Source organism: Lepidochelys kempii, chromosome 2 (assembly GCF_965140285.1).
Source record: "Lepidochelys kempii isolate rLepKem1 chromosome 2, rLepKem1.hap1, whole genome shotgun sequence".
NCBI lineage: Eukaryota > Metazoa > Chordata > Testudines > Cheloniidae > Lepidochelys > Lepidochelys kempii.
In genome coordinates, this window is record NC_136381.1 from 261,098,636 (window position 1) to 261,170,724 (window position 72,089).

At 45.9% G+C, this 72,089-nt stretch overlaps 1 protein-coding gene across 3 annotated transcripts; it reads right to left on the minus strand.

Annotated features, from left to right (window-relative positions):
• Positions 1–498: 498 nt before the first annotated feature.
• On the minus strand, positions 499–41,381 carry LOC140907853 (pituitary adenylate cyclase-activating polypeptide type I receptor). 3 transcript variants are annotated; one of them, XM_073334757.2, is made up of 13 exons: positions 41,335–41,381; positions 28,044–28,143; positions 24,143–24,250; positions 19,870–19,979; positions 16,605–16,702; positions 15,266–15,338; positions 14,259–14,412; positions 12,803–12,863; positions 9,215–9,287; positions 7,693–7,784; positions 6,311–6,440; positions 4,301–4,342; positions 499–1,080 (listed from the first exon to the last, which is right to left on the minus strand). In XM_073334757.2, exons 1-13 carry the CDS (start codon positions 41,365–41,367, stop codon positions 892–894), a joined length of 1,263 nt encoding a protein of 420 aa, XP_073190858.1. In that variant the 5' UTR covers positions 41,368–41,381; the 3' UTR covers positions 499–891. The 3 variants fall into 3 exon arrangements, with proteins under 3 accessions (XP_073190858.1, XP_073190856.1, XP_073190859.1); XM_073334755.2 differs by having other exon boundaries at positions 15,266–15,398; XM_073334758.2 differs by lacking the exon at positions 9,215–9,287 and having other exon boundaries at positions 14,291–14,412; positions 15,266–15,398.
• Between the last annotated feature and the right edge of the window lie 30,708 nt (positions 41,382–72,089).

Genomic DNA, 72,089 nt, shown 5'->3' on the forward strand with positions numbered 1-72,089 from the left:
CCAACCCCCCGCCTGCCCCCAGGGAGCGCAGGGCTGCTCCCTCCCCTAGGCACCCTCCCCTGCTGAGCCACCTCCCTGGCTGAGTTCGCTGAATCCACTGGGCCCTGGTGCACAATGCAACCTAGGGCTTAACCCCTTCCTGCCCATGCTGTAGCTGGGGGGTGGGGTGGGGGAACAGGAGGTGATTGGGTTATGTCAGTGGGGGCATTGTGGGCAGGGAGGGAGAAGCTGCTTCCAGCCACGGGGGGAGGACAGGGGGAGGAGAGGAGAAATGAGCTCTGCAAAGACAAGGGCCAGGCCATCCCTTCCCCTCTCCTCCTCCCCAGCAGCGAGAAGCAGCTCCCATCCCTTCCCTCCCATACAGTGCCAAAAGACTGCCGCTGGCCACATTCTGGTGTGAACCCTGGCAAAATCTGGGGGGGGGGGGCATGTGACCCCACATGTTACCTTGGGAAGACGCGGCACCAGGTACCAGGAGAAGCAGGTCCGTCCCAGGGACCCAGCCAGGCATGGAGAGCAGAGAGCACCAGGCAGGGAGGGTCAGGTCAGTCAGTCACCCCCCCACCATGGGAGAGAGACCTACTGGAGTATGTGTGAGTCACCCCTCCCTGTGTGAACCCTAGAGCCTTAAAGATAAGAAGGTAAATAAAAAGAATCCAACTCCGGTATTTCTTTTTAATGGGGGCTCAGTCGACCTGATGTTAATTTGAACGTTTGCCCTGCATAGTTCTGACTGATTGCCACTGAACGGCTTGAATACAAATAATTCTACCCGGTGTCCCGTATTCAGCATAGGGAAATACGGTCACCCTACAGAGACTCCATCTTGGCCATCCCTCCTTTAATTTTTCAGGAGACCACTCTGCAACAGCTCCGCTTGCTCTGGGAGGCTCACACGGAGGACGTGCCATTCCGGTAGATGGACATTTTCCTCTTAGGGCTGATTTTTTCAAGCAGTGATAACTGAGTGACATAGTTAATGGGGCTGTTTTCTCTAGACATGGTCCGAGGTTTGCGGGTGAAGTTCAGGTACTCTTGATACTGCCACTTCTGCAGGCGCTTCCTTAATTCAGCCTGAACCTAAGGAAAAACATGAAAAGAGGGGGGAGGGGGAGACAGGCCAAAGAATTGGACATAGAACTAATGTGGCTATTCCAACTTCACACTGAGGCTAAGATTTTTAAAAAAATACCTGCCCAGTGTAAGGTTTCTAAATCCAGATCTAGGTGCCTAAACAAGTGATTGATTTTCAAAAGCGCTCAGGCCCCAGTTTTAGTGTCCCCCACCACCCACCTCCACCTGTCATCCCTCTGTTTGTCAGGTCCTAACACAATGGCTTTTGTGCTTTATTCCATGGGGCCACCAAGTTGTGGTAACATCTGCTGGAGCTCATCCACGAGGCCCTTAGCCTGTCCAAATCTAAGTCCGTCTGAAAAGACCCACTTCAGCCCTGTTACAACGAATAGAGGTGACTTGAGTGGATTAGTCTTTTTATGTCCCCTTTCTCCTAACCTCTGTCTGGATAGTGCCTAGCACATTGTAGGTACTGCCATCACTCTCACTCTCTCTCTCTCACACATACCCCCCATACTCTGATAGCCACGGAAATGCGTCTGCAGTGGCTGCCGTCAATACCTTTGAATCATAGACGTGTGGAGGACTGGAAGGGACCTCGGTAGGTCATCTAGTCCAGTTCCCTGCACTCAAGGCAGGACAATGTAATAAATAGACCATTCCTGACAGGTGTTTGTCTAACCTGTTCTTAAAAACCTCCAGTGACAGAGATTCTATACTATTCATATCGTCTATGTATAGTCTATACATTATAGCTACGGCTCCGGGTCTGTCACGGAGGTTGCAGAAGTCACGGACCACCCACGGACGCACTCACAGGAAAAAAATGGTGGTTGCTGAGCACCCACTGGCAGCCGCCCCCCATCAGCGCCTCCCCCTTACCTCCAGCGCCTCCTGCCTGCCACAATCAGCTGTTCCATGGTGTGCAGGAGGCTCTGGGGGGGGGGGCAGAGGGGAGGAGCAAGGGTGGGGCACACTTGGGGGCAGAACAGAGCGGGAAGAGGCAGGGTAGGGGGGAGGCACCTTGGGTGAAGGGGTGGAGTGGGAGCGGGGTCTGGAGAGGAGCCAGAGGGAGCACCCCCCGGCACATTACAGTCGGCACCTATGCCCCCATCCCATCAAAGCCAGCAGCCAAATGGCTAAATCACTCACCTGGGAAACCTGAATTCAGATCCCTACTCTGCCTGATTTGGAGCATGGACATGACTGCTGGTCACTACATCCTAGCTGTATACCCCAACCAGCCTGCATTGGGTGTTCAGGGGTGGGGCACTCACTTGTTGGCCAGAGGGGGCGGGGGTTGATGCTATAGCCCAATGGTCTATGGGCTATTAGGACACACTCCTGGAGCTGCCTTTTGTGTGTGGCCCAATCCTGTAGGCATGCGCCAAGGAAGCTGAGGAGGGATATGATTGGTCTCTATAAATACATTGTGGGGTAAGCTAAAGGGCAATCTTAGTGTAACCCACGCACTTCCTAGGTGTGGTGCTCTGTCCCCTCTCACGGCACTGAGACCACTTAGAGATTAATGAGACTGCTAGAGCCTTAGCTAAGAGGCATGTGGGTTTTAACTCATGCAGTAGAGGCTCATGTATTTAGCTCCAGAGGTCCCAGGTTTGAGCTCGACAACTGGGGTCTGTTGGCATTACATTAGCACAGGATCCAATGGTTATGTACCGGCTGTGAAGAAACTCAGACTGGATATTAAAAGACGGTTTCTAACCAGGTGAGGTTCTGGAACAGCCTTCTAATAGGAGTTGTGGGGGCAAACAATTTCATTAGTTTTAAGAGAGTCCTGGACAAATTTTTGAGTGTGATTGTATGATGGGATTGCTTGTGATGATAGAGGGCATGGCTCAACAGCTCTGGGGCTCACTTCCAGTTTGCCTCTTATGTTCTTAAAGCTCATGCTTCAGGATTTCAGCCAGCTACCGGCAGGGGTCAGGAAGCAATTTTCCCCCTCGGTCAGACTGGCAGTAATCTTGGGGAGGGGGGGTGCGGTTTGCCTTTCTCTGCAGCATGTTGAGGCAGGTCACTTGCCAGGATTATCTGGGTACATCTCTCAGTCATTTCCCTGCTATTGTGGGGGCCTTAAGTACTGGTGCACCTCGGTCCCTCCTGTTCTCTGCCTGTGGCTGTCACACTTTGGTCTCACTTTGGGTACTGGGTTTAGTGTGCAGGGTCTAAGTGGCCTGTCATATACAGGAGGTCAGACTAGATGAGGAGAGGTCCCTTGTGGCCTTAAACTCTATATCCCTGCAATCAGGCTCCTCTGGGGGCACAGGCAAGGCAACACCCAGTTTGAGAATCATGCGAGGATTGAGAGGGGGCTCCAAGTAGCTCATTAGCTGTTACATCAGGGCTTTGGCAACTTTGCACACGCCCACCAGCGGGAATTTAAGGCACCTGCAGGCTTAAGTGACAACTGAGTGGCTGTTTTGAGAATGTCAGTGGTGCCTAAATGTTGGACTTAGGTGCCTAAAGAGGCAACTAGGTGCTGTGTACCTTTGTGACTCTGCCCCTTTGTGACTCAGGAACACCCATCACTTTGGAAGTCCATAGGACCCATGCTCGCAAGTTACTTCGGTGCTTTCAAAAATCCCACCCGAAACATCCATATTTGCTTATGCCTTAGTTGGCTTTTAAATACTCTTTTTATGGGACAAATTCAGGTAAGATCTGGCCATTCGCACTGCAAGCTCCATAAAGCACATATCTAGTATAAAAAATCCCCACACCTTCCCTTGGGAAACGGCCACTTTTTAAAACAGATGGCACTTTATGATGTATCTTGGAAAATGTAGCCAAGAGTCTTAGCAATAATCAAAGAACATGAAGCATAAGATTGAACAAGAGTATCTGGAACCACACAGGCTGCCCTGGAGAAGAAAAGAGCTTGCGAGAGGAAATAAAAGCTGAACAGAGGTCCAATATGTGTCTAGAGACACTAACTGAACACACTTTCTCATGGCAGGGGAATCCCTGACACTTGTCAAGGGGTCACTAGTTCAAGGCTGATGTTGTGTCTTCCTGTAGCAGACCAGAATTACATGTATTTAGATAAAGTAGAGAGACACAGGCAGGAAGACAGATAAGGCTATTTCATGCTTTCAGGAGCCGATCAAAGTAAAGCGCGATGGCCTATTCTGGAAATTGGAACACAAGGAAAACAATGGAAGCCCCTGACTTTCAAAGGTCTTATGCAATCGCATGTCTTGCTACTTACCTCTCCATTTAAGAAGCAATATAGAAGAGCGACAACAAAGCCCTAGGAAATTAAGGGGAAAAAAAGGTTATTTCTAAAAAAGGTGAACTTCCGCAAAGCAGGCCTTGGAGCACAGATAATTGTAGAGTGATGTAAGCCTAATTAATACTTTGATTAGGACACACAACAACATAATTTTTCCAATCAGTATTTATATGGCTTTCATATTCAGACTAAACACTGTCATGGCCCTGATATTGCATATGTGCACCACTTACCTCTAATGGATATAATCAGAACTGCTCACGTTTATGTGAGGAGCCCTATACTGTGAGCAGTTAACCAGAATTCTCCTTTAGCTCAAGTAGCAGGGGTCTATGTTTTTTAGAGCAGGCGGCTCTGAGTTCTATCCCTGTTTTGGCATGAAATCCTAGGCAGGCCAAGGTTTTTTTAAAAATATGTAGCAGTGAATTATAAGGCTATAATTATACAGCAGAGTTTTGACAGCATCTTTATAAATATGGCAAAGACTGTCATCAGTGAGATCATCAGAAACCTGTCATGTAATCACAGCTATGTAATGAAAGTGTGTTTTAAGTACTTGAGTGTGATATTTTCCAAAAGAGAACAGACAGTTGCTTCTGCTTATACACCCCTAAATGTTCTCCTGGAAGCCTAAAAATATCTTTCTGTAACAAACAGACTGTATGTACCCTGACCCCTGGTTCCTCCCTGGGGCCTATCATAGAGAGCATCTGGAGTAGACACGCCATGGGATAAGGACAGCTAAATTCTGGGGGTCAAAATTTCCACCCCATGCTTTCTCCTTTGGGCTGCAAGTTTACCAGTAAGTACCTGTGCCCAGCCTGTGTCGATAATTTGATTCAAAAGAGGCTGAAAAACAGTAAGTTATAAAAACTTCAGTTTCCCTTATAGACACTGTTTGTGGCAAAATATTTCTTTAGGGTGGAATTGCAACAGTTCCTAAATGACTTAGCAATGGCTTTCAATGGGACTTGTGCTCCCAAGTGACTTAGACAGTTTTGAAAATTACAGTTCTGGTGTATTTCTTTCTATTTCTAAAGCCAAGGAGGTGCCTCTCTATAGCCCCGTGTATCCTGACAACATTTCAGTTTGCCTACAAAACTGTGCAATAAAAGGAAACATCACTGTCAGCCTAACCATGTAACAAAATCCAGCCATGACAGAGCACAGCAGAGAGCCTGTCTCATGCCCGATCTCCTTCTGGCCCCACCCCCCCACCCCCCCGGGCCCGCAAGTGCCTGGCAGCTTGCCCAGAACATTAAGAGATTCAGGCTATTTCTGACCAAGAAAGGATGATCATTCCAGGGCAAAAACCTTGCCAAGAGCCAGGGAGTGCCAGCTAGTGCACCGTGACTCATTGCAACCCCAGCAATATGGCACAAGAGAGGTAGTTTCTCAAATAGGCAGGTCCCAGGTAATTTAAGTGTACCTGGGTCAAAAGCAACACCTTAAAATTCTGTCTCAAAGCCAACAGGTAGCCATGCAGAACACGGAGCATTGGTGTAACGTTCACTGCATGGGCAGTTCATATCCCAGTCCAGTTTAAAGCTTCTGAATATACTTAAAGTGTAGCATCACCAGGTGTGCATTGCAGTCATCTAATCTCAAAGTGACAGAGGCATGGATGAAAGCAGCAAGGTCTACATCCAAAAGAAGAGCCATACTCTTCTGGCCATGATAAGATAGAGAAAGTGGTCCTGGCCATAACTGCTACTTCATCACGTAACAGCAGTTGTTGGTCTAACTGGACCCACAGACTAAGAATTCAAATAGTGAACGGTGGGTGCACTGCCAATGGAAGGAGAGAGACTGATGTTATTTCTCCTAACCTACTCTCATCGCCCTTGTTTTATCTGGATTGAATGTCAGGCAGCTCATTCTGATCGACACCCGAGGCTTCATGAGACACCAGGTAAGGCACTTAGTCACCCTCCCTGGATTGGGCAAGGTTGGGACAGTTATTAATTCTGTCTTTGTTTATTATACCTGAAAGGAGCCCAAGCCCAGCTCAATATAAAGTCTAGCTTCCAATCCAGTGCTTTCTGGGCAAAACGCAAACACGATATAGTGCACTCCAAAGAGTGGGATCAGGAGCAGTGTGGATTTAGCTAGTCTCCTGGAAAATGAAAAAAAACAAAAACAAAAAAAAACACAAACGTGACACACTTGACAACATTTCAATGAATTTAATGGAAGGTGGGAAACTAACAGAACGGAGACTGAGGGCGTGTGCGCATGGCATAGCAATGCACACTATGGAGGGAGGGGAGAGGGGATTTCTAAAGCACACTAATATGCTGCACATTCATTGGTCTGTGTAGACCCTGCTGGTGTGTAATAGTTAAAGTGCGGGAGGGAACTTTTAGTGTGCACCATCAGGATTCAGACGGACCAATTAATACGCAACCCATTAGTGTGCTTTAGAAATCACATTGCCGGAGTGCCCAAGGCTGAGCCATGTAGACAAGACCTAAATCCTCAATTTATCTACAGATCAGGCAAAGCCAACGTGTGTGCACCATGTCTAATGGCAATAGGGTCGTTCATTCTCTATGCCTTTGCAATCTTTTTGCTCTCTCCTGTGTCAACAGGCATGGATGCTAGTCTGTGGTATGCATGATGGCGGTTCTTCTGATGGAGCCACCTGTCCATTTTGAAATGGATGCAGGCCACCGACTCTTTTACATAGATAATCAAACATGCTTTTGGGACTGAATTGGACTGGCAATCTAGTATTGAAATTTCTCCAGCCTTACCAAAGCCATGAGCCAACTAGTCCCCTGCGGGTTTCTAAGAGACCATTACAGAGGCTGGCAGGGTTGAGTCTCTCACGAAGGGCATGGAACCAGAATGGGAGGAGTTAAACAGCTGGGAACCAGATGCATCTGGAGCTCATTCAACTACAGGCCATAGCTGATGTGCATAAAATAAGAAAGGTGAGGAAGAAAGGAGGGGCCAATTGTGTGGCAACCTAAGAGTGTGTGAAGTTGATTACAATTTGTTAGGTGCAGGGCTTTCAGTTGGGCCTCGCTGGTGGACTAGCATAGAGAGGACTTTATATTGGGGCCTCTAGAAAAAAGAGGGCAGATTTCTACCGGCTCATACCTTAGGTGGCAACTCGACTTTGTTTTTTTGTTCTGGGAGTTACTTTCCCCACTATTGAGAAAGAGGCCACAGGGGGACACCCCCAGGAAACAATATCTTAAACCAGATCCAATGGGAGATAATACAAAAAAAGAAAAGGAGTATTTGTGGCACCTTAGAGACTAACCAATTTAAGGTGCCACAAGTACTCCTTTTCTTTTTGCGAATACAGACTAACACGGCTGTTACTCTGAAACCAACACAAAAAACGTATTGTCACTTACACAAAATGACTAGAATGGCTGCCGCTGACCTCTGGAGATTGTAATTTCTGCACCAGAATTCTGATCACATTGACAAATATAGTAAAGTTCATCTGCAAAGAGAAAAACGGGTTTCTAAGCTTCCTAGGAGACTGAGCCATATCTTCAATGGGTGCAAATCAACATAGATCCAACCATATCAAAGCAGCTATGCCAATTTATGCCAACTGAATATCTGGTTCTCAATCTGTACACAGTCAAATAAATAATAAGGGCAACATTTTCTATCTTAGATGCCTAAAGTGACACCCCCAAATCCTTATTTAGGCACCTAAGTAAACATAGGGTGACCAGACAGCAAATGTGAAAAATCTGGACAGGGGGTGGGGGATAATAGGAGCTTATATAAGAAAAAGACCCAAAAATCAGGACTGTCCCTATAAAATCAGGACATCTGGTCACCCTAGGTAAACATGATCTGATTTTCAATTATGATGTGCTTCCACAATGACTTTGAATAGGAGGCTTACTTGCTCAGACCCTGAAAATCAGACCAATTTTTTGTTATGCCTAATGATGGATGTAGGTGCTAATCTTTAGGCACCCATGTTTGAAAACTTTGACCGATTCACATTTCTATAACGTTCCACAAAACAGATCTTGCAACACAATTTAAGTCAGCAAGAATCCTGCTCGCATATACAATGGCCAAATTTTTCCTAAACATGCATCCTAAGGGCTCAAGTGCAAGTGCACTGGCATGAAGCTGGAGAAAAGACTGAGGAGATCCTGGGGAGAGGGGCAATATTGTTCACTGGTTTGGAGAGAAAACAGAAGAATAAAAACAGGGGAAAGAGAAATGACTAGGCACAGGCATGTCACAAGCCCGTTATTATTACGTATTTGTATTGTGGTAGCTCCTAGGAGCCTCAGTCATGGACAGGACCCTGTTGTGCTAGACTCTGTACAAACACAGAACAAAAAGACACCCCGTGCTCCAAAGAGTTCACAATCTAAGTATATCTTCACATTTTGGAGATGGATTCTCTGGTCAGACACATGAGTAAGTGACACAAAATAGATGATGATCTTACACGTTACTCGCTGCAATGAGCCTTTAAGGCTAAATTTTCCTGTACTTGCAAATGTGCAATGATCATGCATAGACAATGCAGGAGTGTCCTTATTTAGGCATGTTCCTGGCATTAGACTCTGAGTAATTAGCCTTGTATCACCTGCGTGTGATCTTGCACTATTGCCAGCCTTGGCTGGACACATATAGCTTACATTGGCTGAAACGGCGTTCAATACACATGTCCCAGGGCAACATGCTGCCCTTCATTTGTAATTTTCATGCCTTTCACTGCTGCTTGTCTCTCTTCCACTCACGATATAGCAAGTGTTATGCAACAATTTCCAGCTTCCTAAAATTAAAAACAAATTAAATGCAGTATGCGGCACTGTATGCCTGTCTTACTGAAAAGAGATATGTGCTTAGCTTTCAGTTCTTCAAAGGATTCAACAGATCAAAGGCAAAACTCACTAATACAGATAGCAGTATGGGTCCCTTGATGATCCATAACACTGCTGTATTCTCATCATCATCATCCCAGCATCTGAAACAGGAAACTAAATAATTACCTGGTCTGGTTTGTGCTGAATATTAAACGACTCAAGTCTTGGTACAGAAAAGTGGTTGTCGTTAACTCTTGCCGTTAGCAATTTAAAAGCATCTCCCAAAAGTTCTTCCAGATTTTCACTCCCAAGAAGGTTGCTCTATAGCCTAATTCAAAGAAGGCTTATCCAACTTGAGGCAAAGGCCTTGTCTACACTGGTGGTAGTGTTTAGGGTACATGTGGCTACAGACTGCAGTGAAAAACAGGCTACGTTCACACTGCAGTGTGTAGCTTTATGCAGCAGTGAAAGGCTCTGGCAGCGGAGAGGCCATGGGGAAAGACCAGAGCCCTGCTGCCAGAGACTTTCCCTGCTCTCTCCTCCTTGCCAGAACCTTTTCCTGCTCCCAGAGCCTTTCACTACGGGACACCACACTGTAAAAATAGAAGTGTATATGTGGGAAGCACTGCTTGGGGTGTGGAGAGCCATGTAGGGTACATACACTAAGGATCTGGCATGTCTTTTCTCTACCCACTTAAACTGTGCCACTCCATCTACTCTGCTATTTCTATCCGTGCTAGGGGGACATGCCGTGGCTGCACACCGCTGTAAATGTTGACATAGCCAAAGTGAAACAAGGAAGGGGACATTATCCTGATTGCAGGCTGCTCATTAAGACTTTCTCTCCCCTACTGTGTGGAGCTATATTTCAGGGCAAAGAAGAGAGGCTGGATTTAGCTGCAGTAAATCCAAAGCACTCCTCACTTCTTCGCCATGGCTTCCGGGCTGCTCAGCAGAGTCCAGGCACTGAGGTCCTGATGCTTCCACTTTAGAGCTTTTGACTGGAACCCGGCACAGTCTCGGGCAGGTGAGCAGCCGCCAAAATGGAGCCTTCATCTAAAAGGTGCAAGTGCGATGGTGTTAACAGCTAGCAGAGTGTGGGCACAGGGATGAAGGTAAATGTATCCAGGTTGGATTTTATGTTCTCCGGTGGTTTAGCTACTCTACAATGAACACAGGAACGGACAGACTGAGTCCGACCCAGTGTCCATCTGGTCCAGCATCCTGTCTCCGGCAGTGGCCAGCAGTAGCTGCATCAGAGGAAGGTGCAAGAAGTTAATGATAGGAAGATCTGAGATAACCGGTCCCCTTGGTCTATGGCGACACTTCTGGCAGCATGTAGAGTGCAAGCACATGAGGTTTCGGGCCCCGCTGCCGGAGCCTTTCCCCGCTGCTCTCCCTGCTGCAGAGGCCTCTTGCTGCAATGGGGAAGGGCCCTGGCAGTGGAGAGGCATCAGGACACTACACTGCCAAAAACAGCTATGGGAGGCATTGCTTGGATGTGAAGAGAGCCTGCGTAGGGTCTATACCCTGGGGGTTCAGGCATGTAGGGTACTCTGTGGTACTCTACTCAGCTAAGCTATCTCTCACCATCTACACACGTGCTGGCTGGGAGTGTGGTGTTTGTACTCTACACCCCACTGTAAGTGTCGACACACACTGTATTAGGTCTTTCCTGATCTCTAATAAGTAGAGATTGGCTTAAGCCCTGATGCATGAGGTTTAATGCCAATCAAGGCATTTCTGTCAGCAATAATGATCATAAATCTGGATATTCGTATTATTCACATAAATGCTCAATCCCTCTTTGAAGCCTGCTAAGTTCTTGGCATCGATGACATACTGTGGCAGTGAGTTCCAGAGTCTAATTACACAGGGTGTAATAAATATTACCTTGTATTGGTTTTGAAATTGCTACCTTTTAATTTCATTTAGGGTCTTCTTGTTCTTGCGTATGAGACAGGGACAAGAGATGCTCCCGATCCACTTTCTCTAGAGTAGTTGGTATTTTATATACTTTAGGTCCTGTTTTATTAATCTCCTTTGTAAGGTAAAAAATCCCAATCTTTTCAATCTTTCTTCAGAGGGGAGTTTTTCCAGGCCCTTGATCATTCTTATCACCCTTCCCTGAACCCCTTTTATCATCAAACAAAGACTTGTACAGTCTTTCCAGATTTGGTTCTGCCACTGAAATGAAAGGAATTTTTGCACCTGGAATAACTGCAGGATCACAGTAATTTGTCTGCTTGTCTTGCAGTCTTTCCACATGAGGAGATCCAGGGAAAGGAAGGACATTGAATTCACCCTTATACCTTAGAGGCTACATAAGAGGAGCATGTGCCATGAGAAGGTGAAGGACTGACATCCCCCCACCATTTACACAAACTAAAATGATGGGGTATTTTGCCAAAGTGAAACAAGGAAGGGGACATTATCCTGATTGCAGGCTGCTCATTAAGACTCTCTCTCCCCTGCTGTGTGGAGCTATATTTCAGGGCAAAGAAGAGAGGCTGGATTCAGCTGCAGTAAATCCAAAGCACTCCTCACTTCTTCGCCATGGCTTCCGGGCTGCTCAGCAGAGTCCAGGCACTGAGGTCCTGATGCCTCTTGATATATTTGGGTACCATAAATTAACATGAATGGAGCAAGGCAGACTGCAAGGGCCAGGTGAGTGGCAGTGGGCCAGACAGCCTTTCACCTTTAGGTCATTGGTCTGAATCTTTCCCAGGTTAGGAAGGAGTAGAAGTTGTTCCTATCTTGGGGCCTGTGTGAAGTGAATGGGAAGATTAAAGTTCAGCTCCTAGTAACCAAGCATCTGTGATATATTGCCCCCACCCCTGTTCTCAGGTTGAGAGGCTTTGCGGTCAAACCAAGGATTGAATGGAGATGAAAATGGAACAACACTTTCACTCCCAATAATAGTAAACCAGACTTGAAGCCTACTAGCCAGGTGCCATAGGGAAGCTTGCACTGTTTGATACAAGGACTAGGTAGAAAGGACTAGGACAAGGTAGAAAGTTGATGAGATAGAGAAAGTCTGTTCCAGACGGAAGGAGCTTCAAAGTATAAGACTCTTGCCCCAAGAGTGGTGAGATTGTGTGAAAAGACAGAGGAGATGAGTGCCAGAGGTAAGACAGTTCAATACATGGCATAATCATTCAAATGCAAGAGTTCACACGCACAGTATTGCCAACCCTAGATGTTCAAAAACTGAGTCAAGTCCCCCCCAATCATGCGATTGCCTTAAAACCCCCACGACTTCTGGAAAAATAATAAGTGTTTGGTTCTTTTTATTTGCCTTCTAGCTGCAGCGTGCACTTGCTTCACATTGTCAAGTTTTTCTGGCAACCATGAAGGATAGACACATATTTTAAAACAAAAGCCAAGGTTCTCCTGCAATATCATGATTGCAGCAGCTGGGGCTTTAAGAAAAATAACTCAAAATCGTGATACTTTTGATCAAATCCTGAGCTGGCAACACTGTTGCTGCAGTCAGATGTAAATTGGGAGATAGTTCTCAAAACGACTTCCTCATTTGCCTATTTCTGAATTTTAAAGATTAAAAATGCAAATTCTTATGGTTAAAAGCTTTGGTTATCTTTTAAATCTCCCTTCTTGATGAATCACATTTACTGTGCCAAATGCAATGCCCAGCCGCACTATGATTCTGGCTCACCCTGTATTCTGTCTGTAGATTCGGGTTAGGATCCAAGCAGACATCACAGCACTGGGAGTTCCTAGAAGAGTCAACGCAGAACACAACATGGCACAAGATCACTTTTTGAATTTAAGTGCAACCCAGGATCTACCCTGCCCCTTTCCTGAGGCCCCACTCCTTTCCCCAAGGCCCCGTGCTCCGCTCACTCCATCCCCCCCTCTCCATCGCTTGCTCTCTCCCACCCTCACTCACTTTCACTGGGCTGGGCCAGGGGGTTGGGGTGCGGGAGGGGGTGCAGGCTCTGGGCTAGTGCCGAGGGGTTTAGAGTGTGGGAGGGGGCTCTAGGCTGAGCCTGGGGCAGGAGGTTGGGGTGCAGGAGGGGGTACATGGTGCTGGCTCTGAGAGGGGGCTCAGGGCTGGGGGTTGGGATGTAGAAAGGATGAGGGCTCCTGCCGGGCGGCTCCCATGTGGTGGTGCAGTGGGGCTAAGGCAGGCTCCCTGCCTTCCCTGGCCCCATGTCACTCTGGCAATCAGCCAGCATGCCCCTGCGGCCCCTGGGGGCACAGGAGGGGGGGAAATGTGGCTCAGTGTGCTGCCCCTCCCTGTAGGCACCACCCCCACAGCTCCCATTGGCTGCAGTTCCCTGTTCCCGGCCAATGGGCGCTGCAGGGACGGTGCTTGCAGACAGGAGCAGCACACTCAGATCCCTGACCACCCCCAAAGCCTGAAGGGGCATGCTGGCCTCTTCCAGGAGTGGCGTGGGCCCAGGGCTGGGAGGGAGCCTGCCTTAGTCCCGCTGCACTGCCGGACTTTTAGTGGTTGGAGATCGCGATCAACTGTCAGAGGCTCCAGGATTGACCAGTCGATCACAATCTACCACTTCGTGACCAGCGCCTTAGACTCTGGGTGCCCAGTGTTAGACCCCTAATGTGAAATGCTCTCTTTGGTGGAGTCAGTGGCAAAAATCCTACTGATTTCAATGGGCCCTGGATTTCAACTTTTGGGCAAAAATTTCAGAAGTATCCACTAATTTTGGGTGCTTCATGCAACCTGATAGGCAGAGCCCCAGTCACCCCATGTGTGCAGTAGGGACAATTACATTTATCTACCTCCTGGGGGCATTGTGTAGCCTGATGAAAATAATGCAGGTGAAGTTTTTATCTTAGTCCAAAGTATTCTTAAGGCAAAGATCAGACTAGAACGCACGAGTTCCAGTTTCCCAGACCTGTACGGCCACATTGCCGAGTGCATTACACTCACACCAGATACTTCATGGGGTGTCTAGAAAGTGACAAAATGTCCACCCGGGACTATTTTAACAAAAATAAATAAAATACTGCAGTTGCATTGAACCTCATGAATTGTCAACGCTCATCGAAAATGCATTTCAAGGCAAATGCTTTTCAGAGCTCTAGACATAACTGCAAGAAGGCACATACACAAGCAAAGGGAGAAAACATGAGAGTGTACTAACCCCAGCCAACCAAAATGAACCACCACACGTACTGTTTATCAGAAACAAATGTCAACAGCAGCAGTGTTTGCAAGTACATCCCTTCTACCAGGAGCCAGAAGAAGTTGGCTAAAATGCTGAACTGAAAGAATGCGACTGCAACCTTACATGCAACCTGGAGACACACAGGGAAAGGAGAATATTAGCTGCAGTCTCTGAAGTCAGTCATCTTAAAGGTCCTGGGAAAAAGCTGGGAAAATCTGAACCAAGAGAAATATGCACGTTAACAGGTTCTGATTGAAAGCCTCTTGAACTCAGTAGATTTATCATTGACATCAACGGGGTTTGGGTTACACCCATAGATTATACAATTCTAGTGAATGGTGTACAGTTGTCTGAAAGTGAACATTTAGGCCTCCATTGTGGGCCAAAATCCTTACTCATGTAAGCGGATGAAACTCTGCTGAAGTTGACAGAGTTGTGCTCTCGTACACCACAGTTGAATTTGGCCCTTGGTATTTCTTTCTGTGTCTGATGCGATTTGCTACTTTGGTGTATTGCAGGCCAAGTTGGAATTGCAAGCTATCACTGTAAGAGGGTTTTTTTCGGGGGTGGAGGTGGTTCCTGATCCTGCTTGCAGGCTAGGGATCCTTGTAGGAAAGCATGGGATCTGGGCCTACCAGAATGAGTCTGAAGACAGACAGCCTAAAGCAAAGTGAGGTGAGCTGTGCCTCTCTGTTTTAGGGAGCATCCTGTTTTCTCTTTCTCTGTTTTGGGGATTTTGTGTGTTAATGGTTTAAATTCTATTCAATAAAGTACTGCTACATTGCAACCCTCGAGAAAGATAAAAACATAAATACTCTAATTTGTCTGTGTGTATGCCATAAACATAACAGCACCTAAAGTATGATGATCTCAGACCCATAAAACCAAAATACAGGACAGAATCAGGAAATCTCAGTGTTACCTCTGTAACAAGGATTAACCAGTAAAATCAAACACAGTGACAGAGAAGAAAAGATTGGTACCGTTGACATTAAGCAGTGGTCCATATTTTCATCAGCAAACAAAACAGCATCTTTAATGAAAACAGCAGTGGCTCTGAGGATGAAAGAGACAAACAGGTGCATGTGGATGTAATTCCGTGTACAGTGGAATTTTCTGAAATGAGAAAATAAAAAAGGAAATCATTCCTTAAAGAGAAACTTCAGTTTACCCCATCTAAAAACCAATCAGGAATCCATTCTGTCTTCAGACATCACTCAGCAAGTCAAAACAAGTACAGTAGGGCATGCTTTCCCTGTCGTGCCCCAGCAAAGTCTCAGCCTTGAGCTAGAGAAGCCATTTCTAGAAGCAAGGCAATAGCTTAGCTCATTCTCTTTGTTCCTGGGCCCCTACCACTATTACTATGGAATGTGACAGTTGTGGTGGTGGTTTTAGGCCTATCCACTGGAAAACAGGCTTGGACAATTTGTGATTTGATTCAATGCTCATTGGAGAGACACCCCTTTTGATTCCAGTGGATGTTGGACTGGTCTCTTATTGCATAGGTCACTGTGTTGATGCTAAATAGTAACGATTTCCATTGATAACTACCCAGGGCTGGATTTATACTAGTGGCCTAAAATCAAAAGTTTCTGTCCCAAACTCATCACTTATCATCCAAATTCAGCACAAATAAGATCATCAGAATGGCCATACTGGGTCAGACCAATGGTCCACCTAGCCCAGTATCCTGTTTTCCGACAGTGGCCAATGCCAGATGCTTCAGAGGGAATGAACAGAAAATGGCAATTATCAAAGTTATCCATCCCCTGTTGTCCAGTCCTAGCACCTGGAAGTCAGAGGTTTAGGGACACCCAGAGCATGGGGTTGCATCCTTGACCATCTTGGCAAATAGTCATTGATGGTACTATCCTCCATGAATTTATTTAATTCCTTTTTGAATGTGCAGGTTATTTTCCCTCGATCTCTGTGCATAGCTCCTATAATCTGTAATGGATGGTACAGGCACATCTGAGGGGAGTTTATGGAGAGAACGTCCTTGCTAAGCATGGGGAAAGTAGTTGCCCTATGTGAACTGTGAGGCCATCATGCATGGACACAAGCCATAGTCCCATTAAAAAAAAACCCTCCAGGAGGAATAGTGAGAGGGTACACAGTCAGGTCTTATGTTTTAAAGTCTGCCGGGAAATATCACACCACAAGTGATGGAGAATAGGTTACCGTGGATGGAAATATTGTGTCTGTGATAGAATGCAAAAACTGGAAAATAAAACCAGTTGGAGTTGCAAGTCACAGAGATGAGAATTAGGATGAAGTTGAATGGGGACTTCAAATACCTCAAAGGCCGCTGCAAGCATTTACCTGAAGATGGCAAAGATAACGAGAGCTGTAATGAGTGAAGTCAGAGATGTCGCATAGCCAGCGGTGTAGACATGCCAAAATGCAGAATAATATGATTTCTATGAGAGGAAGAAAAGACAAAAATATAGATGGATGTGCAGCATTCATCCCAGTGTGCCCATTTGACTAAGGCATGACTAAGGCACCTCAGCCACAGAATATAAATTATACTTTACAATCTCCAACGTGCTTTATAGTGGAGAGGGGCTCTAGACTGGGACTTGGGAGACTTGAGTTCTAGTGTTGGCTCTGCAACTGATCTTCTGCGTGACCTTGGGCAAGGCATTGGCCCTCCCTGTGCCTCAGTTTCCCCATCTGAAAAATGCAGATAATGGTTTGGGCTTGTTGAAAACTTTCCTTTGAAATGGGTTTTCAGCAGAAAACTGGGTTTTTGATTAAACACATTTTCTTGTGAAGTGTCTATTTTACCAGGAACATTTTGATTTTTTTTCCATTCCACACCCAAAAAAGCTTTCAACCAATACCAGAAAAATTTCAGATTTTGGCTGAAAATTTTCAGTGTTTTGACAAAAAGTCAAATTTTTCTGCAGAACACTCCCCGTATTTTCTGACCACCTCTAACAGTGACTCATACCCCTCCCCCCCGTGCAAAGGACTTTGATGTGTATAAATGTGCTAAATGAGCCCAATCCAAAGCCCCCTGAAGCTACTGGAAAGACTCAATTCACTCTAATAGCTAAGTATTGTTAAGATGTGTCTTGGTTTTACAAACCCTTCCGGTTCAGGTTTTATATCTGCGACATAAAACCAGGGGTGTCTGGCAGCTGGGCTTCATTTATTTGAAGCACCAATGTTTGGGAGCATTTGGATAAACATGCCTAGCTGTGGCCTATCCCAAATCCTCAGTGAAGGTTTGATGGTTCAAGGTGCTGAGCTTTGCCAACTCTCATTGAAGCTGCTGGGAGGTGTAGTCACTCAGCATGTCACAAGTGTTCAGCACCTTGCAAATTCTGTGACTAATTGTTTCAGGACCAGATGCAAGGCCCATCAGAACTAATGGGTGTCTAATGTACTTGAATGGGCTATGGATCACGCCTCTAGTGAGTAGGTACAGCTAAGCAAAAAGTAACAGATGAGGAAACTGAAACATTTGGGAGGGATAGTTCAGTGGTTTGAGCATTGGCCTGCTAAACCCAGGGTTGTGAGTTCAATCCTTGAGGGGGCCATTGAGGGATCTGGGGCAAAAATTAGGGATTGGTCCTGCTTTGAGCACGGGGTTGGACTAGATGATCTTTTGAGGTCCCTTCCAACACAGATATTCTATGATTCTCTATGATTATGGAGCAAAGAGACTGACCCAACATCACACGGTGTGTTAATGGAGTTATTTCCTGAGCTCTGACACAGAGTCCTTAATTCCTAGTTTCAAACTCAACCTAATAAGGGTATTTCTATACTGCAATCAGAGGTGTGACTGCAACATGCATCGACATACCTAAGCTAGCTTTGCTCCAGCTAGCTTGAATATCAATAGCAGTGAAGCCGTGGCTGCACGGACTAGCCACTCAAGAATATAACCAGGGTCCTGGGTGGACTTGTACAGCCCGTGCTGTCCTAGCTTCACTGCTATTGTTATTCAAGCTAGCTAGATCAGCGCTAGCTCCGATTGGTCTCAATGTGCTGCAGCCATACCTCTGATTGCAGTGCAGAGGGCCCTAAGTGACATTGCCTCTCTGATATTACCCTTTAACACTGCTAAGTTCATTTTGACATAGAATCATAGAATATCAGGGTTGGAAGGGACCACAGGAGGTCATCTAGTCCAACCCCCTGCTCAAAGCAGGACCAATCCCCAATTTTTGCCCCAGATCCCTAAATGGCCCCCTCAAGGATTGAACTCACAACCCTGGGTTTAGCAGGCCAATGCTCAAACCACTGTGTCGCATAGTGATGTATCCTGAGAAAAACAGGAAGCATCATCGAGCTTTGCCTCTGCAAATTGTTTTCAGTTTCACTACAGGGTCACCTGATTATTCCAAATCATAAGGAACCAAAATCCTTAGCTTGTTGCTGGTCAGTCAAATTTCCTCAGGGCCGATGCAAGTGCCGCATTGTCCTAACCCTAACCTTGTTTATCAAAAGGCTTAGAAGCTGCCAGCAACTCCAGGCTGAGACAGTCATTTATCAATTTTAAATTCAGAAACGTTGGCAGGAAACCTGCTCATTGAAGAATCATCCTGGCATTTGGTGAAATCACTGTAACATTTTCTATGCAACATGCTACACAAAGGTGGAAAGCAGGAGACTTGTTCAACTGTGCAGGCGGGTGGGTCAAAGGCTCTTTCCTCTTCTGGGGTAGCTGATAGAAGCACGGTAAGCAGCAGAGTCCAAACAGGTGAGGGTGAAAAGGGTACTCAGGTTCTGAGTATGCAGAGAAAACACTACCCACTAGCTCTCCCACAGTGTGTTTTATACACAGTCCCTGGTATTTATCTGACCCCCTCCCCAGTTACCACAGGAGCTGAGTACTTCATCATCTTTGATGGATTTAACCTCACACCACGTGAGGTAGGGCAGTGCTGTTGAGTCCCTGTTTTACAGATGGGGAACTGAGACACAGAGAGGACAAGCTACTTGCTCAAAGCCACATGGGCAGAGTAATGACTTGAGCCTAGGTCTCCCGCGTACCCTAACCATTGGACCATCCTTTCTATCTTCAGAGAAGGCTGATGAACACAAGTCTCTGGAACCCTAATTTAAAAGGAACCGTGAAGACGACTCTTCCCCTTTCACTGTATGCAATGTTCCCCATAGAAGCAAAGGGTTAGGCAGCAGGCTATCTTCTCCACCCAGATAGATACCGGACACAGCAGGACAGACTCTTCTATGCCAAGATCCATTCAGTGCAGGATGAGGGGGCCATAACTGGCTCCCCAATTCTCCACCTTGCATTGTGTCAGATCCAGCCCTGATGTCATTTAGTCCAAGAGGCCATATGACAGCTGAGAACCACAGGAGTGCAATCCCCCTCTAGCTCTAGTTCCTTCCTTGTCCCCGATACCCCCACCTATGCTGGGGTTGGGTTGGGGTGGTGGAGGGGCCAGCTCCACTGGCCTTGTGGAGTACCCAGGGAAGTCTCAGCTGGACAGTACAGTCAATCAAAGGAGAGAATCTGGCTTATGTATATTCAGCATTCCTCAGGGTGTTTTCATGGGGGCAGTTCTGGGTTTGCTCCTCCTAGGTGCATCTCCAACCCAATACTGACCTGATCTTCAGGGCCTTTACTGGAACCTTCATCGAATCCGCAGGCAATGGAGTACGGTGGGTACGGTTCTGACCAAGATGCTTCTTGCGTACAGTTTCTTTGCAGAAAACCTGAAAACAGTGAAACACATCAGCAAATGACCCATATGGTTTAGCAGTGACAAGAAACAGCTTATTCTTAGTGCCCAAATCCTCAGACCTATTTTCTTACTTATTGATACTTCTGGATGTGCTAACTGCTTTTAGCAAGTTTGGCTATACAGAATGAAAGCTACTTTAGCTATCTACCTTGTGAAATGCTTAGACAAATATTCAAATGAACACAGTGGTGAGCTGGAGCCAGTTTGCACCAGTTCGCTGGAACCGGTTGTTAAATTTAGAAGCCCTTTTAGAACCGGTTGTCTGTGGGTGCTCCAGGGCTGGAGCACCCAAGGGGAAAATTCGACCGGCAGCTCCCCGCCCTGCCCCCGGACCCAGCTCACCTCCGCTCCAACCTGCTCTGCTTCTCTGCCCCCCCGGGGTCCCGCGAATCAGCTGTTCGCACGGGAAGCTGGGGGTGGGGGGGCTGAGAAGCAAGCGGCGGCTTTGCGCTCAGGCCCAAGGAGGTGGAGCGGAGGTGAGCTGGGGCGGGGGGGGGGGGGGGGCTCCCTGGGCCTGAGCGCGAAGCCGCCGCTTGCTTTTCAGCCCCCCACCAACCTCCCCGGCTTCCCGCCAAACAGCTGATTCGCGGGAACCCGGGACGGGAGGCGGAGAAGCAGAGCGGGGTGGTGCGTTCAGGGGAGGAGGCAGAGCAAAGCAGAGGTGAGCTGGGGCCGGTCGCGGGGTGGGGAGCTGCCGGTGGGTGCTCTGCACCCACCAAATTTTTCCCGTGGGGTCTCCAGCCCCGGAGCACCCACGGAGTTGGAGCCTAAGGCGCCACTTTTGATGTGATCAGTGGGGGGAGCAGCCGCTCCCCCTGCTCCCCCTCTAGCTTCACTCCCCCGTCCCTAGGAGCCAGAGGGACCTGCCCGATGCTTCCTGGGAGCCGCCCCAGGTAAGTACCCCCCGGACTCCCCACCTCGCCTCCCGGCAGGTCCCTCTGGCTCTTAGGGGCAAGACGGGGTGGGCACCCACTACAATGGCCCATGAGACCCTCCTGCCCGGTTCTGGGGACAGTCAGGGGACAGGGGAAGTGGGTGGATGGGGCATGGGTCTGGGGGGGGGCATCAAGGAACGCAGGGGGTTGGATGGGGCAGGAGTCCGGGGGGGGGGTGGGCCACGACCCCCTCGTGGGTTGAGGAGGGAACCGGTTGTTAAGATTTTGGCAGCTCATCACTGAATGAACGGGGAAGTAACAAAGCAGCTTCCAGGTTTATATAGGAATTACATACTATGAGCTCAATTTGTATACAGAGGCACCTAAGTCATGCATCCAAAGCATGCCTTTAAGAACCAGTTTGGTTCTTGAGACATATGACTACTCAGTTGATTAGACACACAAGGTGGGACCAACACGGCAACAGCACTGCATATCCACTTGATAGCATTAATAACAATACTCTGCATGTCTGTAATATCTTTCACCCAAGGATCCCAAAGCACATATAATTTCCAATCACTTCCAAGCCAGAAAGACTTAAGCCTCTCAGCACTTCAGGAAGGTAGGGTAGTGTTATTATCCGCATTTTATAGATGAAGAAATGAAGGCTATGTCTACACTGCCCCGGGTGTGAATAACTGGGTGCACCAAAGTGCTACACTATAAATCCTCCATATGGATGTTGTGGGCACTAACTAAAAGGTTCCTAGTTCATGTTTAATGTAGTTCAGTTTGAAGGGGACTATTTTTTAGCAGATTTCAGAGTGGTAGCTGTGTTAGTCTGTATCAGCAAAAAGAAGGAGCAGTACTTTTGGCACCGAAAAGACTAAATTTGTTAGTCTGTAAGGTGCCACAAGTACTCCTCGTTCTTTATGTTAGCAGAGTCCTCAGTAACTTGCCCAAGGTCACGGAGGATCTGCAGCAAAATCGGGAATAGAAACCAGGAATCCTGACTCAAAGGACCCCATCGCAAAACCATCCTTCCTCTCAATTACGGTAGGATAGAAAAAGTTGTCTGGGCTCTGACATTTGGCTCCCATCCTTCCAGTGATACAAATGATGCCACTATTTTAGCAAGATACTCCCCACTGACTGTCACAGCGTTTGGCTTTTGTTTTGAAATGGTGAGAGGGATTACTGCTAGAGCTGGCCAATCTTTTTTCAATGGATGTTTCGCTGTTGAAAAATGCCATTTCATCCACGTGGGTACTTACTGCAGGAATTTGTCGATGTTGATGAAATTTCTTTTAAGGGGGAAAAAAAACACCAAAAAGAAGCATTTCAGTCTTATTGGAATGGGCCATATCAATTTTTTGTTGCAAAATGACTTTTCATTTGGAATTTTTGATTTTAAATTATTAATGATAACAGCAAATATAAAAAGTCAAAATGTGAATGAAACAGTTCACTTGTATCAAAATGGAACATTTGAAATGACCCAAAACTATTTCCCCCTCTCCCTTCCCCCCCATAAATTTAGTTTTGTGAGAAATTTCAAAAATTCTTTTTTTGTTCCAATTTGGAACAAAATTTAAATTTGAAAGGTCAGAATTTCCCATAGAACACAAATTCTTAGTTTCTACCAGCTCTGATTATAACTTTATCAACTTTCAGACTGCATCCACTGGCTACGGGATTCTTTCAAAAGAGACTATTCCTTTAAGTACGGGTGCTCAGGGCTTTTTATTTTCCACACCAAATTCAAACACACCTTTTTCAAATGCAATTCTAATCTATAGCGTATTCATGCTGGGAAGTGCTTCTGTTTTCCAAATTTTGGGCTGCTAAAATGGGCAAAATTAGGAAGAGTTTTATTTTTTCTAAGCTACTATCCATAAGGGCTAAATATGTCCTTTGTATTTGTGCATCTAGTTTCTACTACTTTCAATACCACTGCAAAGACCAGTGCATTCCCTAGATGATTGCAAAAATCACTCTTTACTGACTTCATTCCATCTCTTGGCAAATGGCTGTGATCAGACCAGATTAGAATGGGCAAAGGGATTGTGAAGGCATAGCTGTCCAAGTGGAGGTATTCATGTACTGAAAGATCAATGGTTCATCCAGTCCATTATCTGGTCGTGGACACTGCTGCATGTAGGATACGTTAGAGCAGTGCTACTCAAAGTGGTGGTCCGCAGACTGGTGCCGGTCCGCGAGCCATCGGTTGCCGGTCTCCGCGCACATTGGAAAAAAAGTTTGCCGGCCCCCGACATCAGTCAGCTTGAGAAGCACTGCATTAGAAAAACCCGCTCCAAAAATGTGCCTAATGAATGTATTTCAGACTTTATGAAATGCTTTTAAATTGCTATATGCATTCATCTCACTTATACTTTCTTTATCACCTGTGTGGCAAATTGCCGGTACCATTATGATGGGTCCCACACTTCCTCTTCTTTGCGGGGGGGTGTTAAGGGCATAGTTTTCTGCCCCTGAACTAGGGAATTTACTGTCCCACTAGTAACCCAGAGAAGGGTAGTGGAGAGGGAGGGACCCGGGCCAGCCTCTCCTCTACTTCAACTCCTCCAAACTGCTCTCTGCTCCAACTCCTTCCCCTGGCTGATTGAAGCAGGGGGTTTTATCAGGTAACTAGCATCAGGTGCTCTAATTGGCTTCAGGTGCTCTTAATTAATCTATAGAAACCTTTCTTCCCTCTACAGGGAATAAGGCTTCTTCTCATCCTGGGACTGACATATCTCTCCTATATCCCTGAAAAAGAATTCTTCCTGACACCAGTAATCTCAAGCCCTGATAGTAGTGGCAGATTACTGCATATGCCAATGGGGCCCAGGCCCAGGGGCCCGAGCCAATTTGGGGCCCCCAGAAAAATCTCCCTCCATCGCAGCCCCAGAGCAAAGCTTCTCCAGTCTCGGTGCCACAGTGGGTGGGGAGGGGCATGGAAAGGAGTGATTGGGGGCGGGGCTGTAGGGGAAGGGGCGGAATGGGGGTGGGGCCATGGGCAGAATGGGGAAGGGTCTGCAGGGGAAGGGTGGAACAGAGGGGGACCATGGGTGGAACAAGGTGGGGTCGCAGGCAGAAGTGGGGGGCAGGGCCACAGTTCTGGTGCCGGGTCCCCCTCCCTTGCTCCAGCCCAGGGCCCTAGATCTTGCATGAATGTTGATTGTCTTAGTATCTCAGTCATTATGCATATTTTTAAATGGCTAGGAATGTTAATAATAGGAAAAAGCATTCTTGCCGTGTACGTTGGTGATTTCTTCAAAGAATCTGGGACATGCAACTTTTACCACTTCTCCAAAAGTGGCTTTGGGCCAGCAACTCAGTCCATCCCAATCCCCTGGGCATCCTGGAAAGAAAGAGAGTCTGAAATTAAAGAGACACCTGCAGAATGAGGCATTTCAAAAGTCTTGCAATCGCTTACGGAAAGATTGCCTGTGTCTTTATCAGTGGACCAAGTGTGAGACTCAGCTGCAGTTCTTACTTAGCCCAGATTCACAATTACATGGTGTGATGCTGGCAGATCAGGTGCCAGCTCTTGCCAAGGCTTTAGGAGTGTGTTAGTAACTGGTTAAGATGGGTATTGGGCTTATAACAATGTCTTTAGTGTTCAGACTTTATGAAATGCTTGTAAATTGCTATATGCATTCATCTCACTTATACTTTCTTTATCACCTGTGTGGCAAATTGCCGGTACCATTATGATGGGTCCCACACTTCCTCTTCTTTGCGGGGGGGTGTTAAGGGCATAGTTTTCTGCCCCTGAACTAGGGAATTTACTGTCCCACTAGTAACCCAGAGAAGCGTAGTGGAGAGGGAGGGACCCGGGCCCGCCCTCTACTCCGGGTCCCAGCCCAGGGGCCCTAGGGATAGTAGTAAACCACTTGAACTAGTGCTTCCTTCCCCTGGGCTACTTCCCTCTCCTGCTCTTCAGCTTGTGGGGCTTCCTGCCTTCCCTCTCTGCACAAGCTGGGTGTCTCGTTACCTAGGGTCTTGGTCTTCTAGCGAGCTCCGGCACTTCTCCAAACTCTCCTCTACTTCAACTCCTCCAAACTGCTCTCTGCTCCAACTCCAAACCACTCTACTCCAACTCCTTCCCCTGTCTGATTGAAGCAGGGGGTTTTATCAGGTAACTAGCGTCAGGTGCTCTAATTGGCTTCAGGTGCTCTTAATTAATCTATAGAATCCTTTCTTCCCTCTACAGGGAATAAGGCTTCTTCTCATCCTGGGACTGACATATCTCTCCTATATCACTCGCGGGCTGCCTTCTGGCCACGCTGTATCACACCTACTATAAGGAAATATTTACATTTTTGCCTGTAACTGAAAAAAATGTTTGCTCTGAAACTGTGAACCCAGTCAGAAGGGACCATCTCCTGCACAACAAGAAGGCCTATCAAAACTAAATGGGCCATTGTGGGACATCACAATACAAAGACTTTGTTAATTACCCTCTTACACCCATGAAGAGACTATGTGCAAAAGGGCTCATCCCATCAGCTTACATTTTGGAAGAAGGAAATAAAAATCTCTGACAAGAATTTTTTTTCATTTCTTTTGCTGTCTGGCCTCTCCCGTGAGAGCTACTAAAGAGAAGCATAGATTAAACTAGGTTAGCCGTAAAAGAAATTTGGAGCTGACAGATTCCTGCAACTCTGTCACCTTGTAAAACCATAGAGTGTATCTCAGTTGTGAATATATGCTTGCCTGCTTTAACATGGTAATAGCTCGTTTATTTTCTTAGTTAATAAATCCTTAGATAGTTTACCATAGAATTGGCTACAAATATTGTCTTTGGTGGGAGATCTAAGGTACAAATTGATCTGGGGTAAGTGACTGGTCCTTTGGGACTGGGAGTAACTAGAATATTTTGTGATCTTTGGTGTATACCAACCATCTATCACTAAGTCCAGCTTGCCTGGGTGGCAAAATAGACTAGATTGCTTAAGGGGACTGTCTGTGACTCCATGGTAAGGCTATATTAGTGCTTTAGGAGTTCACACTTGCTACTGGTGAAATCTAATTCTAGAACACACAACCAATTCGGGATCTCTGTCCTGCTTTTTAACAGTCTGCTGTAAGTTTGGTACTTACAGTCATGAGCCACTCTAGGCAGCATGACACATGGTTGTGCTAAATCCCATTCAGTTCCACAAATTTAGTAGGACGTTGTTTTTCTATTTTACAGTCATGGACACAGTATCTCACATACATTTTTCATCTCATCTGTATCTTTTCTTTTCTTGAGAAAATGGACATAAGAGCAGGGGTGAAAGTAAAACACAGATCTTACCAGTACGGGGCCCACTCTGCCCTCCCCCGGCAGGGGCAGGGCCTCAGGTGGAAGGGGCGGGGCCAGGGGTGAAAGTAAGTTACATTTCTTACCGGTGCAGTCCAAACGCAAGCAACCCTCCTCTCCTACATACTTCATGGATCCCTCCCACTGCATGACTTAGATATAGAAAATAAAGCTACTCCTACTCCTACCAGTAACTGTCTGTAATAAAACTTTAATATTGGAATAAGCCTGAAAAAGTGAAAACTCACTGTCACATTTTTCTCCTTGTCCTCCCTCCTCCTTCAGCCAGGCTGCCGACGTGGCTAGGCTCCGTGCTTCCCCTCCCCTAACCTGGCACTCAGCAGGGGCTGCAGTGGCTCCCCTCTATCTTGCAGCCGGGAGAAGGGGGACTGGCTGAGGGAGAAGCCTGCCCAGGACACATGCTGCCTGCTTAGGAACAGTTTAAACTCAGCTGTTCACTCTGCGGTTCACCCCTTGGGCTAAGGGGCCATTTCTGACATCCTTGTTAATTTCACTCACCGTTGTTGGGGTGTTAGATTTGAACTTGGAAATGGTTCCTCATTTTGATTGTATTTGTTGTGTATTATACTATTGGAGATTGCTTCATCCAGGGGGCAGAAAATAACTGCCCCTGCCTTGGTCGCCTCCCCCCCCCAACAACTCTGAGTGAAATTAACAAGGATGCCAGAATTGGCCCCTAATCCCAGGGTCTGAACCGCGGAGGGAACACCTGAGTTTTAAACTGTTCTTATGCAGGTGGCAGTTGTCCTGGGCAGGCGTCTCCCTCAGCCAGTCCCCCTGCAAGCTAGAAGGGAGCCGCTGCAGCTGCTAATGAGTGCCAGGCGGGGGAAAGCGCGGTGCCTACCTGCCTTCCGCAGCCTGGCTGGAGAAGGAGAGGGAGAGAAACAACAAACAAATGTGACAGTGAGTTGTCCCTTTCCAAGCTTTTATTAGCTCTGAGTTTAAACTGTTTGTTATGCAGCCAAAAGAGGGGAAAGTAAGCCAGTACTCAATGCTCCACTCATTTGCTGGTACGCTGCTGCACCTTTCCTTACCGGTACTCCGTACCTGCCCGGACCCGGCTTACTTTCACCTCTGCATAAGAATCAAGCAACTGCAATCCTAACTGTACCATCATCTTGAAAAAGGAGCTCTGGTAATCAGAAAAACAAAACTGGGCAACAAGAAAAATTGTTAATGGATTTATCCTCACATCACATCCATAAGGTATGGGAATAATAGTAATTTCCTTTTACAGATGAGAAACTGAGACACAGAAAGGCTAAATGATTAGCCCAGAGTCTCACAGGAAGTCGTGACAGGGGATTGAACCCAGGTCTCTCAAGTCGCAGGTTAGTACCTCAGGTTCAGTTCGCTTCCCTACTCTATCACAGACATCCTATGAGAGCCTGGACTAGTCCGTTAGACTTTCTGTGCCTCAGTTTTGTTCTGTGAAATGGGAATAATAGTAACTGCCTACTTACAGGGGCGATGTGAGGATAGCATAAATTCAGCTCCACGGAAACCAATGGACGTGTGACAAATTACCCAGCAGAGGATGTGACCCTCCCGAAGGTTATACTGGCTATGAATGTAAGCAATGGACAAATAAAGTGTATTATCAACGTAAAACACCACTACAATCAAAAAGAAAAAAGAGATGCTTCAAGATACAAGATACAAGATACAAGTTCTTTACAGAGCACAAGTGATGAGAAAAATCAGGCCAGACCTTCCAAAACTTTACTCAAGAGAGCAGGCCTTGCTTATGCAGCTAGCCCTATTGAAGTCAAGCACAGACTGCTCATGTCAGGTTTTGCAGCAGAGGGCCTATGTCTCTTACCTTTTAAGATGGGTAAAGTAGCTTCATTTTTTTCTAAACATAGAGCCTGGTCTTTCACCACCTGTTGGAATATCTTGCATTCCGGATGGATAGAAGCAACCTGGGCAAGAGATAGGTAGAAATGGTGGGTGCGATTTAACAGGTTCCATGGTGAATAACTCTCCCCTTTGCTGACATATTCTTAAGAATCTTAATGCAGTTGTTGGAGGAATACACCCTGGAGCTTGATATTAGATTCAAAATTAGACAGAGGTGCCAACTTTCTGATTTCCCCGGGGGTGCTTGACCCCTGCTGATCAGCGGCGGGCGGGAGGTGCTGGGGCGGGAGGTGCTGTTGATCGGTGGGGCCTACCAATGGGTGCTGAGCACCCACTATTTTTCCCCGCGGGTGCTCCAGCCCTGAAGCTCCCACGGAGTCGGTGCCTATGAATTGAGACTGTGAGCGCTTTGGGGGCAGTGACTTCCCAATCCCAACTGGGGCCAGGACAATACAAGTGATCAGCAACCGCAATTCCATCCGGGAGGAGCCATGGCGTGGAGTCATGGGTCTGAGCACATGTGTTTGTATCAATGGCTATGATGGGCCATTACGCAGAAGATGGGCAGCGGTAAGTAAAGTAGTAGAAGAGTTTTTCATTATGGTCTGAATTCTGATATACATTTTACATTAATATAACAAACGGCTGTGAACGCTGCATTCCCTGGGGACACCACCCCCCCCACTAAAGTCAGCAAGAGACTTATGGGGATGCAGTGAAAAATCTCCAGATATTTAAAAACGTAGTGTAAATGTATACATCAGCAAAAATGAGGGGTATCCATACGCTCACAACATTCAAGTTCACCTACTAAGCTGAAAGAGGAGAAATCATAGTTAAGAACAATGCAACAAAGTGGTATTCATGGCCATGACTCGATCTAGATGGCCCTCGCCACGGTGATATCAGTTCACAATCATTTATGGATTTTTAGCCTCACAACACCCTGAGGTTAGGGTGACCACCTTTTCAAAAGGCAAAAGCAGGACATAAGTAGGAGCCCTGCCCCCCTCTGTGGCTCCGCCCCCTGCTCCTCCTCTTCCCCCTCCCAAGCCCTAGCCCCCTGCGGAGGGCCTGGGGGCCCAAGAGCAAGCCCCTGCCTGTGTCCCCACCCTCCAGGGCATGCCACCCAGGGCAGGGTAGGGACACAGCAGCCTGGACTCTCTGGGCAGCTCTTACTATTCCCAGCTGCAGCTTCCGGCCTGGCCAGGGGGCGGGGCCGTGGGGGGGAGAGGAAGAGCAGGGGATGGGACCTCATAGTGAGGGGGTGCTAATGCCCACCTCAGTTCCCCCCCCCCTTCCCCCCACTCTCCCAGGGAAGAGACTGGCGCTGCCCTAAGCCTCGGGCAGGTGTAGAGCTACTTTGCAAGGAATTTGGGACAATTCAGTCCAGGACCGGGACTTGAACACTGTATTTCGGGACTGTTCCACCCAATTCAGGATGGGTGGTCCCCACTGCCTGAGGTACTCCTCCCATTTCATAGACAGGGAACTGAGGGATAAAATAGACTAAGTGATTTGCCCCAAGTCACACAGGAAATCTGTGGGACAGCCAGGCTCTGAACCAAGAACTTTTGAGTCCCACTCCACTACCTTAGCCACTAGGCCAGCTTTCCTGCCTGTATCTACTTTACTTACACTAGAGCATGAGGAGGCCAGGAAGGAAAGGGGAGACAGATGGTGGTGCTGGAACAAATCTTTGTGTGCTCAATTTAATTTGATGCTATTCGGTTTTTCAGATTGTCTCCACCAAACTGACAGAGGGCCTGATTCTCCACTGTCTTTCACTGATGTGAAACCGGAGTAACTCCATGAAACTCAGTGGAGTTACACAGTGTAAAACAAGTATAAGTGAGAGGAGTATTAGAAGCAGAGTATCTGAGTGCTACGTATTGATAGCACCAAAAGTTTCATTCAGCTGAAGCCACTGGGACCATATGAGTGAATAAGGCAACACGATTTGGCCTTTTGCAAGCTGGCCTATTTAAAACACACCCAGAAGCACTGAAAATGCTGATTTAATCTAAGTGATAGATTGCAGATTTACCGAGACATTTCTGAAGAACACTGTAAGCCACCCTAAGCCCCTAAGTAAAAGTCTTGTCTTTTATTATACCAATCCTGACATTACCACTACACTGGGTCTCTTTTTTCAGTCACAGGAAGTTGATTTATAGACTTATGGAATGTTGTCAATACACAGCGCAATTTAATGGGAAATCAGGATTCTGTTTTTAGCCTGAATGGAAATTTTACTGCCCACATAAACAGTTAAAACTGCACAGTAATCTCCACCTAGAGAAAAGGGCAAGATTTCATCTTTAAAAATCCTTTGCAAGAACACCTACATTTGGGGCTTTAAAGGACTGTGTGCCTTTTAAACGTGTGGCATCTGCGATGGCTCACATATTAGAATGGAAAGAGAATGAAAGAGTTAACGTGAAAAGAAAACAAAGACACACTCTAAACAATGGTTAATTTTCACCCATTGTGCTTTGACAATGGGCAACCTTAAATATATTTTTTAAAATCAGCATGATCAGCTCCTAAAATAGCATCTCTTGTTATTGTACATTAGGAATACGCTTCTGAATTTAGTCTCTGAGGTGCCACAAGTACTCCTTTTCTTTTTCTGAATTTGCTATTATTCAGAATCCAACACAATGCTTCTTTAATTTTTTATCTTTTCAACGATATTGCATTTTGCACTGTGCTGGCACAACAAACAACTTTAGAAGCAGTAATAAAATGATTACTATGAAAATCAACCGCAATTTACATTTAAAAAAACAACAACCTTTCAGTGGTTTGGCTGGAAATAAGCTGTTTCTTCAGCTCCTAAAGTGTTTGTAACTGGTTGTTGATAATGGGAAATTGTTTATAGCTGGGATATTTTTACGCTGGGTGTTCGAAAGTCATAGGCATACAGCCTGGTGCAATGCAATTTATTTTGCGTAGAGAATCCTTTCTCTGACATATCACAAAATGAAACCAGTTGGCAGCCAATGTCATCATTATATAGGGCTAGCTTCTGTCCCCCTTACACCGAGTAGAACCTAATTCTGAAAATGGTCCCACTGATGGGAATGGGACTACTTGCAGAATATGGTACTGTTCAGCATAAGAGTGAATCAGGTCCTTAGCATTTAATGTTTATATGGCACCATAAGCTTGCATGGAGGTAAAAGAAATAGTCCCTGTACTAATGTGCAGACCATGAACACGATAGGACCCGAATTACATTGTTCCATCTGGTAAGTGGAGTTGTGTATGTCATATATGAATGCATTGCCAGTACCCTTCCCCTCCTCCCCATTCCTATCACTCTGAGCTAGGGTGACAGATAGCAAGTGTGAAAAATCAGGACAGGAGGTGCTGGGTAATTGGTGCCTATATCAGACAAAGCTCTGAATATTGGGACTGTCCCTATAAAATTGGGACATCTGGTCAACTTACTCTGAGCATTAATCTGAGATCAGGTGGGTTTGCTGGACATTTTAGCACTTGATCCACTTCCTGCACTTTCCTGTAGATGCAGCATGAACCTGCCTTATCATCTTGATGGGGCTTGACCTGCTGGAATTCGAAACTCAATGGTTTTGCATGGGTCTATCTCAGCTCCAGTATAATGCAAGTCTATCCTCAGGATTAGGTGGGTCTCTTTGGGCCTTTGAGAATTAAGATGCTCTATATTTGAATATCTATCAAATTCATGCATGGTATTCTAAGGCAGCTGTCACTATGCTATCCCTACCAAAGGTGGAAACCTGATTATGTTCCAGGCTGCTGTTGCTTCTCCTCTCCCTTACCCCATTCCACTGTTACCAGAACAGGTCATCTTTAGGTGTTATCTTGTTCAGTTATTTTAAAAAAAGTTGTGGCCCCTTGGCCATTAGCATCTGTCTTTGTTGGTCCCTGCTAGGAGTTTGGCCCGTACGCAAGAGTTAACTAGAGCTGGTAGGAAAATGGGGGTTTTATATGCAGAAAAAATCTACAAAATAATATAAAAATATTCAGTTTCATCAAAAATTTTCCACAGATAAATTCAAATGTTCATCAAAAAAACTAAAAAATCCAAATCTTCTGCACAAAAACTACAAGATTTTGTCAAGAACATCAAAGCAATATTTCATACCAGGTTGACCCAAATTGAAATATTTTGGATTGCTAAACGGAGTCAGAATATTTCAATTCAAGGATGGTTCAGTATTAGACTGTGTCCACATGTGCTGCTGTGATACCTCATGGGAGTTGTACTTCAAACGGAGCTGAAGTGAAATAGTTCAAATCAGGAACATCAAAACATTTTGTTTTGACAGCAAAGGTGAAAACAAAGTGTTTTGATATCTCTGAATTGACGTTTTCGGCCAAAAATGTTTGGCTGATGGAGTTTAGTCAAAAACTGTTTGGTTTTCAGGGGTTTGTGTTTTTCAATAAAAAGCCAAAGATTGCCATGGAAATCAGCCACTTTTTTCAATACATAAAGCAAATGAAGGGGGGTTGAAACCCCCATTTCACATTGAAAACCAGTTGCAGTGGGAAATATTCTGCTTGTTCTCATGTTACCGTCCCTTCTCTTGCAAAAAAAAAAAAAAATCCAAGGAATTCTTTAATAGCTGCACATTTCATTTCAAAGAAAGTGTCTCCAAACCAAGTGTCCTAGCACCATGCTAGGATAGCTCAGTGCGGTCTTACCAGGAATAATGCCACCTTGTGCGTCACCATCCCAAACTCTTTTTGTGTCTCTTAGGAAACTCCAGTCTGACTGTTGGCTAAGGTCAATCATGCTAAGATTATGAGCAATTAGAACATCAACATTTTAACAAGGTGTTTCTTGTTATAAGCTACCATTTCAGAAATAAATTGCAAAATGTCTCTGTTTGTCAGGACGCCTAGTGGCCTTTGGCACGGACCATCCCATATGTTAAATATCATCATTGACCCGTCAGAGCTTGCAAATTACCACAAGTCCAACAGCAGCCCTACCTATGGCCTGCCTAGCAAGAAACAAAAATGATGGAGCTGTATGCTACCGAGCAGGTAGCCTTACTGAAAGCAAACACGGTTATACAAGAAGAGGGGGAAACATCCCTCAGAAATACAATGTGTGATGATGTTAAACTAGCTGGCCTTCCTCGGGGCTTTAAAAAAAAAAAAAAAGGTAAATTATTTTGCACTCAGAAAACCCTTCTGGCCAGAACATCGTCTGCTGTTGCTGACTGTCTCTCACTTGTACTTTACACAATACTTGGTTATTCGTCTTAAATGATGAACAGTAACAATTTAGGGCTTCAGACTGCAAGCTGCTGCATGTCCACAATTCACAGTGGTCTCAATCCATCTAAGGTACTTACATGGCCCCTGCTATCATTGTTTCTGAAGCCTTACAAACTTTGCTGTATTTATCCTCTCAGTACCCCTGTGTCCATTTTAGGGATGGGGAACTGAGGCACAGAGCAACTACGGGGCAGATTTGCAAAGGCATCTAGCTTCTGAAAACCAATGGGAGTGAAGCTCCTATATATCACGTGACCCTTCAAATATCTACCCCTAAGTGACTTGCCCAGGTCACACAGGCAGCCTGTGTCAGAACAGGGACTTGAACTCAGGGACCTTAAGTCCAAAGCTACTGCCCTAACCACTGGGTCATCCTTCCATCTTCCTTCAGAAAGCTCAGCGTCGAACAAGGGCTGTCTACTTACAATAGGGATGGGTGTGATAGAAAATCCTAAACTAGAATCTGGCCTCGTAAATCTGTTGTATTCTTAACATCAAAATGCTTAGAATGCTGAAAACTCCAGCATTGTGCAAATGAAAAGGACGTGATACTCTATTTGTTTGCTTTGTGAAATGCCAGCTTGTCTGTATCAGAAGAGTAAAACCACAAGCTGTATCACCTTGGGCTGGGATCCTTTCAGGTCTCATCAAATGAGCAATACCAAGTCTGGCAAGTGCTTGCATGGGAGACCTTCAAGAAACACCTGCCTACTTCAGGAGACATTACCTACTCAGTTGGCAACTACCATAGAATCATAGAATATCAAGGTTGGAAGGGACCTCAGGAGGTCATCTAGTCCAACCCCCTGCTCAAGGCAGGACCAATCCCCAATTTTTGCCCCAGATCCCTAAATGGCCCCCTCAAGGATTGAACTCACAACCCTGGGTTTAGCAGGCCAATGCTCAAACCACTGAGCTATCCCTCCCCCCAAACTTACCCTCACAGCCCAGCCAAACATAATGCCCCAAGGGCTGCTATGATGCCAAAAATGCAGTCTTTAGATGAGCCATACCACAGTGGTCCTGTCAACATGTGGTCATTAAAAATTCTTAGCACATTTTGAAAAAAGCAGGGCTGTGAACTCCAGGCTGGGATACATTCTATCTATCCTCAGAAAGTCAAGCCCCTGGACAATGTCTCAAACTGGGCACCTGACTTCACCAGTCCCTTTTGGCAACATAACCCAAAGTGTTTTGAATAAATGTGTAACCAAGTCTGGTTGGACGTTATTCACAAGCAGAAAAAAGGGCCACATTCGTCAGATAAATTCATAGGCTGTAAGGCCAGAAGGAACCATTATGACGATCTAGTTCAGGGGTCTGAAACATGCGGCCGGGAGGCCGCATGCGGCCCATGGAGTTATTTCCTGCGGCCCGCCATAGGCACCGACTCCACCGGCAGCCAAGCTCCCTTCCCCCGCACCTCCCCTCCTCCACCCCCACCCCCAGCGTGCCGCGTCCCGCTCCTCTGCTTACCTCCCCGAGCTTCCTGCCACCAAACAGCTGCTTGGCGGCGCTTAGCGCTTTCCAGGAGGGGGGGGGGGGAGCAGGGACTTGGCACACTCAGAGGAGGAGGCAGAGAAGAGGCAGGGCTGGGGCAGGGATTTGGGGAAGGGGTTGGAATAGGGGCAGCGAGGGAGCAGGGTTGGGGCGGGGACTTTGGGGAAGAGGTTGGAACGGGGCGGGGAAGGGGTGGGAAGAGGTGGGGCAGGGGCAGGGCCTCATGGACTAGATGAGCAGTCTGAGGTATGAAGTTCAGCATGTATGATTCTTTGCTGTGAGTAGTTGGGAAGAATGTTTGTTAAAAGTGGCAACGTATTTTGTATGAATAGTTACTTTAAAAAGTTCCTGCCATTACAGCTACAGTGATAGACTGTTAGTGTAGATCATCATCAGTGTTACTGACCACATAAGGAATAGTTACAGGTGTTTATATTTTATTAAAACCCCTCTTTGCATTACCGTTTTTAAAAAGTGAATACATTGACTTTTAATAGCATTCTATATTACTCTTCATTTTTTTCATTTTTGACTATAAATGTATTAGTCCTCATGTGGCCCTCATGGTGATTTGAGTTTGAGATCCTTGATCTAGTCTAACCGCCTGCGGGTCACAGGCCTGAGAACCTCAGCCAAGAATTTCTGTATCAAGCCCAAAAATTGTTTGGTGTGAGTAGTTCTCATAGTTCTCATCCCCCACTGCACATACAGCTCCAGTGTTCTGGGACAGTCTTTCTATATTTCTTCACCCCATCTCTCATTTCAAATCGCACCTGAAAACATCCCTTTCTTCCCTGGCTTGTACTCTTTTATTCCCCCCACCCCCTGCATGCCATAGCTCTGATGACCAAGTATTTTCATCCCCTTCACTTCCCCGTCCTCTCTTTATAACATGGCTGGAATGTACACCATCCATTGTCAACTGTTTTGGCGGGTTTTTTAGCCCCATATGGTGTTTTGGGCCACAGGAAAAACATAGCAAAGACATTCCACAAATTAAAGTCATATTATACTGAATGGCATATTTCACCCCCAAGTTTCTCTAGCAGCTGTCGGGGGGTGTTCCAAGCATTGAGTGGAGAAGCCCTGGTGGGCCTATTGAACCACTCTTTAGAAAGCTCATTGTCATATGTTCTCCAGCAAATAGGACATTGTTTATGAGCTCATTGAGATTTGCCATAAAGCACAGTCCCCATTTCCCCAGTCTCTGCAAGGCCCTGAGTGCTATTTGTGGGGCAGAGAGCCTGATCCATAGACCACTGAAGTCAGCGGGAGAATTTCCATTGCCTTCCGTGGGTCATGGATCAAGCTGCGAGTGCCCCGAACTCACTTTGATTTCAGCTGAGCACCTTGCAGGACTGGGTCTGTCGTCACTGCAGCTCTGAAGTCCCTAGCACACTGTACACCCAGAGTAATTTGGGGGAGATTTTGAGATGTTACAGTGATTGTAACATGACTGTGCCCCAGGAAACCAGCCAGGTTCATTTCCCTTTCATATAAGGAGCTTTCATGATACCTTTATGCACTGAGGAGTTGTCAAGGTTCCTTCCCCACTCTGAACTCTTGGGTACAGATGTGGGAACCTGCATGAAAGACCCCCTAAGCTTATTCTTACCAGCTTAGGTTAAAAACTTCCCCAAGGTACAAACTTTGCCTTGTCCTTGAACCGTATGCTGCCACCACCAAGCATTTTAATCAAAGAACAGAGAAAGAGCCCACTTGGAGACATCTTCCCCCAAAATATCCCCCCAAGCCCTACATCCCCTTTCCTGGGGAAGGCTTGATAAGAATCCTCACCAATTTGTAAAGGTGAACACAGACCCAAACCCTTGGATCTTAAGAACTATGAAAAATCAATCAAGTTCTTAAAAGAAGAATTTTAATTAAAGAAAAGGTAAAAGAATAACCTCTGTAAAATCAGGATGGTAAATACCTTATAAGGTAATCAGATTCAAAACATAGAGAATCCCTCTAGGCAAAACCTTAAGTTACAAAAGACACAAAAACAGGAATATACATTCCATCCAGCACAGCTTATTTTACCAGCCATTAAACAAAAGAAAATCTAACACATTTTCTAGCTAGATTATTTATAGATTATTTACTAACTGTACAGGAGTTGTAAGGCTGCATTCCTGATCTGTTCTGGCAAAAGCATCACACAGACAGACCAAACCCTTTGTTTCCCCCGCCTCCCTCCAGATTCGAAAGAATCTTGTCCCCTCATTGGCCATTTTGGGTCAGATGCCAGCGAGGTTACCTTAGCTTCTTAACCCTTTACAGGTGAAAGGGTTTTGCCTCTGGCCGGGAGGGATGTTATAGCACTGTATACAGAAAGGTGGTTACCCTTCCCTTTATATTTATGACAGGAGTGTCCAGCATGTAACTATAGTTACCACAAGGATATTCTAAGTGCACAATACCACCGGGAACCGAAGGGAGGTATCCATGGGCAGTCTCTTTATTAAGGTTAGGGTTAGGGTTAGGGTTATGAAAACATCGTATAGCCTCTGTGCTGCCATCTAGAGGTCTGTCTGATAGGACCTAAAGTTGGGCCCTGTCACCAGGTCACCACCCTGTGCATATCCTCATGGCAGGACACAGTGCTGCAGTTTCCAAGACAGAGTTTGCAGCCTCCCTTTAGCGGTTTATGGCTCAGCCCTCTGGCCAGGCCTTTGTGAAAGTTCAATACCCTCCCCTCCTCAGGGTAGTAGAGTCCAAAGGCACAGTGAGTCCCAAAACAAACACAAAATAAAGGAGTCTTTGGCCCCGCTGAGCTTAGTTCTCTGCCCCTCTGATGTTATTCATGCAGCTGCACTCCCTCTGAGCTCAGCTCTCCGACCCCAGCCTTCTCCCCAGCTGGGACATTCCATACCTTGGCCTGTGTTACCACCATCAGCAGGTCCCTAATAAACCCAAAGAGTCTAGTGTCAGCCCAGCCTTCTCACCAAGGAAGCTCTGACCAGCCACAGTCCTACTCAGCTCAGATCAAGCCAACTTCTCTCCCCAAGCACAAGCCGCTGGTCTGTTTTCCTTCCCAACCAGCTAGGACTGAGCCACGCTCTCCCACTTTTCACAGGCCTGACTCCATTACAGGTGTGGCAGGCAAGGCTGATTATGCTCACCACTGTTCATTATCTCTTTCCAGCCCATGTGGGGTTTGTTTACTCACCACAGACCCTGTGTTGTTTTTTGGGTCTGTTTAAAGAGTCTATATATCGTTCTTTAGTTTCGCCAACTCTGGTGCGGATCCATTCTCACAAACATAGACTTGACTGTTTGGGCTAAATGGAGTCACACTGGTATAAATGATGCTGATGGTATTTACTTAGTATGCTATTTGCTGCATGAGTCAGGAGTCTGCACTGATGCCAGAACACTGCTATGAGGAGTTATATCCAAACCTGCAGCTGCTTTGCTTTCTCAACTATGAGACCTTTTCCCCAGCTTGGTTTGGAAATTACAAAAGGTAACACATCCCAATGGTTAAAGCTCTCAAATGAAGAAACTATGAAAGTTAGCCACACATTTCTAAAGCAGCAGAAGGGTTCCATCCTGAAGATTTGGGTCTAAAAATGGGTAAAGGTCCAGTGTGGTTCTCTCTTATCCAAACCATTCTGCCTACTGGTTCTGATTGGCAGTGAGCATTGTGATCACAGCCTCTCTTTTTAAACTACTTTTTACTGACTACCCTTTGGGTTAGCCTCAAAATTCCTCCTTGTTGCTTGCTAGGTCTTACACAGACTTGGTCCAGAATGCTCGCTATGTAACCACATGTGTCCAGTCATTCTCCCCAGTCTGTTAATTAGGTTATTTCAGGAGTCTTTTTTGAGCGAACACGACAGGCTAGGGGGCATTTTCCGTGCGTTTTTCCTCTTTCTGAAGTTGATTACCTATGGAGTAAGACAAGCTGATTCACTGTCTGCCTTACAGATTTCATTTAAGCAATAACTTTTCGAGACTGTTTTTAAAGGTTGGAGCAAAGCTTGAATGTTTGTCGGTTGTATCAGATTATATCTAGTGATCTGATTATATCTCAACTGCATAGATCTATACATATAGATGTATATATACATAGATATGTGGCAATATATGCACATAAACCTTGTAGACATGCATATATGGACACATTGCTGTAGTCTGTATGTAAATATATACAACAGACATTTTTTAACTATAACCTGGAGGAAGAAATGAAAACATAGTGACTTGAATTTATCCCAAAGTAGGTCAAATATTTAATTACCATTGATGCTTTAAAAAGGAAATCGCTGCCCAGTTTCCCCTCTCAGTATGCGTAATATCTGTTGCCATTAAAGGCCTGATCCTGTATTCAGTGCATACCCACAGCTCTCTGTGAAGAGGAATTTAAGGTGCACAAGGAACGGACGATGAGACTATAGAGGGAGTTAGGCATGTCCTACCAGCGGGGAGTGTCTTAGTCAGTCGAAGCTGTGTGTCTAACTTCCCATGAAATGCTTCATTAAGACATCTTTACACCTCAGTAGCAATCCCTCCTTTTTTACAATAATTACCTTTATTCCACTTTACTCGGTAAAAATGCTTTTTGGCTAAAGAGGCATGTGTAGGCCTGTGGATGGGGCATTCAATTGGTCTGTGGCCTCGTGCATGTCAAATCCCCTTTTTGTAACTCTGTTTCCCTTCCTGCCCCTGAGCGCAGACAATGTCTCTTGCTATGCATTTGCACAGCCCCTAGTACAGTGGGGTCCTAATCTCACTTGAGTGTCTAGATGCTACTGTCATGTGCATAAAGAATAGTTTTAGCACTCTTTTTGGCCTGGCTTTGCAAGGTGATGAACATCTCCTGAGAAGTAGCGAGTACTCAACTCTTACTGAAGTTGATGGGAATTGAGGGTGATCAGTGTCACATAGGAAGTTTTCATCATCTTGAATGATTGGGCCTCTAGTTTATTTTCATGCCTGGACAAATATTTGATCAGAGGATCCTTGTTGGAATTATTCTTCCACTCTACCTTGATCTTCTGGCAGAGGAAGGAAACATTTGCTTTCTCTAAACACCTTGTGGATTTGGGGTTTTTCTGCATTTCCTATTTAGAATCCAAAGTTTCTCCTCAACCAGTAAAAAATGACTAGGAGTACTTGTGGCACCTTAGAGACTAACCAATTTATTTGAGCATGAGCTTTCGTGAGCTACAGCTCACGTCATCGGATGCATACCGTGGAAACTGCAGCAGACTTTTCCACGGTATGCATCCGATGAAGTGAGCTGTAGCTCACGAAAGCTCATGCTCAAATAAATTGGTTAGTCTCTAAGGTGCCACAAGTACTCCTTTTCTTTTTGCGAATACAGACTAACACGGCTGTTACTCTGAAACCTAAAAAATGACTGATACTTAGCTCACTGACTCTCCTAACAGATGCATCTGAGGCTCGGGTGTGAGTGACAAAAATGATGCCAAAGGCTATGTGGTACCTACAGGTTGTCAAGCAGGAATTTCTGTCCTGTCTAATCCCATGGGACAAGTATGTTATGTCTGGTACTGTCTGTTACAATATTTTGAACAGATAAGATAATAACTGGCAGTGCACAGATGTGTGATCATTCACCCCAGCCATGACTGCCGTGAAACAGGAAATCCTAATACCAAGCCCTGGTAACAGAGGTTATAAACACAGATTCAAATCCAGCACACAGGTGTTTCTGCTCACTGTGTGGGCACGTAGAAAGTGAGGCCAATGCCTCTGTGACTTTAGATATAGTATAGCACATCTTGGTGCTTGAGATCACTAAAGGTATTCATCAGTGCTCTATGGAACTGCACGTGCTCTGCACCTTCCTAAGGAAATACACACACACCTCTGTTATATTCTGGTTCTGCAGCAAAGTTCTCTTCCTCATGATCACTATAGCCCACGGAGGTCCCCTTCAGGCCACTTTAACTTGGGATGTGGATGCTTTGCATACTTTTCTGTTTTGTTGTTGTTGTTGTTTGGGTTTTTTTTTACTGATTGGACAATATACAGCTAATCAAAGGCTTTATCAACCTTTAAATCATATGCAAAGCTTCCCCCCGGGAAGTGGAGCACTAGATAACTCTAACTTGTAAAGTCATTTTTTTTTTTTTTTAGCATTTGTCAAATGAATCTCTCCTTTCTTCTGCCCTTTCTGGCTACTCCCAGCATGGTAGGGTTGGGTTTTTTGTTTTGTTTCACCCCCTCCCGTCTTAGGATGACAGACACCACATCTGTACAACAACCACCAGACCCACAGGCGGATGTGAAAGATCCAGATGTGTAGGGCAGAGGGAAAGTGCCCCACCCAGATGTGAGCGCACGGGGGAGAAAGCCAGATGTGGGGACCGGAGCGCAAATGCCCCATCCAGGTGCGAGCGCCCCCGGCTCTGGGATCACCCCGCCGGCCGCCCGCGGCAGCCCTGCGCCCTGCATCCCTCCCTCCCCCGCGCAGCGCAGGGCGCACGGCGCAGGGCACTCACCAGCGGGAGAAGCGCCCAGGAGAAACACAGCATCTTCAGCAGCCGCTGGCGCGTCCTCTGAGCTCTGGCTGCCGGAGCCGGGGCTCAGCTCAGCCCTTCCCCACCTCCCAAGTCCCGCCCCTGCCTCCTCCGGATCACGCTGCAGCTCGCTCCCCAAGGGTCCTTCCCCAGCTCCCCTGTTCCTGGGGCTCTGGGCGAGTCCCGCTCCAAATCCTCCCAGCCTCCCCAGAGCTCCAGTCTCTCCTTACCTTGAGGCTGGGGGGGGGGTGGGGGGAGGCTGGGTCCACCTGGATCCTGCCGAGGTTTGACACCCCCCCCGCGGAGTCCCCGACTCAAAAGCAAGGAACTGCTCCTTCTGCCCCCCAGAAAGCACCCCCCCCCGCCCCTTCAAGGCGCTGCAGAAACATGGACCCGGACTCCCCCTGCCCCAGAGGTGTTGGGCTGGGCACACACAGCAGTGCTTGCTCTCCGTTCTGATGGCCTCTTGGCTGGGTTCGTGGCCCAATTTTGCAGGGTCTGGCAGGAGCCAGCTGCCAGATCCCAGCTATGGTGGCGCTGAGGGCGCCATTGGGTCTGGAGCTCTCGGGGGGCATCTGGAGTTGCTGAGCTTGTTCCCTGTGTAGGCAGTGAAATGTGGGAGATTAGGGCTAACACCCAGCAGGATCCCAGGGCTGGATCCATCCAGGGATCTGTGAGGCTTATTCCTGATGCCTGGAATATCCCAGAGCAATGGGAATCGTGATCCTTGTTTTCTATTTAGCCAGTGAGGTTTGGAGGAGAGGGGCAAAAGACTGGCAGGACCCTGCGGTGTGCAGGGGCCAGAACTGGGTTTTTCCCCTACGGTTCTGCCAGGATCTGGAGTGTCTGGAACAGAAAGCGGAACTAGAGTTTCTCCTTTGATGGGACAATTTAGGGGCTTGGGTAGAACATATGGCAGGATCCAAGCAGATCCAGCTTTAACCCAAACCCCCTGAATCTCTACATCCTCCTCCACCCTTCCTAGTCCAACTCCTCCAAAGTCTCCCTCTCCCTCAGATCTCCTTGAGCCCACAAATTCTCACATCCTGTTAATTTTCCTGGGGCCTATGACCTCCTGCTCCTCTCAATACTTCCCTAAGCCCCAACATCTCCCAGAGAAACTCATCCAGCTGCCAAATTCTCCTCTCCCCACAACATGCCAGACTCTCCTTTCCTCCACCTGCAGGATCCTAAGCTCCCAAAACTTCCCTCCTCTGAGGACTTCAGGATGCCTCTAGCCTCATCCTTCATAAGATCCACCCCTCCCCCAAGCCTACAGTGGAATCACTATGGGTGTAGCTCAGCACATAAGCACACTGAGCCATGCTGTATGGGGCCCTTTAAGATAAAATTGACTTCGGTGCTGATTTGCATGTCCTTAATTATTCATCCTCATCCACAGAGTTATGGGCGAGTGCAGAATTCAACATCAAAGTGAATAAGCTGATGCAGAAATGCTGCCCTTCTCTGTTGTTGAAATTGAGGCTGCGGGGGGCGGGGGGGAGGGTGTTTGCCTCTTTGGTCCATGTACCAGAAGGTCATTAAGTAATAGAGCTTCAGGCCAGATTCTCTCCCACCATGCCAAAAAATGTATTGGGGTGGGGGGGGGCAGGGCAGGGAGCTACCTGACAACAGAAGCACAAACTGCACCCTATCCTCCCTTCCAAACCAGGGGAGTTTGCATTCGGCTTAGCGAGCACAGGGGAGTCAGGCAGTGGGTGTGCTTTATGTTAGGCCATCTCCATGCACTAAATCAAGGAGAAGGAGTCCCAGGAAGGGGGCAAAAGTAGGAGAGACAGGGGAAGAAAAAAAAGAGAGGAAGGGAGGAACCTGGCTGTATGTGGAGCAACCCCTGGGATCCAGCGTTAGTCAAGCAGCTCCATCTGCCCATCCAGAGCGACTACTGCTCACCAGGGTATGAGGTCCCACAGTCTGGCCAACACTCAGTCAACGGGCAGAGTCAGAGCCTCACCCTCCTCAAGGGTAATGAGCTCGGCCAAAAAAAGCAAGAGATGTTCTCAAGTCAGGGTTTGGAGTCTGATTTCTGAACTCCCCCTGCTCGCCCCCCAGTGCATGTGACAGTTACTCTGCTGCCAGCTCTCACAGACGTAAGGCCAGCCAGGTGACACTGGCCCCTGCTGCAGGAGCACTTTCTAAAGGATCCAACCGCCGTCAGGTTTCCCTTGTGCTGGCCACTGTACAAACATGGAGTAAGAGACAGTCCCTGTGTGAACTCATCTCAGTAGGGACCACCAAACATCCACTGTATGGACACAGTTTCTAAACCCTTTTGAGCTGGGCAGGATTGGACCTGGAAGGCTCTCTAGCTAATTAGCAATGCCTCAAGGCATCAAACTTCCACCACTTCTGAGTGTAATAGTACACCTTTAAGAAAGAGGCTGCTTAATGGAAATATAAATGCATCCGATCAAGGGCTGATCCTTTGGGAGCCTGCACAAGCAGGGTCTTCCACCTTCTAGACACACAGAGGCGTAGTCTGCCGAACACCACACTCAGCCTCAAAACACAAGCTACAGTAAAGTGTCCCACCCATTAATCAACCCATTTATCAAAAATAAACACTAAAATGCAACGAAGCTAATATTAACATCACATCCAAATTCTCTTCTGCATACTGTGTTTTGCAACAGAAATTCACTCCAATAGCTCCCCTTATTCCAGGGTCTTCAATTCAGTCCAACAAGCTTTTATTGGCACAAGTGATGCTAACTTTTGCCATGTCTACATTACTGCCCCTCTGCCAAATGTTAGCAGATTTTGCAAGCCTTGCCCGTCACTTTTTTATTGGGAAAGAAAATGGGTGAGGCGAAGTCAGGGACTGCGTAACTTGTTTAGTCACAAAATGTGCACAAGCCCTTCTTCCTGGCAGAGAGCTGGTAACAAACACCACTCAGGTAACGCCCTCTCCCTTGTAGAAAGCCCCACTAAGTCACCACAGCCCTTTTCCCAGGAGCAACTCATTTGCCTCTGTCTTTCTCCATCATCTCACATTAGACTCGCCCCCAAACTCATTGCTTAACACACAGGCCTTGTTCCATCTGGGAAAACCCTTCTAGCTGAAAACGCCTCATCTAAGCCCACTACGTGACCTGGGGGATGCTCCTCTTTTTGTGCAGTGTCATTTGCAATGGAAAAGAAGCTCAGAAAGGGCTAGAGGATACCCTTAATGACTCGCTGGGTGTAGTTCCTGCATGTCACCTTTAACGCTTCCCATGGGGAGTTTCATGCGAGATGGCATCAGGATTCCTGGGTTCTCTTCCTGGCTCTGGGAGCAGCGTGTACTCTAGTAATTACCGACAAAACGTAATACCACCTTTGTTCTGGTCATCGTTCTGCAGGAACAGAGCCTGTGACTTCTGTGTGTAAATGTACAGCCTTCTTCCCTTTGAGCTCAAGAACCAGCTCTGTCAGTAGAGAGCCATTATCAGAGTCATAGTAAACCTCCACCTATGGTCTAGCCCAGGGGTGGCCAACCTCGGGCTCCGGAGCCACAGGCGGCTCTTCAGAAGTTAACATGCGGCTCCTTGTCTAGGTACCGACTCCGGGGCTGGAGCTAGAGGTGCTAACTTTCCAATGTGCCGGGGGGGGGGGGGGGGGGCTCCCTGCTCAACCCCTGGCTCTACAGCAGGCCTTGACCCCACTCCACTCCACCCCCTCCCCTGAGTCTGCCATGCCCTCACTCCTCCCCCTCCCCACCCCTAGCCTCCTGCATGCCACGAAACAGCTGATCCGAAGGTGCGGGGAGGGAGCGGGAGGCGCTGATTGACAGGGCTGCCAGTGGGCAGGAAGTGCTGGGAGCCGGGGGAAGCTGGGGGGGGGGGGGAGCTGATGGGGGCCTGCTGACATATTATTGTGGCTCTATGGCAATGTACATGAGTAAATTCTGGCTCCTTCTCAGGCTCAGGTTGGCCACCACTTGTCTAGCCCATAAAAAATGGCAGGGAGCCACACTGTTTTCGAGTGGGTTACACAAATACATAACTTCACACATCCTTCCTGAAAGGTAGCAGAGCAAAATGGCTGCGACTTAGCTCTGTTCTGTTAGAAACCTGGGGTCTATCCCCAGCTCGACCTGAAGTGACTTTATGCAAACTCTCTATCATCATACCTGTAAAACTGGTGAGTGAAAGTTACTTCCTACTGAGGTCTTGGTTAATCAGAAAGGTTGTGAAGTACACAGCAAGAAACATGAATAGCAGCGTAAGCCAGCTGTATGGCTGCTTTGCATCAGCACAGCATAGCAGTGAATCTGGCCATTGTGCTAGGTGCTGTAGAAACACACAGAGACAGTCCCTGCCCCAAAGAGCTTACAGTCTAAATGGGAAAAATAGACAAAAAGTATCAGAATGTCATTATCCCCATTGTACAGAGGGGGAAGTGAGACTCAAGAGACTAAACAACCTGCCTCAGGTCACACAGGAAGGCTGTGGCAGCCCTCTTGTGTCCTGGTCCCGTACTTGGACCATACCATCTGCCTTCCTCCCTGGGACCTTTTGTCCTTCTTCCAGCCCTTTCTATTTTTCGCTAGGTGCCCAAAATACATCCACAAATCAACAAAGGTGGGGAACTAAGCATATGGTTAATACCTGCCCTTAGTGATTGTGCTAGCTACTGTTAAAAATACATAGTTCTGCCTTTGATACTTACTGTAACGAAGCAATCCCTTCTGCAGCAATTACAGAACAACACATTTGAGATAAGGACTGACTCAATTTTCCTATGGCTTTATAGTCCTCCCACCCCACTGCAAGCTTACACAGAAGTGGGGAGAAATGTCTTATTAGTGCAAGCAAGTGACCCATCTGAACGTGTGAATCTCAGTTAATGCCGATGTCTTGGGGCTGTTGCTAATACATACCCCAGAAGTTCTGAGTGTATCAGTGCTGATTTAATGAAAATGTCTTGACATTTACACAGCTCCCCTGAATGTTAATAAGAGCTGAGCTGCTTTCTTTGAAATGATCTGGAACTCATTCTATTTTAATTTGACTCTTCCATAACAAAAATCCTCAGAAATCTAACTGTGTTTCCCTTCAAGCACTTTACAGAGCATCAAAAGGAGAAGCATGACACTCTGTAATGGTGCTGCAATGCAACCTAGAAGCTAGCGAATCCATGAAGGTGAATCAGTTGTATACAAGTGACTTTGCTAACCAGTGTTTTGATGGGTTTGAAATTAAAAAACTGAAAGGATGGAAGAAAGGTTGCAATTACTGGGAGAGTGTAATGCAATGCTTAGACAGAATGTGGAATTTACCGACCAACATAGTGCAGCTATAATTAAAGACAATGTTTCATGGTATTTTAAAAATAAGTCAATGAAGGGTGTACAAAAAGAATTAAAACTCTACATCTGTTGGTGCTCCCATTGGGCTGGGGAGGGGGGGAAGGAAGACGTGAAGGAAGCTGGAGGAACGTGCTGCTGCAGATTTGTTCCAAGTAGTTATGGAATTATGCACCGAAAGAGGAACACTCAGAGCTGGGCAAGGATAATCTATTCAATGAGTTTTGCTATGTTGCAATGGAAGTGGAGCTGCTCTTTGATAATTTATAAATGCTGTATGTTGTCCTGGTTACTGGGATGGGCAGTTAGATCGTAGCATGTGGGCAAGCCCCACCAGCCAGACACCTGGGGAAGAATTCACTGTAGTAACTCAGAGCGTCCCCACCTAGTGTCCCATTGCTGGCCATTGAAGATATTTGCTGCTAGCAATCACAGATCAGATACATGCCATTGTAAGCAGTGTCATCATACGACCCCCTTCATAAACTTATCAAGCTCAGTTTTGAAGCCAGTTAGGTTCCCCACCCCACTATGGTGTTTAGATGTTGCCTGTAATTATTAGAAGTTGGGAGTCTGAAAGGACAGGAAACAGGAGGGAGCGGGGAGGAGTTGAGAGGTTGGGAGAAAGCTACAGAGGGTGCAGCAGCAGCTTGGTAAAGAGGTTTCCACTTTGAAAATAAAGTCCTGTTGAAGCTTGTTAGTACCTTGCCTGATTGATACAACACCTACCCCGCCCTGCACTTGAAGTCTTTAAATTAAGATTTGGGGACATCAGTAACTCAGCCAGAGGTTCTGGGTCTATTACAGGAGTGGGTGGGTGAGGTTCTGTGGCCTGCAATGTGCAGGAAGACAAACTAGATGGTCATGATGGTCCTTTCTGGCCTCAAAGTCTATGAATCTATACATCTATGTTTACTCTATGTATGTGGTGGGTTAGTTTACTAGGGGCTGTAAGGAAAAAGCTGGAAGGGCAAAGAAGTGTTTCTGCTACGCCCTCCCCTCAGCAAACACTTGGAGGCTGTAAGGTCGGTGTAGTCTCTGAATTGTCAGTGGCAGCAGCGGCTATCCCTCAATGCGAGGATGTCTGCCAGGGGGAAAAGTCATTGATGAGACTTAAGATGGCCGAGGAGTCCAGTTCGTGCTTGACAGGTTTTTTTGCATGTGGTAGATGATTGCTTGGAGAGAGCACAGCTGCTTGCTGGGATGCTGTGCCCTTTCCTTCCTCCTCTGCCATTTCTCAGCCTCTTGAGCAAGGTGATTCTCTTCCAAACAGGCAGAGGCTTGGTGTATGATGCGACACCATTGCAGTGTGTGGCCAGTCAGCTCTTCCCAATTCATGGGGTCAATGCCTGCCTTCTTAAGAGTGTCCTTGTAGCATTTCCTCTGTCTCCCATGGGTCTTCTTATCATGACTAAGTTGACAAAAGAAGACTTGCTTCGGAAGACGAGTACCAACCATCCGTATGCAATGGCCCGCCCAGCGAAGTTGATGTTTCATAATCTTTTCCTCTACACTGGTGATGTTAGTTGCAGAGAGAACGCTGCCATTGGTACAACGGTCTTCCCATCTGATACGGAGAGTCTTCCTATGGCAGTCCTAGTAGTACCACTCCAGATGCTTAAGATGGCTTTGGTACGTCACTCAGGTCTCATACCCATAAAGAAGAGTGGGGATGACTACTACATTGTAGACCAGCGTCTTAGTTTCCACCTGCAGATCTCTGTCAATAATGACATGACGGAGCAACTTTCTGAAGGATATGCCAGCACAACGGATCCTATGTTCAAGCTCCATTGTGGGTCTCTGTATACACCACTAGTCACAGACTCTTGAAGGGAAGAACCATGGGCGGTGAACCCAGTTGGGCTTGCTGGGTAAGCCTGGTGGATACACGGGGTACTGCAGCCCAGAGTCTGGTCTAAAAGTGGAAGGATCATGATTTCCATCCCCAGAAAGGTAAAGGCATGAGACTTGAGGGGTTACACTCAGAGAGACCTGAAAGGGGATACAGGGGCAGCCAATCCTGTAACCATGGCAGCTATGTGATGCACTTCTTAGTCTGTCTGGAGGAAATTGACTCCACCTGCATATTTGGACTCTATGCAGGGAAGTGGAATTCCCACCCCCGCAATGACAGCATGGGGGCCTGCTGGACAAGTACCTCCTCATGTTTGTTACACTATTTTATGAGCTGGAGCAGCATCCACAGCCCCTTCCCTCCAGTGTAGTGGGGCCACTGAATCCACATAGACAGTGGTCCAGAACCTCTTCCCTGGCCTGTCCCCAAACTCACCTTCAGCACCAACCTCACAGTAGTTTAGATGAAGGTCAGTTCCATTGGGTGCCACTGTACCAATGGCTAGACTGCTGGTATGCTGCGACCCCATCAATCAGGCTGCCCAGTATTGCCTCGTTGTTTCCTTGTGCTCCTCCATCTGTCTGTATCTGTCTGTTGTCTGTCTTATACTTTGTTTGGAAGCTCTTTGGGGTGGGAACTGTCTTTTTGTCCTGCATGTGTACAGCGCCTAGCACAATGAGGTCTTGGTCCATGATGAGGGCTCCTAAGCACTACAGTAATGCAAAGAATAAATATAACCAAACACACTTGGGCCAACAGTGGGGTTTGAATCCTGGGGCTGATAGAATTAAAAGAATGGACCACTCATTCGTGAGCTAATACTAAGTCCCATAGCTGCTAACTCTGGTAGGCTCATTAACCTCTTATGTGAGAGGACAAAGACCCATCTCCTCTAGAGTGTGTTACAGCAGTACCCTTGTGTGGTCACCGTGTGGTTTAATCTCCTTGATGCAGCCCCTTTGCTGCTGTGCCTTCCCTGCTATTGTTAGTTGAGCTAGCTACATTAAAGCTAGCTTGGTATGTCCACATGGGCTGCAGTCGTACGTGATGATTGCAGTGTACACAGACCCTAAGTAATTTAGAAACCTAAGTCCCATTTTCAAAAGTGCCGTAGGGCCAGATTTCCAGTGGCATTTAGATGCCTAAAGATGCAGCTAACTCCCATTGAAATCAACGTTATGCCCCTAACCTGCTTAGGCACTTTTGATAATCCCATGAGGCATCAAGCAGTATTTTTAAGCACCTAAATACTTTGGAATATCTGGCTCTTAGGAGCCCAAGACATATTTTCAATGTGCTGTAGGCTGCTAAGTGCCCAAATCACTTTTAAAACTGGGAGTTAGAAGCCTAAGTCACAAAGGCCTTGTCTACACTGGTGGACAGGGGACATGTAGCTGCATGCTGCAGTGAAAGGCTCAGGCAAGGAGGAAGCAGTGGGGAAAGGTTCCAGCAGCTCCCTGCAGTGGGGAAAAGCTCTGAATCCAGCAGCAGGGAGGCAGTGGGACACTACACTGCTAAAAATAGCCCTGCTTGGGCGTGTGGAGAGCCAGCTAGGGTATAGTGTATAGACCCTAAGGATCTGGTGTATATTTACTCAGCTAAGCAGCACCTCACTGTCTACAGAACTATTTATACCCATGTTAGGGGGCCGGGCAGTGTAGGGAGTCAATATGCCACTGTAGGTGAATGTGAAAATACGCTTAGAAGCTTTCGAAAAAATTTCCTTCGATCCTGCCCCAGCCCCTCTTTTCTGACCCCTTTTTCAAGTAACAGTCTCTAATCTTCTCAGTCCGTCTCGTTTTTCTCAGCTGTCTATGAGCCCCTTATATTTCTTCTGCATCCTTTTCAAGATGGGCACCCCCTTCCTACAAATCTGAGGGAAGTTGCTTTTTCCAGTGACTCTTGGTGCAATCTTCAATACCTAATAATAGCCCCCAGAGAGTTGGCAGCCAACTGTTCCTATGCTCAGAAATATTTTTTTTCCCATGCATCATATTATTCAGCCAGCCTGGTGTTTTCCTCTAATTGCGTGACAATCAACATTTGTTTTGAGAAGTCAATGGAGCTACACTGATTTGAACCAACTGAAATCGAGCCCCAAGAGTGAAATTTACTCCCGTAGTGAGGGCCAGCCTGAGGCTTATGCCTCTCTTAAGTCCTGCTTAAGTCTTCAAAATAAGGCATAAGGAGGATCTAAACAATGAACCGACCTTGTGCTATTCTTTTGCACAAGGGTGAATTTAATCCTAAATTTCCTGCCCCGAGAGTTTACTCCATTCATCTCCATAGTCATGCCCCAGACTCACTACTTCACTGAGTGGAGCTGATAAAGGAACAGGAATTATTATTCCATCATTATTCATTACGGCTGGGATTTTCAAAGGAGTTAGGTGCCCAAATCCCTTAGGCTACACTGAAAATTCCAGCGTGATTTTATATTCACTGTAGCTGGCTGAACCCCTCCCCCCACTTCCCCCCCACAACACACACACACACAACCCTTGTGGAAAATTTACAACAACCAAAAATCATTTTTGTCTAAATTTTCCATAAAAAATTCAAGTTTTCAGTGGAAATTCAAATACTGAAAAATCTGGGGTGGAAACTGAAATATTTTTGGGTTGGGTTGCTTGTTTTCTTTTCAGTGAAAAATGGAAATTTTCCCTAGAAAGCAAACAATTCTTACCAAAAAAATCATGCAATCAAAAAGTTAATTTTCCATTAAAAAAAAAACAGTTTTGATGGAAATTTTGTGACTAGTGTGCATGGCAGTGTACACACAGACAGTAAATGAAGTCCCTACCTTAAGAGCCTTCCAACTGAGGAAAGATGCATGGTGCAGGGGGTTGGGGGGGTGAGAGACAGAGCGAGAATCATGTCATGGTAGGGGGCTACTAGAGACCACTTAACCAGGAAGAAGAGGTGGAGAGGCTTTTTTTAAACAACTAACAAAATCAGCCAAATCACAGGACTTGGTTGTGATGGGAGACTTCAACTATTCAGACATCTGCTGGGAAAATAACACAGCAGGGCACAGATTATCCAACAAGTTACTGGAATGTATTAGAGACCATTTTTTATTTCAGAAGGTGGAGAAAGCTTCTGGGGAGAGGCTGTTCTAGATTTGATTTTGTCAGATAGGGAGGAACTGGTTGAGAATTTGAAAGTGGAAGGCAGTTTGGGTGACAGTGATCATGAAATGATAGAGCTCATGATTCTAAGGAATGGTAGGAGGGAGAACAGCAAAATAAAGATAATAGATTTCAAGAAGGAAGACTTTAGAAAACTCAGGGAGTTGGTAGGTAAGATCCCATGGGAAGCAAGTCTAAGGGGAAAAACAACTGAAAACAGTTGTCAGTTTTTCAAAGAGACATTATTAAGGGCAGAGGAGCAAACTACCCCACCATGTAGGAAAGATAGGAAGTATGAAAGAGACCACCCTGGCTTACCCAGGAGATTTTCAAAGATCTAAAAATCAAAAAAGAGTCCTACAAAAAGTAGAAACTAGGTCAAATTACAAAGGATAAATATAAATAAATAACACAACTATGTTGGGACAAAATGAGAAAGGCCAAGGCACAAAACGAGATTAAACTAGGTAGAGACATAAAGGGTAACAAGAAAACATTCTACAAATACATTAGAAGCAAGAGGAAGACCAAGGACAGGGTAGGCCCGTTACTCAGTGTGTGTGTGTGGGGGGGATAATAACAGAAAATGTGGAAATTTCAGAGGTTCTAAATGACTTTTTTGTTTCAGTTTTCACCGAAAAGGTTAGTAGTGATTGGACGTCTAACATAATGAATGTTAATGAAAATGAGGTAGGATCAGAGGCTAAAATAGAGAAAGAACAAGTTAAAATTTACTTGAGACAAGTTAGATATCTTCAAGTCACTGGGGCCTGATGAAATGCATCCTAGAATACTCAGGGAGCTGACTGAGGAGATATCTGAGCCACTAGCAATTATCTTCGAAAAGTCATGGAAGACGGGAGAGATTGCAGAGGACTGGAAAAGGGCAAATATAGTGCCCATCTGTAAAAAACAGAATAAGGACAACCCAAGGAATCATGGACCAATCACTTTAACTTCTGTACCCGGAAAGATAATGAAGCAAATAATTAAGCAATCAATTTGAAAACATCTAGAAGATAATAAGGTGATAAGTAACAGTCAGCATGGATTTGTCAAGAACAAATCACGCCAAACCAACCTGATAGCTTTCTTTGACAGGGTAACAAGCCTTGTGAATGGGGGAAAGCAGTAGATGTGGTATATCTTGACTTTAGTAAAGCTTTTGATACTGTCTCACATTACCTCCTCATAAACAAACTAGGGAAATGCAACCTAGCAGGAGCTACTATAAGGTGGGTGCATAACTGGTTGGAAAACCATTCCCAGAGAGTAGTTATTGTAGTTCATAGTCATGCTGGAAGGGCATATTGAGTGGGGTCCTGCAGGGATCAGTTCTGGGTCCGGTTCTGTGCAATATCTTCATCGATGATTTAGATAACGGCATAGAGAGTTCACAGATAAAGTTTGCGGATAATACCAAGCTGGGAGGGGTTGCAAGTACTTTGCAGGATTGGATTAAAATTCAAAATGATCTGGACAAACTGGAGAAATGGTCTGAAGTAAATAAGATGGAATTCAATAAGGACAAATGCAAAGTACTCCACTTAGGAAGGAACAATCAGTTGCACACGTACAAAATGGGAAATGACTGCCTAGGAAGGAGTACTGCAGAAAGAGATCTAGGGGTCATAGTGGACCACAAGCAAAATGTGAGTCAACAGTGTAACACTGTTGCAAATAAAGCAAACATCATTCTGGGCTGTATTAGCAGTTGTAAGCAAGACACGAGAAGTAATTCTTCCGCTCTACTCTGCGCTGATTAGGCCTCAAGTAGAGTACTGTGTCCAGTTCTGGGCACTACATTTCAGGAAAGATGCGAACAAATTGGAGAAAGTCAAGAGAAGAGCAACAAAAATGATTAAAGGTCTAGAATACATGACATATGAGGGAAGATTGAAAAAATTGCGTTTGTTTAGCCTGGAGAGAGAAGGGGGACTGAGAGGGGACATGATAACAGTTTTCAAGTACATAAAAGGTTGTTACAAGGAGGAGGGAGAAAAACTGTTCTTCTTAACCTCTGAGGATAGGACAGGAAGAAATGGGCTTAAATTGCAGCAAGGGAGGTTTAGATTGGACATCCTGACTGTCAGGGTGGTTAAGCACTGGAATAAATTGCCAAAGGAGGTTGTGGAATCTCTATCATTGGAGATTTTTAAGAGCAGGTTAGACAAGCACCTGTCAGGGATGGTCTAGACAATACTTAGTCCTGCCATGAGTGCAGGGGACTGGACTAGATGACTTCTGGAGGTCCCTTCCAGTCCTATGATTCTATGAATTCTTGGTGCTATTTATTCCATTAATTTCCTTCTATCTTCCACCACACTCAAGGATACAAGTACTAAGAGGGAAGGATAAAGTGTTGCAGGCCTCACAGGGATGTGTCTGTTTCCAAGAGGGACTTAAAGGGGCAGAAGATGGAGGGATGGCAGACCAATGTATAAGCCCTGTCCAGGCACAAATTGCTGTGAGGAAGAAGGCCTGGAGATGAGTAGAAGACGGAGAAGACTAGGGATTGCTTAGCTTAAAGATGGGAGTGCTGGAAGGGACCAAGAGAGATGAAGCAGGAGGTGATACATTGGGCAGGATTCTGAAGGTAATACAGAAGGTGAAGGGATATGTGTAGGGGCCGAACCTGTTCAAAGACAGATGAGCTTTGCAGTTATATTCTGGATGGATTGAAGGGGGAAATGCCGGGATGTCCTGCCTATGGTGCCAATGTCTCTCTAACCTGCCTGCCTAAGTGTCTGTGATAGCATCTGTTAGTACCATGCTTGCCATATCTTTATCCTTGGGACACCACTAACTTTTTTGCTTGTTTGGGGCTATAATTCTCCCAGCACAAAAAGAAAGAGCAAAAAAAAAAAAAAATTACAGTTAGGAGGAAGAGAATAGCAAAGAGCCAAATGCTCAGGAGAGAATCTGACCCAAAGCCTTCAAGGCTGTGATTTGCTTAGGAGACTAAGGGAGTTAGGCACCTACATATCTTATTGCATTACAATGAGAGCTGAGCATCCACCTTTCTTAGGCTTCCTTGAAAATCCCAGACTGACCCCATCCAACTGCCTCTCCCTGACATGCCAAGCATCGATCATAGGCAGCGTTTGCAAACACAAGTACAGTGACACCTGCATGGAGGAACCCACTTCCAATAGGAAACCCCCTGTCTTAAGCAGCTGATTTTTAGCTTTCCCAAGAATCACATTCAACCTTTTGTTGAAGACACAGCTCTGTGAGGCCTTTGTAGCTGGCTCCATGGGTAACTGCTTACAACGAGTGTCAGAGTAGCAGCCGTGTTAGTCTGTATCCGTAAAAAGAGCAGGAAGACGTGTGGCACCTTAGAGACGAACAAATTTAGTCTCTAAGGTGCCACAAGTCCTCCTTTTCTTTTTGCTTACAGCTAGTTTTATTATTTTCCCAATAATTTTTTAAAAATGATCTCTGGATCGAAGAAGAGGTTACAGTCAACGATTTCCTTAAATAGAAGCATATGTACACACCCACCCCCACACGTGAAAGCACATTTTATTGTGAAGCATACCATGCAAGGCAAAAATATCCATAAGTATTTTTCCCCCCGTAAGGGGGAATCGAGCCTCTGATTTGTTAAAAGCCATAAATGGACCGATATTAATAGTAACCTCTGAAATAAGATTCTGAACATCATTCAATGTGTTACTTACTTTGCTCAAATGGGAGGTATTGCGGCATATACGCGAGGATGCAAATGTTAACATTATGCATGAAGCCTACTTGAAAGAGGGCTTGTGAGGCGTGGGTGGTCAGGGGCCTGTTCCGTGTTCCATAGCAGTGGGCGATCTGGTGTATAGTTAGCCGTGTTGTGCTTTCTGAGCACTGCCTGGCCTTGGGCTGAGGGTGCTGTGTCCCAGAGAGGCACAGTACCTCCAGGAGTGCCCCACCGAAACTGAGCACTGAAACTGCAACTCCTGCTGATGCCTCCTGTGTTGTCCTTTGCCTTTACAAGGAGGCGGTGTCATCCAAACCCACCGAAAGGGACAGTTCTTGCCACGAGCGATGTACACCGAAGAGTTGCTCGTTCTGAATGTTATGCTGTGAAAGGGGTTGAAAGAAACATAAAAGACTTGCTGGTTCGGGGGCCCTGGTAGGGGTGGGGCCTCTGGCAGAAGGAGCGGGGCCTCTGTGGAACAGGTGGGGACTCAGGCAGAAGGGGCTGGGCTGGTGGGGGGTCAGCCTCTCCCAGACAGCCCTTCTGCACTGCCCAACCCACGCCGCCCGGGGCTCCGGCAGCGATTTAAAGGGCCTGGGGCTCCAGCTGCTGCTGCGGTAGTGGCGGCCAGGAGCCCTGGGCCCTTTTAAATCATCAGGCCCTCGGGGCAGCTGCCCCTTCCCACCCCACCCCCGTTGGCGGCCCTGTCCCTACTGGCAGGGCTGCCAATGGGATGGGGGGGGGGGCAAAAGGGTCAGCGCTTTAACATTGGCTGCATACGGGCCCGTACCGGCAGCCACTTCTTACCGGTACACTGTACCGGCCCAAAGCAGCCCGCTTTCACTTCTGGCTGTGAAGATAGTCCCACGCAGCCTGATCCGAAGCCAGTGGAAAGACCTCCATGAGCTTTGAATCAGGTCCAGAGCCGTTAGTGCCAGCCCGTTAGCCCAGCTCTTCCGATAGCTGTTCCCAGCCAAAACAGCAGCAGCTGTAGGGCAGAGGCTCACCTTTGCGGACTCCATTTACCTCAGTGAAATGAGATGGAAGAGGAGAGAGAGCAGTTACTGCCTCCGATTTCACTGCATGTGTACGGAAATCTTGTCTAAAAAATGGCACTGAGGCAGCTGAGAAAGCAGCTAAAAGGCAGTCGCTGCCTTGTCAAGCCAGCACAGTTACAGGTGTACGGGCTAATGTCAGCCACACACTCACCAGAGGGTTACACCAGTATATATTCATGGGACGAAGAGGATGACAAAAAGGTGTGATACTTTTAAGATGTGATGCTATAATGCCCAGGAAAAAAAAATGTTACTTCTGAGAGACATTTCTTTTCCTTCATCATCCAGGGAAATGTAAGTCAGGCGATGCATATGCGCGACTTAAAACCCCAACATATGAGTTTGAGGACTCAAGTGATTCCTTAATCAGATACAGGATCACATATGGAAGACAAGGTATCGGCTGGGCAGGTGGCAAGTTGTTCTTATTGTTATTGATTGGCTCCTCTGGGCACAATTCTTAGCCAATATGTGCGAAGACAGCCTGTTGATTTTTGATATGCTGTCCTTCCCTTCCCTCCATCCATTTGTTGGTCTCATCCACCTATTATGTCTTCTTTTGTCAGACTGGAAATAAGGCGTAAATGTTTGACAAAGAGGGTAATTACCCCTTGGAACAATATACCAAGGGTCGCGGTAGCTTCTCTATCACTGACAATTTTAAAATCCAGATTGGATGTTTTTCTAAAAGATCTGCTTTTAGAATTGTTTTGGAGAAATTCTAAAGCCTGTGTTATACAGGAGGTTAGACCAGGTGATCACAATGGTCCCTTCTGGCCTTAGAATCTATGAATTTTCTAGGCCGCAAGCCATTTGGGCAGGGCCTGTCAGTTACTGTATGACTATACAATGCCTAGCACCATGAGGTTCTGGCCTGGCTGAGATCTGTAAGTACTACAACAGAAGGGGAAGATTTCCAGAGGTACAAAGCAGTTAGACATGCTGTGCCCATTGAAAGTCAATGAGAGTTGGGTGCCTAACTCCCCTTGTGCCTTTGAAAATCTCCCCTAAATGTAGTCATATAAAATGGCCCTGTTGGGTACAGGCAGCAGCAGAAAAGCTGGTTTAACTTTAACATGTGCCATAGACATCTGAAGGACCCAACCCAAAGCCCACTGAAGTGACTGGAAAGACTCCCATTGACTTTAGAGAGACAAGCTGGGTGAGGAAATATCTTTCATTGGACCAACTTCTGTTGGTGAAATAGACCAGATTTTGCGTTACACAGAGCTCTTCTTCAGGTCCCATTGGTTTTGGCAGGCTTTGGATCAGCGCCCTGAAAAGCTAGTGAAAGAGAGAGGTAGGCTGTAAATGACCCAATCTGTCCAGGGGCCATCATTTCAACAGGTGAAAACTAGAGATAAAGAAAACTAAAACAGAAATCCAAAGCAGGAATCATAAGCTTTTCTGATCCTCAAGCCTCCCTCTGGACTACTAGTGCCAGCATTCTCCAGTGTGGCCATGAGCATTCAGGGCCTTTGAATTTTTGGAAGTGTCTTCCACCGACATGTCAGTATCACTTCCCGCAGCAAGTAGGATTTTTTCACAGGTGTCCTAGAGAAAGTCCTAGTTCAGCAAAGCACATGCTTAAATGCTTACCTGGGTAGAGATGATTTCTCGAATAAGGGGCCTGAATACAGACTAGCCCAGCAAAGTACTATGACCCCAAGCCTCTATTGTTTGATGGACTACATTTCTGGCATCCACCTAACCCATCTGAAAGCCCCCAGGGAAGGATGAATGCCAGCTGTTAAACAGATAAAGTTACTGCTTTTTTCAGAGTGACCAATGTCGGTCTCGTAATTTTTGAATGTTGCTGTAACAAAACCAGGTTCTTTATAGGTGGTCTTGAATTTTAAATTTAAAGGAAGGATGCTAGTTAAGGCATTGGACTGTGACTCGGGAACCGTAGATTCAATTCCTGGCCCCTCCGCAGATTTCTTGTGCACTAAGGGTACGTCTACACAGCCAATGGCAGCTCACGGCAGCGAGCCTCCAAGTCCAGATCAACGGACTTAGGCTTGTGGACTTCATGCTACCAATAGCTGTGTAGACACAGCACTTGTAAGTTGCAGCTTGGGCTAGAGCTTGGGCTCTGAAGCCTGCCCCCTCCCTAAGCTCCAGCCTGAGCTGCGACTCTATGGGGCTATTTTTAGTGAGGTAGCATGAGCCCTGCGAGCTTATCAACCCGGGCGTGGAGGATCCTGGCTGCAGGCTGTAAGGCCTGCCCTGCATGTAACGTTTTCAAAAGTGCCAAGGTAAGGTGGGAGAGATGGGACGGAGGGAGTGTTAATTATCCCCATTTTACAGAGAGGGAACTGAGAGACAAAGATCAAGGGTAAAGGTTTCAAAAGCATCTAAGGTCATGTCTACACTATGCAGCTACATCGGCATCACTCAGACCAATGCAGTGGCCTCAGTTTGGTGGGTCTGGTGAAGTCGATGGGAGAGCGCTCTCCCGTCGATGTCTGTAATCCACCTCAATGAGAGGCGGAAGCTATGCTGCCCGGAGAGCATCTCCCATCGACACAGCATAGCGTGGACACCACTGTATGTCGGTCTAAGGTACGTTGACTTAAGTTACGTTACTTACGTAACTTAACTAGCATAACTTAGATCGATTTACAGCGTTAGCATAGACCAGGCCTTAGTGCTTTAGAAGCCTAAGTCCAATGGCTTTCTTTAATCATATAGAGACATTGGAAAATTTTACCCTTAATCTCTACATCGCTCAGTTCCCCATCTGTAAAATGGGCATAATAATACTCCCTTTTCCCTAACCTTTGTCTTGTGGATTTAACTTTTCAGGACCTGGACTATCCCTTACTATGTGTTTGCACAGTGGATCTTAGATATCATTTGAGGCTTCTAAGTGCTACCATCACAGAGCTAAGGAGTAATAATACGCTAGCGCTTTCAGTAAGCTGCAGAATTTCCTGGACGTTCTGCAGTATAATAGAGTCTCAAGAATAAAACCAGTATAAAAACCATCTGTGGTGATGAAAACTAGGATGTCAGAGAAACTCTTTTTGTGGAGTGGGGGGAGGGGATGATTTTAGCATCAGTGAAAATTAGTTTCCAGCAGAGATTAAATACAAAAGGAAATTGAATAGCTGACTAACAGCTTCGGAGAGTGTCCTCTTAGTCACACTGAATGAAAAGAGCAGGACATGTATTATTCAAATAACACTTCCAGCTAAAGTCTCAGCCTAAGCAGATAAACAATAAATAGGTCCACCGCTAATTACTGAAGGACTCATTATGGAAAAGCCACCCTTTGTGTAATATGGAATTTGCTATGCTCACACTTTATGTTGACACAGCTGTGGTGATGACACATGGGTATCCCCTCGCCCTCTGAGCCAGGCCCCTGAATCACATGCTCGGCGTGTAGCAGAGGAACCAGGGACCCAGGAATGTTTGCAGGAACTGTGACCATCTAGTGCTCTTATCCTGCAAACAATTATATGTCACCTTAAGCAGTGGTGAGCTGGAGCCGGTTCGCAGTGGTTCACGTGGTTCACTGGTTGTTAAATTTTGAAGCCGGTTTAGAACCGGTTGTTACAGAATACAAGGAACCAGACAGTGTGCTGTGAGGCAACTAGAAAGCTTTTGAATGCTGTAACAAGAAAACACTTAAGCACATGGTTAACTTTAGGCAATTTTTACTCACCCGGCAGCGCTCCGGGTCTTCGGCGGCACTTCGGCGGCGGGTCCTTCACTCGCTGCGGGTCTTCGGCGGCACTTCGGCAGCGGGTCCCAGGAGTGCCACCGAAGACCCGGAGCGACTGAAGGACCTGCTGCCGAAGTGCCGCCGAAGACCCGCAGCGAGTGAAGGAATCGGTTCTTCAGCTTTTGGCAGCTCATCACTGACCTTAAGTATGTGAATAATCCCATTAACTTGAATGAGACGACTCACATACTTAAAGGTAAGCATCTAAGACCGTGTCTACACTACAAAATTAGGTCAACCTAACTTACATCAGCATATAGCCATCACAGATATTGAATCACTTGTGTGTGTCTACACTTTGCTCATGTCGGCAACGTGTAGACACGCACAAGTGGTTTAATAACTGTGACACCACAGTTGTGGTGAGACACCTCCTGTGGTGAGGGTGCACTTTGCTCGATTGTGTTATCACTGTGGGGCATTGTGGGACAGCTCCTGAAAGCCAGTAACAGTTGACGTAATCAACGCAGTGTCGCCTCATTGTCGACCTGGACTCTACGCTGCTCAGGGAAGTGATGTTACTAAATCGGCATAGAGAGGCACTTACGTCTCTGGGAGTCAAATTTAAGTGAAGACTCTTCCACAGCAAAGACAACACAAGGCAGCTTACTTCAACCTAAACACGTAGTGTAGACCAGGCCTAAGTGTTTGCAGCATTGGGGCCTAAACCAATATTCCGTCTCAGCCAGTGGCCAGCAGTAGAAGGCATTAAACAACTAATTGTTTAGTACAATAGAATGGGAAAGACAGGATTTATTCCTGAATCCTTCTGGTGACCTTTTTATATCTTGAAGCATTTAGGGCTGGGTACGAATCCTATTGAAGTCAATAAGAATCTTTCTATTGAATTCAGTGGACTTTTGGGTTAGCTCCTAGATTTTAAATTCTTCTGGGGAGGGACAGTATCGTCATATGTTTGTACAGCTGCCTAGCAGCCCTGGGAGCTGAGACTGAACAGAAGCTGCTGTAGATTGGAGCTGGGGGAAAAAGCAGGCTCTGGTTACTGTAAACTCTGCTCGTAATGGAAAGGATCATGCAGTACTTTCCCTGCTGTGCTGTCCTCCTTACCCATGTCGATGCACACTTAGGGCTTGATGCTTCTCCCACTAAAGTCAATAGGCATTTTCCCATTGACTTAAATGGGAGCATGACAGTGCCACTAGGTATGATGCTTTCCCAGTTGTATGCGTGCATGCAAGAGAATGTGTAGAGAGATGGGCATGGTCTCATTTACATTTGACTCCACTTTGTGGAAACCAAATATACTGGAATTGAACCTTCATTCCCTGTGTATTGGTGTGTGTGTTGTGACAGGGTCAGGCCAGATGGCTACAGGAGAGTGTTAAAAAGCAGATATGTTAACCCCAGGTTAAGCAGGTCCATTTTCCCTGGGTAAGGTAACAGGGGCAGTTCCAGAACAAGAAAGAACTTGCTGAAACAAATTCAGGCAGGCAGGCTAATTAGGACACCTGGAGCCAATTAAGAAGCTGCATTCCACAGAGCCCTGGGCTGGAACCCGGAGTAGAGGGCAGGCCCGGGTTCCCCCCAAATCCTCCCAACTCCTGATCAGACACAGGAGGAGCTGACCTGGACTGTGGGTTCCACCAGAGGCGAAGGTCTCTGGGCTGTTTCCCGACCCACATGGTGGATCAGCAGAGACTGTGGGGATTGTTCTCCTTTCTTTTTCCCATGCTGGCCAGTGATGAGGTTAGCTGAGAGAACGGCAGGTTTGAGCCACTAGCAAAAGTGGCCAAACTGAGGGCTGCCGTGAATCTCTGAGGCAAGCAAATCCGCCAATAAGCACAGGACCCACCAAGGCAGAGGAGGAACTTTGTCACAGTGTGTGTGTGTGTTTGTGTGCGCTAAACATCTTACTAACCAAAACTTAAAATGCAACTCCCCTTCAAAATCCCCTATTAGAGCAATATCTGGCCTATTTTAGGGTGAAGCAATTCCCATACAGTCCAAATGCAAATTAAATGAAAGCTCTGGGAATCAAAGTTCATTAATATCACCCAAGGTTTCTTATTCCTCCAAGTCTGGGATATTCTGTCTTCATCATGCTCTGATTCTTAGAGCCCTAAGCAAAGTTACCTTTCCCTGCTGAGGCAATGGACCTTGGAGAAGCTGAGTCCACCCTTCACTATGCTCCAGACCCTCCAAGTTGGAGGGTCATCCACCACCTCCTCACTCTGAGCAAGACAACCAGGGAGAAACTGACCAGACTTTTATAATCAAGAGAGGTTTTGCAGGTTTTGAATTCTGTCAAGATATATAGAATCAAAGTCTTTAAATGTAGGCATTTATTATATTAGAAAGCTACAAACTCAGGAAACACACAAAAAGGGTTCCACACAGCTTGAGTTCCAGCTCTGTGTCCTTTGTTTACCAGTGACCATGCTGTGTCTGGAATGTTGTACAGCACACAGATACAATAGTGGTTGAATAATATAACCGAAGGCAACCATATCATTACAAACCAAACCCTTTGCTCAGGAGTAATGGGCACAGCTCCGTTACTATCTCCTGATAACCCCAAATTTTTGGGTATCCACCAAGATCTTAAGATTTAAACTTGACAGTATTCCAAAAATGGACCAATATGTGCAATAGTGATACACTGGGCCACACTGTCCAGACTAGACCATTATAACCCCATTGTCTTATTTCTGTACATTTCACAAGATTGGATCATATATTTTATTGTTCTGCCCTCTATACATTTTTGTTATTAAAAATATTTGCAGAAACATTCCAGTACGACATATGGAGCATAAGCCGGTGCCATTCTGAGAGCTAAATATACGTACACCATATGTTTTATTAAAAAAGGAACAGAGTAAGCACAGCCCCATATGCTTCAGTTACATAACTCAGACTGTGTTACTAGATATAATTCTATATATCAAATCAACTGTGGGAGGAAAATATTCCTAAATCACTTTTCCTTCCTTGTTAGGAAGTATGTACAAAGCCAACCTTAAGTTTATTACAATTAACTGCAAAAAAAGTGTTATTGCAAAATTAAATTCTGAAAATGAAGGTGTCTCACACAACATGAACTTGGTGAGATGCAAATATTTTTGTTATATAAAAAGAATGCACTGAAGTTTATATATAACAAAGACAACAAGAATATGACGTATCGTATATATGCAATTTGGTGATGCAGCTGGGAAGCCTCACATTTTGGAATTACGTGACTTGGGAGCTCTTAAATAGTTTTAATGTAATGGAGAGTTTAAAAACTTAATTGCATTTAATTTCCCTTTTTTTCAGTTAAAAAAACATGCAATCAAAACCAGAAAAGAAGTCCAGAGCAATAATATTTGGTTTAAAGAGCTTAAAACTGTCAGGTTGCCTAAAGGTACCATTAAGTTGCTTGAACTGGAGTTATCCTGTTTGTACCTACAATGGACACTATTAAAGACTAGAGCTAGGTGAACAGTGACCAGTTTATTCAATGAATTTCACTTCTTCTTCTGTTTGCAAATAGTCCATAAGATTTTCTTGAGCCGATGAAAAGATTCAAACTCTCAGGCCAGAAGAAACCTGTGAACAGGCTCCTGCTTCACCTCCAGCAAACCTGGGCTAATAAACGCTCCTGGAGAATTATACTTCACTCACTATCCCCCCAGGTACTTTCACCACGTGTGTTTATTATTGCTTCTTCCCTAAGCTCCACGTACAACACAGTATAGGATCAGGTAGATGGAGGCCCCTTCCTGCTCCTTTTATACAGCTTGCTTTCTTCCCTGGCTACCCTACCCCATTAGCTCATCAGGCTCTTCACAGGTGTAAGTGATCCCTTTTACCTTTCCAAACCCAACCAAGCAACCAGGTTTCCTCCCACTCCAAACACACCTGGTGTCCTGGATGATCTAAGTGACCAGGGTGCTGACCTCCCAAGGGCTGTATTTGTAGCTGCTATCAGCACCCAGTCACAGGACCACTGGGATCATCTAGTCTGGCCTCCGGTATACACAGGCAGTAGAATTTTCCCCAGAAGCTGGATTAAAGCATGTCTAATATCTAAAAATGTCTTGAAGATGTGAAGCAATGGTGAGTCCACCTCTCCAGGTAAACTGTTGCAATGTTTATTTACTGTCACTGCTAGGAAATTAAGTCTTATTACAAGGTTGAATTTGTCCAACTTTCAATATTGGATCTTGCTATGCCTTTGCCTGCAAAATGGAAAAACCTTCTCCACACTATTGGGTAACTTTTGCAAGTTCAGGTATCTGTACCCAGTGATCAAGTCAGCTCTCAACCTTCTCTTTGATAGTGTAAATAGATTGAGCTGCTTAAAATTTATATTGTAAGGCTTGAATTCCAGCCCCTGGAACATTTTTGTAGCTCTCATTTGAACTGCACACTTCAAGAAGGATATGGAAATACAATATGGAAATATGGACATCAGACTAGGACACAGTGTCCTAGGAGTGGTCCTACTAATGCTGTCTATGGATACAAGATCACTTTTTTATAATTTAACTTCTTTATTTGGAATTAGTCACAGGTGGATAATTTTTGGCCTTCAGCTTATTCATGAACAAACCATTGCAAGCATCTGAAATTCAAAAGCTTTGGATTGGACACAGGTCACATGACATGCTTCTGATTGGATGAGCATGGTTCCTTTTAATACATTTCTGGTGTGGATACCTGCCATTATGAATTCAAAATTTGTGAATATTGTGAAATAATCACTTGAAATATTTGTCAAAACAATGAATTCCCTGCCTCCCTCCCTCGCCCCTGAAATGTATTTGCGGAAAGTAAATGCAAAAGGGGGTAGTGAGCACAGTTAAACCAAATTCATTACAAAAACTTTCAAATAGCATTTGTGGGGAAAGTTCTGCAGTATTGTTCAGCACTTTCAGGGTAACTGAAATAGTTTCGTAGAGTTTAAGGCCAGAAGAACCCTATAAGGAGGTTTACAACCCCCCTATTGAGCATAGGCGGAAAGGAGAGGAGAATCTCTCCTGCTTACAGGCAAGCAGCTTGATCACAACCCCCATGCATCTATCAGAATTGCCCGTCATTGAGACAGGCACCCACAGCTGCGACCACTAGAGAAAACAAGATGTGCTATAAAGGAGAAAGGCCAGGCAGAAAGATCTGAGAGAGCAAAGGGGTGACAGCTCTGCACCAGGCTGTCTCCAAGAAAGCCACCAGGAGACAGATGCTGAGACCCATAGAAAGACCACACACTGAGAGGGGATGACTATGTGGTACCAGAAGTGGGGTTATATTTAACCATCCTGGCAGAAAAGAGAAGCCTGAAAAAACAAACAAAACAACCCATTCCTTCCTTTTTTCCCCTCCTAAATATAGAAGAGAACTGTGGAGGTGAATCAACTCCTGCAATGACTGGCTGGTTTACAAGCACAAGAACAACAGCTGTTTGAACAGATGGCAGCAGTTGTTGCATGGGGTGGCGGAACTAGTACTGGGTTTGTAGACACTCACCGTCACCCCTAGCTGAGGCCACACACCTCATGGAGGACAATATGGCCACTCAAGCCATTCGGTGACGCTCTGCTGAGGAAGTAACTGCTCCATATGCACTGCAGAAGGAAATGGATCAGGCATCCAAGGGTGGTGGCCCCTCGTGGGTAAATCCCAAGCAAACGCAGGCAGCTGACTGGTCGATGGGCAGGATGGGGGTAGGCAAGCACCTCAAGGTCCATGGGTAAGATTTCCCCAAGACAGTAGGCCCACGACTTTAAGTGCCCCACCAGACTCTTGCCCCATGTCTACACAGGAACAACGGCCCAGTGAATCTCAGAGAGGATAACCCAGCCACTGGAAAACAAGGGACAGATGTGATAGACTGTTACTCCTGTGGACAACAGGAGCATAGATTTCATGACTGCCCCTATATGGAGTGTAACTTCAGACAAGTCTGGACAGGAGAGAATAGGGCCCAGAAAAAAAGCCCAGGGAAACTCACAATTCAGGTGGATAGTCAGAAGACACTGGCCCTTGTGCACTCGGGATGTGACCAGACATGTGTCCACGAACAGACAGTTGAAGAGTAGGGAAATGTGAGAAAGGGGAAATCCCTATTAAACGCATCCATGGAGATATTTTATGCAGGGGTTCTCAGACTTTTGTACTGGTGACCCCTTTCACATTCCAAGCCTCTGAGTGCAACCCCCTCCTTATACATTAAAAACACTTTTTAATATATTTAACACCACTATAAATGCAGGAGGCAAAGTGGGGTTTGGGGTGGAGGTTGACAGCTCGCAACCCCTCTATGTAATAACCTTGTGATCTCCTGAGGGGTCCCGACCCCCCAGTTTGAGAACCCCTGTAATTTATGGTCTCCCAGCATGATAATAAGACTGACTGTTGATGAGAACCAAGACCACATGAGAGTATGCAATGTAAGCCTTGCTGGAGCCCTAGGCATAACTAACAGTGTAAACCAAAAGCTGTGAACCCAGGTAGGCCTGGTCTGGGCAAAACAGTAACACAACATGTATTGACTAACCAAGTAAGCACATTCCTGACCAAAAAAACAAAAACAAAAACTAACAAATCTCTCAAGTAATTACAGAAACACATTCTTAAAAAACAGTATAGAAACACACCAAACCTTCATAAAATAAAAAATAACAAAATAATCAATAAAAATAGTTTACTTCAATCTTTACCTTGTCACGGGCACCAGTACTGTGCTTTGCTAACAATAAACCCTGGATGAGCACCATCACCACTGGACCAAGCCTGAGGTCTTTCTTTATAAGTAACATCAAGATCTGCTAAATTAACATGCTGCACGGGATGCCAATATAGCTAACATCAAAGCTCCAGAATCAGCAACATTGGCAGCAGTAACAATTTAGCAGCCTTAACAACTCTCCACCCAACTAACAACATGCATGTCTCCAGACCCTAACACAGGAGCCTGAAGAAGACGCCCTCAACTGGGTTTTCACCCTTTAAACTGCTATATGGACAACAGCCAAGTGGTGTACTCGACCTGGTATGGTAAACCTGGGAAAGCCAGGCACATTGAGCTGAAAACATAGTGCAGTATGTTTTAAAGTTACTCAAGAGCCTGGAGGCTCTGGGGGCATACGCTAGAGAAAATCTCAAAGAAGCACAGAAACAACAACAACAGCATAATAAAGGGGCACGTATGTGTGTCTTCCAGATGAGCAACAGAGTCCTGTTATTTCTTCCAAGTTCGGAATCAAAGGTAATGGCTGAGTGGTAAGACCCTTACAAGGTGATAAAGAAAGTATGGACCGTGGACTACTTAATCAGACAACCAGGGAAGAAAAGGGAACAACAAATTTACCAGAAGCCCTAGAAAATTAGGGAAAATCTCTTCATAATACCATAATACCATAACCTGAGGAATTAGAACCAGGACCCCAAATTAATGACTGCCTAAAAGAAATCTCAGTACCCAGTGGAAAGAACTTAAACCAAAAGCAAAAGGAACAGGCAAGCTAGCTGGTGGCCATTTTTCCACAGGTAGTCTCAGCTCTCCCCGGGAAGACGTCCCTGGCACAACATTAAATTAATACAGAACCTGGTAAAGTAATATGGGAAGTGCTCCATCAATCCCCAACAAACTGAGGGGGGGTCCGTCGAGAAAGAGATCAGGACCATGTTAGGACTAGGAGTGATAGGAGAATCCTGAAATGACTGGAGGAGTCCTATCTTGCTGGTCCCAAAGCCAAATGGCTCACTGAGTTTCTGCATAGATTTCAGAAAAGTGAGTGCGATTTCTACCTTTGATGCATAAACCAAGATACACTCTTAGAAGAACTGAATGAACTCTTAGACCAACTGGAAGAAGCCCAATACATAACCACTCTGCATTTGACGAAGGGGTACCGGCAGATCCCCTTGATGCCAGACAACCAGGAGAAGATGACCTTTTCTACACCACTCAGCCTATTTCATTTTAAGATGAAGCCCTTTTTGTTACACAAGGTTGTGGCCACTTTTCAACGTTTGATGGACCAATTACTCCAACAGCATAATCAATATGTGGAGGCATACTTGGATGACGTAGCAAGGATTAGGACTCCCATCAGGACAAAGTAGCTGCCATTCTCTGATCACTGAGAAAAGCCAGATTAATGGGAAACCCCATGAAATGTGCAATGGATACGGAAGAAGCCCGTTAGCCAGGCCACACAGTCGGTGGAGGACAAGTCCACCCCTTGGTGGATGAAGTCCATGCCTTACAGGCATACAAGACCCCCATGACCAAAAGACAAGTAAGTGCCTTCCTAGACTTAGCTGGCTACCATTGCCAGTTCATGCCCCATTTTGCCACCATAGCAGCCCTGCTATCTGATCTAACTAGAGACTCCACCCCAAGATGAGTGTTGTGGATGCCCACCTGAGAAATTGCCTTTGAAAAGCTCAAGGCCATACTCTGCAGACACCCAGTAGAGTCTAAACTTTGAAAAGGAATTCCTACTGGAAACAGATGCATCAGAAGTAGGACTAGGGGGGCTCCGTTCTCAAGAAATAAGATGGAGAAGAACACCTGATAGTACATATCAGCCAGAAATCCTTCCCCCAAGAGAAAGTGTACTCAGGGATAGAAAAGGAGGTATTGGCTGCCAAAGGGGCAATAGAAAGCCGGTGATACTATCTCCTAGGAAAGGAGTTCACATTCGTTACTGATCAGGCCCCCTTGTGGTGGCTAAATGGGATAAAAGAGACAAACCCAAAGATGATGAAATGGTACCTGTCATTACAACCACATGCCTTTCAGATACAGCAGTGGGCAGGAAGTTTGCATCACAATGCTGATTTTCTGTCCAAGGAAGTAGCCATTGCCACCTAGGCCAGACCTAGACCTTGTGGGCGAGGATGAAAAATAGGGTTTACAAACCCTGTACTGAGCATAGGCAGAAGGGAGAGGAGAGTCTCATCCTCCCATGCACCTGCCATAACTGCTGGTCATGGAGACAGGCACCCACAGCTGCGACCACTAGAGAAAACAAGACCTGTTATAAAGGGGACAGAACTGAGAGGGAGGCCGAAAGGCCTGAGATAGCAAAGGGGCGACAGCCCTGCACCAGGTGGCCTCCAAGAAAGACACCAGGAGACAGAAGCTGAGACTCCTAGAAAGATCACACCAACAGGTGATGACAGAGCCATTGAATCATCTAGTCTGACCTCCTGTTGCTTTCTATTCTGAACGTAGATGGAAACCAGGGCATCTCATACATCACTCAGTGTTAAATGTTGACAAATGCTGACTTTTCATGGCAGCCACTCAGCTTTTAAGGTCAGAAAGGGACCACTAAGATAATCTAGTCTGACCTGCTGCATAGCACAAGTCATAGAATGTATCCACTGTGTCCATAACTTGTGACTGACACTAAGCACGTCTCTTTTAGAAAAAAAAAATCCATTCTTGATTTAAAGACTTCAAGGGTGGAGAACTGACCACAATATTTAGACTACAAACTTTTTGGGGCAGGGACTGTTGCTCATTAAATGGTGTTTTTACAGTGCCTTCCACAATGGGGCCCTCACGGTTGGGTTCTCTAGGCACTATTATAATACAGATGCTAAAACAATAAATTTTCCCTTGGTTTATTAATCTCACTGTTAAAAATGTTCTCTGCTCTTGATGCAGAAATTAATCTGTGAACTAAATGAAATGTAAGTGGACTATGGTGGTTAACATGCTGAAATCAAAACAATCCTAGTCTTTCCACGCTCTGTTGTATTTTTAGTTTATTCTTAATGCTACATAGTAACACAAAAGACAAATGATCATGGCCTTGAAGACAGGTCTGGCTTGGGCCCGCATCCTCAAAGCTTTTCTTGGAAATGTCACTACCTTAATTCAGGTTGAGATGATCTGGTGATTAGTAGGTTACTTCTGCAGGTTGGTATTAAAGTGGATGTAACTATCAATTGTGACCGTAATTCTAATCTCAGACCAGTGAAAGCAGCTATTCTGGTGTCCACTAATTAATAGATGGCAGCAAGAATTGTATCAGGGACTGAAGTATTTCTTCCTAATTCATGGCTTGTTTTGTTCCATCTACCGGCAGTGGAGGGTTTATTATAGTGGAAGAGCTGCAGGATAGAATAAGTATAATTAAAAAGACATTTAATAAGATTTGCAACTGCAACAGGAAGAATTTCTTTCTTTTGTGTTGCTTACATACTAAACTATTCAGTGGTCTAAAGAGTCAGAGGGGACCACGGAAGTAGACCAATTACTGTTTGTATGACGGACTCTAGCTGGGCTATGAATAAAACAAGATGTATTTTACACACCAGGGATTCAAGGATCTATTGAAGAAAAGCAGGACAAAAATAGCCAGCAACCTTTGAAATAATTGGCTGTGCAGGTGATTCATATAGACTTGATGCTAATGTGTGTGCTTTCTTTCTCACCCATTGTCTGACTTGGCATCTATAAGATGTTGAACGTGCAGCAGGCCTAACTCCACCTCTCATTAACAGTCTGCCCTGCCTCTGAGTAATTTCTTTGGACACCTGGCTGACATGCATTTAACACCTGCAATGAGAAAGCAATATTGATCAGGGAGGATGAGTGAAAGGATGGCCTTCTTAAAGTCACTGAACTGGGACTCACTTAGTTTCCCTATTTGTGACCCAGAATCAAGTGAAAAAGATGGTTTGTAAAGGTCCAAGATTAAATGCAAGTGTAAATGACAGTTGATACTATACACAACGAGTTCAAGGATGAATTGCCACAGCCCAGATTGGAAAGTAGCTACCCTCTCTCCCCCTTATATTATAGGATGATTGACTTGTTTGATCTGCTCATACTTCAGACCAACCGGAGAGAAACTGTGGGCCAGATTGTGATGGGTATGACAATGTGGGGCTGTGCAACCTTACGATTCTGAATTGCATCCACTTTGCCCTGGAGGTGCCCAAGGTCTGAGGCAGAGGAGACATCAGGTTTCTGGAATGGTGTTGAGTTGGGGAAGGAGACAAACAAGTAGTGGCATTTGGCTGTGAGAAATAATTGCACCAGTTTATTACCACGCATATCCACGGAAACAGAAGCTGATCAGAAATCACTTGTGGCAACTGTAAAACCAATAAGAAACGTAACGACATGATTACAGGGCCTACTAATAAAACTTCAGGCACATCAACAGAGGCATGGAAACCAGAAAAAACAAAAACAAACAAACGACTGTTGCAGGCACTCATGAGCATTGCTAAAGGAAAGTGCCACAGGAACTGATGTCCGAATGGTGAGTATTGAACTAATACAGAGGGTTATTACCAATCTTCCAGCGGGAGGAAAGGAGGAGGGCGAACCAGCTAAAATCAAAGCAGAGCTGTGGGAAGCTGAAATACTGTGAGCTTTGGAGCAGCAATAGGTAATGGTTAGTCTGGTGACAAAAATGGCACACCAGTTTTTATTATGGACTGGATAGTGACTTGGACAATTTACCTTATACTCCTGCGCAAGCTGCTTGGACCTTGGGTGCATAGAATTCAGCAGGGAGCTGGTCAGAGCAGGTGGGAGGGGCACAGAATGGGCGGAGTCTTGGTTCCACCTCCCAAACTCTACATCTGCTGGTGGTATAGGCCAGTAGCAAGTTGCTACTCACTCATCACCCCCTTGCAACATGGAGGAAGCAGTAGTAGGATTATAATTCAACGGTTAGTCAATGCCGTCTGGGACTGCTCCTGGGATGGGGCAGTTAATGCACCATGCCTTGCTGAGCACTGTGCCTAAAGGCAATATCAAGCCCTATATGGGAATACTGTAACCACATAATGAATTTTGTGAGATTTTTTTTTTATTTGCTACAAGCATTTTAAATGGCACCCATCACCACATTATCCATAGCCTAGATTGAGGCAAAAAAACAAAACGTCTCCTGTATTAAAAGTCCATCAGGAAACTTTTATTTTTTCCTGTGAATAAATGTCCTATGGATGTTTTTTTTCATTTAAATTCTTCAAATATTT

Bases quoted from the DNA above. Each gene is read 5' to 3' on its own strand.
- LOC140907853 (XM_073334755.2), bottom strand. From the start codon at position 41,367: ATGCTGTGTTTCTCCTGGGCGCTTCTCCCGCTG. The intron at 15,399-16,604 runs GTAAATGCTTGC...TTCTCATTTCAG, and splicing joins GTTATCTTTGCCATCTTCAG to AAAATTCCACTGTACACGGA. The intron at 12,864-14,258 runs GTTAGTACACTC...TGACTCTTCTAG, and splicing joins GTTCATTTTGGTTGGCTGGG to GAACTCCCAGTGCTGTGATG.